At 37.0% G+C, this 72,089-nt stretch overlaps 1 protein-coding gene and 4 long non-coding RNA genes across 9 annotated transcripts; 4 read left to right on the top strand and 1 right to left on the bottom strand.

Moving 5' to 3' along the window:
• Positions 1-1,673: 1,673 nt before the first annotated feature.
• LOC130472293 (uncharacterized) lies at positions 1,674-2,217 on the top strand. The gene is made up of 3 exons (XR_008932365.1): positions 1,674-1,745; positions 1,847-1,945; positions 2,047-2,217. It is a non-coding gene; the product is annotated as an uncharacterized lncRNA (long non-coding RNA).
• Positions 2,218-3,391: 1,174 nt separating this feature from the next.
• On the bottom strand, positions 3,392-6,074 carry LOC130459361 (uncharacterized). The gene is made up of 2 exons (XR_008918720.1): positions 5,596-6,074; positions 3,392-3,672 (listed from the first exon to the last, which is right to left on the bottom strand). It is a non-coding gene; the product is annotated as an uncharacterized lncRNA (long non-coding RNA).
• A 25,798-nt stretch (positions 6,075-31,872) lies between these two features.
• Positions 31,873-34,927, top strand: LOC110789629 (uncharacterized). 4 transcript variants are annotated; one of them, XR_008933040.1, is made up of 5 exons: positions 31,873-31,975; positions 32,113-32,315; positions 32,420-32,742; positions 32,861-32,921; positions 33,613-34,118. It is a non-coding gene; the product is annotated as an uncharacterized lncRNA (long non-coding RNA). The 4 variants fall into 4 exon arrangements; XR_008933039.1 differs by lacking the exon at positions 31,873-31,975 and having other exon boundaries at positions 32,001-32,315; XR_008933036.1 differs by lacking the exons at positions 31,873-31,975; positions 32,113-32,315 and adding an exon at positions 34,750-34,927 and having other exon boundaries at positions 32,322-32,742; positions 33,613-33,969.
• A 4,353-nt stretch (positions 34,928-39,280) lies between these two features.
• On the top strand, positions 39,281-41,964 carry LOC110789630 (uncharacterized). The gene is made up of 3 exons (XM_021994326.2): positions 39,281-39,404; positions 40,540-40,745; positions 41,441-41,964. The coding sequence occupies exons 1-3, from the start codon at positions 39,297-39,299 to the stop codon at positions 41,733-41,735; spliced, it is 609 nt and encodes a 202-aa protein (XP_021850018.2). The 5' UTR covers positions 39,281-39,296; the 3' UTR covers positions 41,736-41,964.
• Positions 41,965-57,800: 15,836 nt separating this feature from the next.
• Positions 57,801-61,858, top strand: LOC110789636 (uncharacterized). 2 transcript variants are annotated; one of them, XR_008918558.1, is made up of 5 exons: positions 57,801-58,049; positions 58,673-58,708; positions 59,300-59,717; positions 60,704-60,778; positions 61,645-61,858. It is a non-coding gene; the product is annotated as an uncharacterized lncRNA (long non-coding RNA). The 2 variants fall into 2 exon arrangements; XR_002533639.2 differs by having other exon boundaries at positions 57,803-58,049; positions 61,650-61,858.
• The last annotated feature ends 10,231 nt before the right edge of the window (positions 61,859-72,089 follow it).

Below are 72,089 nucleotides of genomic sequence, written 5' to 3'. Positions count from 1 at the left end.
TGACAAGATAGCTTCAAACTAGGGATTTCCTGCTATGGGTTTCTGAAATTACATTTGAATATTTTGTATTGTAATATCAATTTCTTATTCTCCTTGACACATTTTCATCACTCATTAGTCTGTTGTACTAGAGAGGTCGCTACGTCATAAAAACAAGCATGAATATCCATTACATATTAATCAACATGTAATCTTGTCAAAGTTCTTTTTCATCTATCGTGAACAAAATTCAAAAGCTGCATATTGGCAGACGGCTATTATACCAAGGAGTACTATCGCCTTCTCCCACCTGACTTGTAAAATATTGATTGTAAATGTTAAAGCTATTGCATTTTTGTTTCACTTTTTTTCTGAACTGTATGCTTGCAGTGATATATTTCTTCACCGTGATACAAGTTTCATGCCTCAAGAGTCAAGACCCTGCTTTATGGAGTGCATGGAATTTTCTTGGTAGCACCGATGGTAAAGTGTGCTTAACATACTGGCTAAATGTGCTGCAGGTACATGCTTTATCCAAATTAGTTAAAATTCTAGCAGATAATTTTTAAGATTCTACGATATAAAATTGCTCAATTGGTCAGTTTTGGACCTCTGTATTTTACTGCTTAATAATTTCTTATATTGTGGCTGTACGACGTGTGTACCTCAGAACTGTGCAGATCAGTGCACAGAACTGGTAAGTTCTGATCAGTTCTATCCACTGATCTGCACAGAACTGATCTGAGTTGTGCACATCAATGCACAGAACTAATCAGTTCTGATCAGTTATGTGCACTGATCTGCACAGCTCAGATCAGAACTGTGCAGATCAATGCACAGAACTGGTCAGAATTCAGAACTGATCAGTTCTTTATTTTTTTTAAAAATCCTGCTTTTGAAGGTAATTAATTTTGATGATTTTCCAAACTGCAGTAAATATGTCCTAGAACGACCCAAGTAGCCTTAAATGTGAAATAATAGATTGTAAAGAGACTTAGAAAGTTGTAAATATGCATATTAAACGTGTAATAAGTTTGGAAACATTCCTTAGGTTCTTTAGTTAAAAGTTTGAGTTCGAAAACTTCATTTTTGCGTAAATATGTCCTAGAACGACCCAATTAGCCTTAAATCTGAAATAATAGATTGTAAAGAGATTTAGAAAGTTGTAAATATGCATATTAAACGTGTAATAAGTTTGAAAACATTCCTTAGGTTCTTTAGTTAAAAGTTGGGTTCGAAAACGCCATTTTTGCCCAAAATATGACCTAGAACGACCCAATTAGCCTTAAATGTGAAATAATAGATTGTAAAGAGCCTTAGAAAGTTGTAAATATGCATATTAAATGTGTAATAAGTTTGAAAACATTCCTTAGGTTCTCTAGTTCAAAGTTGGGTTCGAAAATGTCATTTTTGCCCAAATATGTCTTAGAACGACCCAATTAGCCTTAAATCTGATATAATAGATTGTAAAGAGCCTTAGAAAGTTGTAAATATGCATATTAAACGTGTAATAAGTTTGAAAATATTCCTTAGGTTCTTTGTTTAAAAGTTGGGTTCGAAAACTCATTTTTGCCTAAATATGACCCAAGGAAACAAGTAAAGTACTGATTTATAATTGCACTTACATGTAAAATATTCTTTGCATTTACATGTGTAAACAAAGTATATATAATTGCATATTTTATCGAATGTGTAGTGCTTTTCGGAGTTACAAGAGACTAAGTGGACAATCTAAGGGAACTAAATTAACATGGATTCCAGCACAGGTATAATTAGTTTATTATTTACCTAAGAATCAAGTTTTTCAAAATTATAACATACAATGTGATAGAAATTTTACTTGTGTTATTTATTTTAATGCATGTAGTGTGCTCAACAACCGGGATCACTAGATTGTGGCTACTACGTCATGCGTTTTATGTACGACATAATAATGAATCATGGTAATAGTCAAGATCTTACTAAGGTATGTTCTCATAAACTACGTACTTTATATAATAAATTGAAGTACACAAAACTATTATATTGATCGATCGTTGATAAATTGAATTATTTACACTTTTTTAGGATTTTTCAAGAACATTGCCTTATTCACCGGAGGAGATTAATGAGGTGAAAGATTTTTGGGCAGATTACTTCATGAACAATGTCGAATTTTTAGCTTAATTTGTAATATGAACTCGATCTCTAGCTAGCTACCTTTGTTGTAATAATTTTATGTTTGTTGTAACATGTTGGTTGATCGATCTATGACGAATTTAATTGCCTTTTATTGGGAACGTTAATTACGTTGTAAACTTTTGTGACAGGTATTATTTATAAATGTATTTCCGGTATTGGGAAGAGTCTAATTTCAAAGACGATCATGTCGGAATTTCCAACTAAAATATTAAAAAACAAATTTAAAAAAAAAAACAAAAAATAAGTCATTTGCCACGCACGTTAGCTTAATGTGCGAGGCAAATGACTTAATTTTTTGGCGCCAAAAATGTCATTTGCGTCGCACATTAAGCTATTGTGCGAGGCAAATGACTTAATTTTTTGGCGCTCAAATTGTCATTTGCGTCGCACATTAAGCTATTGTGCGTGGCAAATGACTTTTTTTTTGGCGCCTGAAAAGTCATTTGCGTCGCACATTAAGCTAATGTGCGTGGCAAATGACTTTTCAACATGGTGCCTGAAAAGTCATTTGCCACGCACATTTGCTTAATGTGCGACGCAAATAAGGGTCATTTGCGTCGAGAGCTTTTGCCACGCACAATGTGCGACGCAAATGCACTTAAATGTGCGATGCAAATGACCCTTTTTCCACTAGTGAATAGCGCTTTTTTTTTCAAAGAACTACAGTGCTTTATAAGCGCTGTTAATTATGGGCGTTGTTAAAAGAGTTAAAGCGCTATACGACAAAAGTCATTTCATTCTCAATTATACACTACTACAAAAATAGGAATATAGAGCTGTTAAAATAGACTTTATAAAGCGCCTTAGAGGCGCTCTCCAGCTCAACGCTTTATAAAGTTTATAAAGCGGTTGGAAGAGGCGCTTTATATGTCTGATAATATATGACAGTTGTTTGAGAAAGGCGCTCTATATACCCTTCCTAAAATCAATAAATGGAGAAGGAATATAGAGCGCCTATCATATGTAACCGTTAAATAAACATTAGAATATGTAACGGTTGCTGTAGATAGGCGCTTTATATGGTTCCCTGTTTCAATCAGCTTACAAAGCGCCTGTTATAGACAACCGCTCTATATTTCATGCTTTTAAAAAAAAATTAAAAAATTACGATAATTGCCACGTCACCACTTTTTTGGGATATTATCCTCCTGCACCAAAGATAAATAGATACATTCGATCATATCACTCAATATACCAAAAGGTAACATATATTCATGTATATATAAAAAAATTCATCCCCAATTTCTGTCATTCAATTATAAAATTCTATTATTCATTGACAAAATGATTCATATAAGGTACAACCAAAATAAAATCAAAGACCATTCTAATGTCAAAAAAAAATACAAAAATAGTTTGTAAACTAAAATCATCCGTTGAGCTAGCCCAACTCACATATATAGATCATATCATCATCATCTTCATCGTTATTTGAATGGTGATATCCGGTAACATATGAGATCCATATCTCCCTTAGCTCGTCGATCAGTTTTTGAGAATACGTGGGAGGAGCTTTGTCGAAAGACAAGGTAAAATATAAGTTAATATACAATATTAGTCATAATTTAGAAGCTAAATGTACAATGTGAAGTTTAGAAGCTATTCAAGGTGGTCGTAACATAAAGCTGCAAGTATCTGGATAATAGAGAGGCACAAGTTTTACTGAAATGTTCAGTATAGAAAACAAGGTTTATGTTGTAATTGGGAAAACAATTCCAGTTAATTAGACCTGCAATATACCAGAAAATGTGAAGCACTATTTATAAGCTACAACACTGTATCTGGACAACGATCTCATTTACACTGTTGGTCAAAGTGATAGGTCACTAGGTAAATCATCTTATCTCATCACTTTGAACCATAAAAATTGCAGGTATACAGGAAAAGGAAGAATAATCACAGAAAAAAATGTAAGCAACGTAATTAAGACTCAATAAGTTTGAAAACATTCCTTAGGTTGTTTGGTTAATTTTTTGGCGCTAAAATTGTCATTTGCGTCGCACATTAAGCTATTGTGCGTGGCAAATGACTTTTTTTTTTGCGCCTAAAAGTCATTTGCGTCGCACATTTAGCTAATGTGCGACGCAAATAACTTTTCAGGCATGGTGCTGAAAAGTCATTTGCAACGCACATTTAGCTAAATGTGCGACGCAAATGACTTTTAGTCATTTGCGTCGAGAGCTTTTGCCACGCACGATATGCGACGCAAATGTGCTTAAAAGTGCGATGCAAATGACCCTTTTTCCACTAGTGAACTAAAACATTACAATTCTTAACTAAAACTAAAACACCAGTACTTCCAGCTACGAATCCTCAGTTTGCAGCGATTCTATCACAATAATCGGCATCACACTGCAGCACCAACACTGCACAACCATCAGCCAGACCGCCACCACCGCAAAGCCTCCTCCTCCTGCCGGAAACAAGAACAAATCAATTACATCCACATAAACTGAAAAAAGTAAACCTAATCAATCCAATCTAATAGACACCAAAAACCTAAAGGATTGAACAAAAACCTAAACAATTCAATCGAAACGAAACAAAAACCTAATCGAATAAAAAACAAAATCGCAAGAGTTGACCTAATTACATCAAAAATCAAATCCAAAAACTCTAGCGTAAACATAGCTTCAACCATCAAAATCGACAACAATAAAAAAAACGAATTACATACCTTGAAGATTTAGTTCGAGCGAGAGAGAAGCCGGAAATTTATAGGTTGCGCGAAGGAGATTAGATTTTCGACAACCTTCGTTGGCGACGGCAGCGACGCCGGATTCTCCTTCATCTCTTTCCTTCGCCGATCTGGTTTTCACTTCCCCATCCCGCCGGCCACCAGGATCCCGCTGCTAAACACCACAATCGACTTCGCTGTTCTCCTCCTCCACCACCACCACTGTCGTCGCTTCTTCTGTTACAAATCATCAACAATTAGGGTTTCGAAAATCAAAATCGAAAAAATTTAAGAATTTCAGAGGAGATAGAAAAGCGAAATCCAGATGAAGGAGAGAGATGAGGAATTACCTCAACAAGCCACCACCATTGTCTGTTCCGTCGGCTTCTTAGCCATCTCCGACGGCGATTTGGGCAGGCAAGGATTCGAGAAGAGAGAGAAAGGCAGAGTTTCTGAGGAGTGAGAAATGAATTAGGGTGAAAATGAAATGAGATGAAATGATAAATACGCATATATATTTTCATTAAAAAAGCTAAATGTATGCTTACGTCAGCAAATTACGTGGCAGACTAAGTGCCATTAAGGCGGTCTTACGAAAAGACCGCCTTATACAAAAGTTTGTAAATTATTAGACCTCAAATTCATTGAAAATCGCTTCTAGTACGTATTACAACAAGAATTTCATACTTAGGCATTACAATATGATAATTAATAATATTGAAAGGATAAATTAGTAGAATAAAATTAAGAATGCTAACCTCGAAATTCAAAGCGGTGGAGCGTCGCGTGCGGTGGCCGTACAACCTTGACGGCGGTGGTGGTGGTGCACAGTTTAGGGTCGGCGTGAGATCAAGCAGCGGTGGTGAATTAATGGTGATAGCAGTTTGCGAGTAATACGGAGTAGAAAAGAGACAAAGACTAAATAATTAGGTTAATTGGATGGGTATTGCGCGAGAGACAAAGTTTGAGTTTTGATCAATTTAGGAGATTGCGAGCAAATTTGGTAAAGTTATTATTATTTTTTTTATTTTTTTTTAGTTGGTATATAGTACACGGTTTTGTACCACTGCTCTATATGTTATTAGCTCTTTTTTGTATTGTTAGGGTAAAAACATATGTAACAGCTAATTCTCCTAGGCGCTCTGTATTCTTTTTAATATGAAACTGTCTCCATGGATAACCGCTCTATATAGTACTGTGAAGCGCTTAACACACTTGACCGCTCTATATTCAACGTTTCTTATTCCTATTTTTGTAGTAGTGATATCACTAAAAATAGCCGCCTCTTTAAGTATATCACTAAAAATGAGTGCTATATATAGTAGTCGCCTCTTTAAGTATCCACTAAAAACAATAAGCCGTCCTAAGATAGATTTGTGTCAACAAAATTTTAATTGCATTCCGATTAAAATTCTAAGACTTATGGGATTTTTAGTTGCACTCCAATTAGAATCTTGAGAAAGACGATTGAAAAGTATTAGAGAATTCTAGTAGCATTCCGAATGATTTCCTAGAATCCTAAAAATATAGGAAGGGATTAAAACAGAGTTCTAGTTGAATACATTGAAAAATAAGGATTAAAAATTAGTTTAATACGGCATAAAACCGAATTAAATCTATAAAACTGAGAAAAACGAGTGAAACCAAGATCATGCGCAAGAACATTCTTGCGCACAAGGGCTCAGTGCAATTTATCATTCGCGCCAACATTCATGCGCCATTTCTTTCTCACACCACAATCCTAATTCAATTCTAACTCAAACACCAAGCAAATCTTGCGTCAGGTGCTGAGCGTGAGACGTTTCTCACGCTCAGCTGCCAGGCGCGACTTATTTCTTGCGCCCACACGCTTTTCATCGTACCTGAAACACTTACAAATCCCTATCTTTTACGCCACTAATTCACTATAAATAGAGGCCTAAATCAGCCGAAGCAAAGGCACCAAATCATATTCTCATACTACCCACAAGTTCTAAGCCTAATTCAAAGGTCCTTATAATCGCTCTATACGTCCGGTAGTTCCGCCGCCTTAACTCTTGTTAAGCGGAATGTTGTCCGTATAAGCGCCCAAATTAAGCGTGGATCCTACCCAAGAGTCTAGTCAAATCGAGGAACGTTCGTTGAATAAAAGGAAAGCGAGTAAAGCTAAGTGGTTAGTTTCTAAGAACCATATATAGCCAAAATTATATTGTAAGGTGACATAATCTGATTCATTGCTTTAATCACCATAATAAATCTGTCAAACTTAATCTCATTATTCATCATGCCTAAAAATATTCTTTGGAGAATCAGGATTTATTGTTAGGTACCTTAAATCAATCTAAATCACCTCTTGACGAGTGTTAGTTAATACTTGTGCATTAAAGCAACTCGGATTAGTAATGTAGTCTAACGCATATCCCGTCTTCGTTACAGTGAACTAGTAAGGCCCGCTTCATGGGCTAATCCGTAGCACTCCCCGTATTAGTAAATGTCCCCCGAACCCTCAATCTCTACTCTGCTGAATGTATGTTGAGCGATTTCCACACCAGGAATCATAAGGTAATCTAAGGCCGTTGTGGTCAAATACGTTGAGCATGAGTCTCACAAGCTTGTACTCACGTATCACAATAACTGGATTTTTTCAGTTTTGTAAAACTGAATGGCGACTCAATAAACTAGTAAAAAGAGGCAAATTGCCCACAGTATGTCTGATTTTACTTATTATTGCTTGCCACACATCCGCGAGGGAAGAAGTAAGAAAAGATCCTAAACCCATCTTTTCCGACCCCCCTCACATTCATCGTCCTTCCCAAGCCATCAATAAGGATGGTAAATAGAAAATCTTGTGCGTGTGCGGAACAAATGCAACTAAGAATAACCAGCTGCCTTTGGCTAAGAATGTACCTAGCAACACAGTTTTTCTCAATGACAACAAAGTAACACTTTGCCAGAATTATTATCATTCGGGGGGCAGAAGATCCACTGGTGAGAGAGAGAGAGAGAGAGAATTGACGTTGCAGAAAGCATTGAAATCATCAAGCGAATGCTGAAAAGAAGAGTCAGGGAGACACCCATGTTCGATAGAATCTTGGCCTGCAGTGTGCTCGTTTGCAGGAGAGAAGCAAGAAAAGCATAACGGATTACATATCTTACAGAAAAGATGCCATGAATGCCTAACTTGATTGGGACATTGGCGAGCCGCCATTGCCAATCACCAAATCTCAGCCCTAAAGCAGTAATAATCTTCTCCAAGAAGATACGTAAGGCTTGATCAAACTGAACTTGGGCATCCAAGAAATACAAGGGGGAGCAAGTTCTCAAAGCATAAGACAATTTCGCAACCCTAATACCATTGAGAAGAGGAAGTGTAAAACCCTAATAATTCCTTGCTTTTTATAAAACATTTTTCCAACTTAAAACACAGGAATTACCAAGATATTACCGCCACCATGATAACGGCTAAGGCTATTTACCAGAATTACGCAGCGGAATTAACTAACTTTCAAACATATTAAATAAATAGTTAATGGTCATTAAAACAAGTTGGAACCGTTGAGGCCCAAACTAAAACAAACCATTTGAAATCCATTAACTGAAAATAGTAGTATTAGTCATGACTATAAATAGAAATAGAGTTTATAAATTACGGAAGCATAAAACTCTCAACTCGAATCCCATGATAACTTCTCCCGCAAGTTATATCTACAAACCTACTTTATTGAAAATCTACTCCCCAACAACGCAAATGCAATTGATGGATCATCATAGGGTCATTAAGGCGAAGGCCATGACCAGAAGACATGAAGCACGAAGTCAGCAAAAGCTGAGTACGAACAAGCTAGAATAACATTCTATCCTAACATGCTTCACTCGACAAAATAGATAATCCACATGCATAAGCCATAAAATAAACAAGTAAACATGGAGACAAGACTCGACACGAGACACGACTCTTGACTCACAGATTAATAAAAGTAGCTTCGAACGGGTAAAGTAAGGTATCCTCAAAAGGAAAGAAAAGGGTGATGGGAGCCAACCATACACCAAGATAAGTCGGGCTACTACCGACAATCGGGCCATACCGACAGGAATTCCAATGCACAACGGCATAAAAGAGAATGAAACAACGTCTTGTATCATTCTAGGAGTACAAGTTTTCCGGCAAGACTCCCCCCATTGTTCATACTCAAGGTATATACGTTCCAATATTTTGAAGCTCTTTGGATTACACTTTACGTTAATTAGTATATTATGTTCAAGGCGACTCAAGAGACAACATACAAACAATTGAACAATTAAACAATTCAACAATGATTCTTTAATATTTTACTTCTTTAGGACTTGTGATTAAACAAGACTCAAGTGAAATTACTCCCATTGTTCCTTCTCAAAAACACTGTTTGAGATAACCCGACATTGCCTATTAACAAGCGGGGTGTGCCCTTAGCACGAATTGTCCTTAATTCAATTCACATAGACTCCCTAACATATCCTACCCCTTGGTAGAATATATATATATATATATTGCTCACTGGCAATATTCGAATGGCTCAATAATTATGCTAGACATCCTGTACTATAGCATAATAATAATAATAATAACAACTTGCATGCGCACTACTCATACATGCAACCAACTTGAACAACATGCTTGACATAATTCAACGATTATAAAAGTCCATAAAATGATAGTTCAATAGAATCTACAAAGAATAATTCAATTAATAACATGCTCGTTCACATAGATTCAATAATAATAATAACATGTTTGTTCTCAACATTAAACATGAATTCATAACACAACAATCATTCCCAATCATCAAACATGAACTCATAGCATATAAGTTCACATGATTCGCATTCAATACACTTCACAAAGTCCTCAAGGGATGGGTGGTCACCCTAGTCTTGTACGTACCTGGAATACCTAAGTACGGGGGCCACTGTGCGAATCACGACTCACTAGAAATCAACTCCTATAAAATAAAATAAGAGAACTAAATTATTATCCATGTTTACTAAATTTCCAGCAACTATTTAAGATTCTAAAACTCTTAGTTTAATTAGAAATCAATCATTAATTGGTAATTTAATAGTCTCAAATAGTCAACTCAAGTCCTAGCATAAAAACATTGACTTTTTCGCTTTAAAACCCTTAAAAACCAACTTTTTAAAGCTTAAAACCAATCTGAAAATTTAGGTTGATTACCATAATATAAATTGTCATTAAATTATGTGAATCAATCGCTCAATCGATTTGAAACCGAAACCCTAACAATGGTTTAATCCGAAAACATGTTTTGACTTCAAAAATCAACACTTTATAAACTTATTAAATCTGAAAATCATAATTTAAATCATCAAAACCAATCTCTTTAATTAAAACACAATACTAACCCAATACGGTGTTCATCACCATTTTAATTAATCCAAACAATCCAATAATCAAATTTAATCATAATACTTAAATCAACTTAAAAGTGAAAATTAATATTTTTGAAAACAAAATTTGATCTTTCCAATTGGCAACACACACACACAACAATTATTCGTGTTGGGTGGGTGTGCGTCGCACGAACAATGCAACAACAACACACGCAACACGCACCGCAAGCAGCAGTGGCACGCGCGCAAGGGGCGAGAGGGGCGACGAGGGCGCTGGGCACAACAAGGCACACACAAGCGGCACAACGTGCGCGCAAGGGCAGGCGAGAGGTGCTGAGCACAGGCGGGACACAGCGCGCACACACACACCACTGCTGTTATGCTGCGACGCGACGCGGGACGAGGGCGAGCAAGGGACGAGCACGCGAGTGCGCACAACAAGCAGCAGCAGCAGCGGCCTCGTGCACGAGTGCTGGGCGCTGCGGGGCTGCGACGCGACGAGAGGGAGAGAGAGGGGTGCGCGTGAGGCGCGGCTGGGCACGAGCACCAGGGCACGGCTCGTGCCTTGTGGCTCAAGAAAGGGCCGGACGAAGAGGAGAGGTAAGAGAGGAGAGAGGAGAGCAAAATTCAGAATTTTTAAGTTAGGGGATCTCATGAAGGGGAGGGGTATTTATAGGTTCTTATCCCTTCATGGGTTAGGTATTAGGGTTTAAGGTTGGGCTTGCTTTTTGGGCTTAGTTGAATTTAATCCTTGCAAGCCTTTGTTGGGTTTGATTATGGCAACCAACTGGGCCTTAATTAAATTAAATTCGTTTTTGAAATTTGACCCAACAATTCCCGATTAAATAAATTCATTGAATTTATTTAATAAAAATACGATTTTCGAAATAATTAATATTTAGTTAATTAAAAAAATAAAAAGCGCATTTAATTCTCATTAAATGAAATTAATTTATAAAAAATACAACGAAATTCTTTATAAATATAATAAAATATATTTATAATTATAGAAAAATACGAGGTATTACAGTCTACCCTCCTTAAAAGAAGTTTCGTCACGAAACTTGGGCACGGAAATCACAATTTTAAAACTAAACTTGAGACTATTTTGAGACTTTAGTGCGTTTTCTTTGCAAAAAGTTTTAGTTGCTGTACTTTTTAAGTAATTCAACATGATAATAAACAGTGAAACTTCACTGGAAACAACGATTCAAGCATATCCTTAAGGGTAAATTGGGTAAATAAGGTAAAAAGCGCGAAATTCTACCGCACTCTACCCCCCTTAAAGAAAACGAGTTACGGCCCCGTAACTCAACTAACCTCGGGAAAAAGCTCGGGATATTTCTTTCTCATTTCCTCCTCCCCTTCCAAGGTAGCTTCCTCAGACTCTTGGTTAGACCACAACACTTTTACGATCTTAACATCCTTAGTTCGAGTGCTACGCACTTTGCTATCAAGTATCTTGACAGGTCTTTCCTTAAAGGTCAAACTTTGGTCTAACCCTATGGTCTCTGGTTGCAGTACATGAGACTTATCCGGGACATACTTCCTCAATTGGGACACATGAAACACATTATGCACTCTATGCAAATCCATGGGCAAGGCTAGTCTATACGCTACCTTCCCTATCCGTTCTAAGATCTCATATGGGCCTATATATTTTGGGCTAAGCTTTCCCTTCTTCCCAAATCTCATCACTCCTTTCATTGGTGAAACCTTTAACAACACTTTGTCACCTACTTGGAACTCTTCATCCCTACGCTTTAAATCTGCGTAGCTCTTTTGGCGATCTTGCGCGGCTTGGATTTTGGATTGAATAGTCCTAACCTGATTCATAGTGTCCTCTATCAATTGGGGACCTAGTACAACGGTTTCACTAATGTCACTCCAACATAGTGGATTTCTACATTTTCGTCCATACAGGGCTTCAAATGGTGCCATTCCAATACTGGCATATATGATAGCTATTGTTGTATGAAAACTCAATTAAATCTAGGCTATCTTCCCATCCTCTAAATTACACAAGCTCTTAGCATATCTTCTAGGGTTTGAATGGTCCATTCAGTTTGTCCATCCTTGGCTGGGTGGAATGTTGTACTCATTTTCAATGTGGTACCAAAGTTCTTCTGCACACTTTTCCAGAAATTCGAAAGGAACCTAGAATCTCTATCTGATACGATATCCTTAGGAACTCCATGTAATCTCACTACATGTTTGATGTAAGCTTTGTCAAGTTGTTCCATTTTCCAGGTTTCTTTCATTGGTATGAACACTGCTGACTTAGTCAACCTATCGACCACTACCCAAATGGTGTCATTTCCACTTTTCGACTTGGGTAAACAAGTGACAAAGTCCATTAAGATACAGTTCCACTTCCAACTCGGAATTTCTAAAGGTTGGACCTTTCCCTAAGGTCTCCTATACTCAATTTTAACCTTCAGACAAGTCAAACACCTTGCCACGAATTCAGCCACTTCGTTCTTCATCCTTGGCCACCGATAGACCTTTTTCAGATCCTTATACAGCTTGTCACCTCCCGGGTGAACAGAATATGGCGTATTGTGACCTTCCCTCATCAACTTCTCCTTTAGTTCATCACACTTTTGAGGTACGCACCATCCTCCTTTATACCTCAAACTTCCATCCTCGTGGATCTTAAAATCAATCTCCTTTCCTCCCGAAATCTTTTCTTTGATCCGCTCTAACTTAACATCACCAGCCTGATTCTCCCTGATTTCATCAAATACTGACGACTGGATGGTTAAGGCATTCATCATACTCTCAAGGCATTCTCCACTCACTATTTCTAGATTCAGTCGCTGCATGTCCTTACACAGCTCGTTAGCAACACCTAACGCATTCACACCATGGCTTGATTTCCTACTCAAGGCATATGCGACTACATTGGCTTTTCCCTCATGGTATTGAATATCCAGATCATAGTCCTTGATCAATTCCAACCACCTTCGTTGGCGCATATTTAGGTCTTTCTTTGTGAAAATGTACTTTAAGCTCTTATGATCCGTAAATATCCTACATTTCACACCATACAGATAGTGTCTCCATATCTTCAATGCAAACACTATGGCGGCTAACTCTAAATCATGGGTAAGGTAATTGGATTCATATGGCTTCAACTGCCTCGATGCATACGCAATCACTTTCCCGTTCTGCATCAACACACACCCTAAACCATTCTTAGAGGCATCACTATACACATCATAAGTACCGCTCTCATCAGGCAAAGTTAACACTGGCGCGGTTGTCAATCGCGTCTTTAAGGCTTGGAACGCTTCCTCACACTGGTCATTCCATTCAAACTTCGCTTCTTTCTTCATCAAGGTTGTCATTGGTTTGGCGATTCTAGAAAAGTCTTGCACAAAGCGTCTATAATAGTGTACTACTTTATTGCTTCACTAAATCTAGGCACTAGCTATTACAAAGATTAAAATGCTACTCAACTATCCATCCACCTTTACAAACAGGTGAAGAGGGCTCATGGTCTTCAAAATCATCAAAGTCTTCCTCTGGATCAGACTCATACTCCATATCCTCATTGTTTTGCTGTAACACACTGTTTACCTCATCATCGTCGACTTCAGGCTCAATTTCTGTGTCACTGGAGATCTCAATAGTGGGTTCAGGAATGGTAGGGTTAGGGTTCTCAATCTCAACAACGTCATCATCATTGTCCTCATCCATCTGAGTCTCTGTATCATTATCTAATCCTGTAAGGTTGATGTTCTCTACCGTCTTACCATCATCAAAACTTTCCTCTGCGAGCTCTATAATCGTAGTCATAATCTCCAAATCATATCTCCATCTACCATCTGGAGTACCATACTTGTAGTAATTTGGAATACCATTTTCCATATGCATATCCCGAAATCGGTTCTTAAGCTCTATGTAATGGGTTCTTGAAAGGTAAGCAATGAATAACCATCTCTGCCATAACATCTTTCTTTCTCAATTCAGGTAGGTTCTTCACTGAAGCAAAGTAATTGCAGGCAAACTCAATCTTCTTGACATAAATGTGTGGGGTCTCACAGTCTAGCTTCTCTAGGTTTCCTAGATTTGCGTACTTTGAAATCAACATCTTAATCCTGAAAGTTAACAACTACAAAGTCTTACTAAAAGTGTTCCAAAACAAAGTAAGTTCGTTGAGCCATACAATTTCAATGCACAAGTACATGCTTAATCATGATTCGTGATGCAATTAATCACATAAAGCAAACAAAACATGATCAAAATTTAATTAAAAGATCACAACATCAAGGCATAATCACATAAACACTTGATTAGAAAGGCATACTTAGACAACACATACTTAGACTAATTAACCCTTCTTATTCTACCCATTCCTCACTTAGAAAAGAATTAAAAAAATTCGAAATTAATTTAAATAAATAACTTCAAATATACGCGAAATTATTAGAAATTAAAATCGAAAATTTAAAATAATTACTCGAATAATTTAATTAATTCGATTATTTTCAAAAATAATTTAAAAGAATTAAATAGTTAATTAAATAATTAATTCGGAATTTTCTAAAGAATATATTATTATTATTATTTTTTTCGAAAATTCGGAAAAATCAGAAAATAAAATTAATTTTTTTTTTTTTTTTTTTTTTGAAAATCCGAAAATATTTCGGAAATTCGAAAAATAATTCGAAATTTAAAATAATTTTCAAATACTAGAAATAATTGGTATTTGGCTTTTCAAAATTTTGAGTACTCATAAATAACGTTTTGACTTTAGGAAAATAGCTTTCGAAAATCCTAAAGTTCCGCAATCGTAGTTTAAGGAGTTACCACTTTGCACTATTAATTAATGCAAAGCATCTCTCAAACTAGAGCTCTGCAAATACCACTTTATAACACCCTAATAATTCATTGCTTTTTATAAAACCTTTTTCCAACTTAAAACACAGGAATTACCAAGATATTACCCCAACAACGCAAATGCAATTGATGGATCATCATAGGGTCATTAAGGCGAAGGCCATGACCAGAAGACATGAAGCACGAAGTCAGCAAAAGCTGAGTACGAACAAGCTAGAATAACATTCTATCCTAACATGCTTCACTCGAGAAAATAGATATTCCACATGCATAAGCCATAAAATAAACAAGTAAACATGGAGACAAGACTCGACACGAGACACGACTCATGACTCATGACTCACAGATTAATAAAAGTAGCTTCGAACAGGTAAAGTAAGGTATCCTCAAAAGGAAAGAAAAGGGTGATGGGAGCCAACCATACACCAAGATAAGTCGGGCTACTACCGACAGTCGGGCCATACCGACAGGAATTCCAATGCACAACGGCATAAAAGAGAATGAAACAACGTCTTGTATCATTTTAGGAGTACAAGTTTTCCGGCAAGACTCCCCCCATTGTTCATACTCAAGGTATATACGTTCCAAGAGTTTTGAAGCTCTTTGGGTTACACTTTACGTTAATTAGTATATTATGTTCAAGGCGACTCAAGTCACAACATACAAACAATTGAACAATTCAACAATGACTCTTTAATATTTTACTTCTTTAGGACTTGTGATTAAACAAGACTCAAGTGAAATTACTCCCATTGTTCCTTCTCAAAAACACTGTTTGAGATAACCCGACATTGCCTATTAACAAGCGGGGTGTGCCCTTAGCACGAATTGTCCTTAATTCAATTCACATAGACTCCTAACATATCCTACCACTTGGTGTAATATATATATTGCTCACTGACAATATTCGACTGGCTCAATAATTATGCTAGACATCCTTTACTATAGCATAATAATAATAACAACTTGCATGCGCACTACTCATACATGCAACCAACTTGAACAACATGCTTGACATAATTCAACGATTATAAAAGTCCATAAAATGATAGTTCAATAGAATCTACAAAGCATTATTCAATTAATAACATGCTCGTTCACATAGATTCAATAATAATAATAACATGCTTGTTCTCAACATTAAACATGAATTCATAACACAACAATCATTCCCAATCATCAAACATGAACTCATAGCATATAAGTTCACATGATTCGCATTCAATACACTTCACAAAGTCCTCAAGGGATGGGTGGTCATCCTAGTCTTGTACGTACCTGGAATACCTAAGTACAGGGGCCACTGTGCGAATCACGACTCACTAGAAATCAACTCCTATAAAACAAAATAAGAGAACTAAATTATTATCCATGTTTACTAAATTTCCAGCAACTATTTAAGATTCTAAAACTCTTAGTTTAATTAGAAATCAATCATTAATTGATAATTTAATAGTCTCAAATAGTAACCTCAAGTCCTAGCATAAAAACATTGACTTTTTCGCTTTAAAACCCTTAAAAACCAACTTTTTAAAGCTTAAAACCAATCTTAAAATTTAGGTTGATTCCCATAATTTAAATTGTCATTAAATTATGTGAATCAATCGCTCAATCGATTTGAAACCGAAACCCTAACAATGGTTTAATCCGAAAACATGTTTTGACTTCAAAAATCAACACTTTATAAACTTATTAAATCTGAAAATCATAATTTAAATCATCAAAACCTATCTCTTTAATTAAAACACAATACTAACCCAATACGGTGTTCATAACCGTTTTAATTAATCCAAACAATCCAATAATTAAATTTAATCACAATACTTAAATCAATTTAAAACTGAAAATTAATATTTTTGAAAACAAAATTTGATCTTTCCAATTGGCAACACACACACATAACAATTATTCGTGTTGGGTGCGTGTGCGTCGCACGAACAATGCAACAACAACACACACAACACGCACCGCAAGCAGCAGTGGCGCGCGCGCAAGGGGCGACGAGGGCGCTGGGCACATCAAGGCACACACACGCGGCACAGCGTGCGCGCAAGGGCAGGCGAGAGGTGCTGGGCACAGGCGGGACACAGCGCGCGCACACACAGCACTGATGTTGTGCTGCGACGCGACGCGGGACGAGGGCGAGCAAGGGACGAGCACGCGAGTGCGCACAACAAGCAACAGCAGCAGCGGCCTCGTGCAGGAGTGCTGGGCGCTGCGGGGCTGCGACGCGACGAGAGGGAGAGAGAGGGGTGCGCGTGAGGCGCGGCTGGGCACGAGCACAAGGGCACGGCTCGTGCCTTGTGGCTCAAGAAAGGGCCGGACGAAGAGGAGAGGTAAGAGAGGAGAGAGGAGAGCAAAATTCAGAATTTTTAAGTTAGGGGATCACATGAAGGGGAGGGGTATTTATAGGTTCTCATCCCTTCATGGCTTAGGTCTTAGGGTTTAAGGTTGGGCTTGCTTTTTGGGCTTAGTTGAATTTAATCCTTGCAAACTTTTGTTGGGTTTGATTATGGCAACCAACTGGGCCTTAATTAAATTAAATTTGTTTTTGAAATATGACCCAACAATTCCCGATTAAATAAATTCATTGAATTTATTTAATAAAAATACAGTTTTCGAAATAATTAATATTTAGTTAATTAAAAAAATAAAAAGCGCATTTAATTCTCATTGAATGAAATTAATTTATAAAAAATACAACGAAATTCTTTATAAATATAATAAAATATATTTATAATTATAGAAAAATACGAGGTATTACAGTCTACCATCCTTAAAAGAAGTTTCGTCCCGAAACTTGGGCACGGAAATCACAATTTTAAAACTAAACTTGAGACTATTTTGAGACTTTAGTGTGTTTTCTTTGCAAAAAGTTTTAGTTGTTGTACTTTTTAAGTAATTCAACATGATAATAAACAGTGAAACTTCATTGGAAACAACGAGTCAAGCATATCCTTAAGGGTAAATTGGGTAAATAAGGTAAAAAGCGCGAAATTCTACCGCACTCTACACCCCTTAAAGAAAACGAGTTACGGCCCCGTAACTCAACTAACCTCGGGAAAAAGCTCGGGATATTTCTTTCTCATTTCCTCCTCCGCTTCCCAGGTAGCTTCCTCAGACTCTTGGTTAGACCACAACACTTTTAAAATCTTAACATCCTTAGTTCGAGTGCTACGCACTTTGCTATCAAGTATCTTGACAGGTCTTTCCTTAAAGGTCAAACTTTGGTCTAACTCTATGGTCTCTGGTTGCAGTACATGAGACTTATCCGGGACATACTTCCTCAATTGGGACACATGAAACACATTATGCACTCTATGCAAATCCATGGGCAAGGCTAGTCTATACGCTACCTTCCCTATCCGTTCTAAGATCTCATATGGGCCTATATATTTTGGGCTAAGCTTTCCCTTCTTCCCAAATCTCATCACTCCTTTAATTGGTGAAACCTTTAACAACACTTTGTCACCTACTTGGAACTCTTCGTCCCTACGCTTTAAATCTGCGTAGCTCTTTTGGCGATCTTGCGTGGCTTGGATTTTGGATTGAATAGTCCTAACCTGATTCATAGTGTCCTCTATCAATTGGGGACCTAGTAAAACGGTTTCACTAATGTCACTCCAACATAGTGGACTTCTACATTTTCGTCCATACAGGGCTTCGAATAGTGTCATTCCAATACTGGCATGATAGCTATTGTTGTATGAAAACTCAATTAAATCTAGGCTATCTTCCCATCCTCCTTTGAAATCAATCACACAAGCTCTTAGCATATCTTCTAGGGTTTGAATGGTCCATTCAGTTTGTCCATCCGTGGATGGGTGGAATGCTGTAATTATTTTCAATGTGGTACCAAATTTCTTCTACACACTTTTCCAGAAATTCGAAAGGAACCTAGAATCTCTATCTGATACGATATCCTTAGGAACTCCATGTAATCTCACTACATGTTTGATGTAAGCATTGGCAAGTTGTTCCATTTTCCAGGTTTCTTTCATTGGTATTAACACTGCTGACTTAGTCAACCTATCGACCACTACCCAAATGGTGTCATTTCCACTTTTCGACTTGGGTAAACAAGTGACAAAGTCCATTGAGATACAGTCCCACTTCCAACTCGGAATTTCTAAAGGTTGGACCTTTCCCTGAGGTCTCCTATGCTCAATTTTAACCTTCTGACAAGTCAAACACCTTGCCACGAATTCAGCCACTTCGTTCTTTATCTTTGGCCACCAATAGACCTTTTTCAGATCCTTATACAGCTTGTCACCTCCCGGGTGAACAGAATATGGCGTATTGTGACCTTTCCTCATCAACTTCTCCTTTAGTTCATCACACTTTTGAGGTACGCACCATCCTCCTTTATACCTCAAACTTCCATCCTCGTGGATCTTAAAATCAATCTCCTTTCCTCCCGAAATCTTTTCTTTGATCCGCTCTAACTTAACATCACCAGCCTGATTCTCCCTGATTTCATCAAATACTGACGACTGGATGGTTAAGGCATTCATCATACTCTCAAGGCATTCTCCACTCACTATTTCTAGATTCAGTCGCTGCATGTCCTTACACAGCTCGTTAGCAACACCTAACGCATTCACACCATGGCTTGATTTCCTACTCAAGGCATATGCGACTACATTGTCTTTTCCCTCATGGTATTGAATATCCAGATCATAGTCCTTGATCAATTCCAACCACCTTCGTTGGCGCATATTTAGGTCTTTCTTTGTGAAAATGTACTTTAAGCTCTTATGATCCGTAAATATCCTACATTTCACACCATACAGATAGTGTCTCCATATCTTCAATGCAAACACTATGGCGGCTAACTCTAAATCATGGGTAAGGTAATTGGATTCATATGGCTTCAACTGCCTCGATGCATACGCAATCACTTTCCCGTTCTGCATCAACACACACCCTAAACCATTCTTAGAGGCATCACTATACACATCATAAGTACCGCTCTCATCTGGCAAAGTTAACACTGGCGCGGTTGTCAATCGCGTCTTTAAGGCTTGGAACGCTTCCTCACACTGGTCATTCCATTCAAACTTCGCTTCTTTCTTCATCAAGGTTGTCATTGGTTTGGCGATTCTAGAAAAGTCTTGCACAAAGCGTCTATAATAGTGTACTACTTTATTGCTTCACTAAATCTAGGCACTAGCTATTACAAAGATTAAAATGCTACTCAACTATCCATCCACCTTTACAAACAGGTGAAGAGGGCTCATGGTCTTCAAAATCATCAAAGTCTTCCTCTGGATCAGACTCATACTCCATATCCTCATTGTTTTGCTGTAACACACTGTTTACCTCATCATCGTCGACTTCAGGCTCAATTTCTGTGTCACTGGAGATCTCAATAGTGGGTTCAGGAATGGTAGGGTTAGGGTTCTCAATCTCAACAACGTCATCATCATTGTCCTCATCCATCTGAGTCTCTGTATCATTATCTAATCCTGTAAGGTTGATGTTCTCTACCGTCTTACCATCATCAAAACATTCCTCTGCGAGCTCTATAATCGTAGTCATAATCTCCAAATCATATCTCCATCTACCATCTGGAGTACCATACTTGTAGTAATTAGGAATACCATTTTCCATATGCATATCCCGAAATCGGTTCTTAAGCTCTATGTATGGGTTCTTGAAAGGTAAGCTCATAATGACCGTATCTAGTCCTAAATGCAGTCTTTGGTATATCGTGATTTGCGATTCTCAATTGATGATACCCTGACCTCAAGTCAATCTTCGAAAACATTCCTGCTCCTTTCAACTGGTCAAATAGATCATCTATCCAAGGAAAAGGATACTTATTCTTGATTGTGACCTTATTGAGTTCCCTGTATTCTATATAGAGTCTCATGCTACCGTCCTTCTTCTTCACAAACAAGACTGGCGCTCCCCAAGGCGATGCACTTGGTCTAATATAACCTTTCTCTAGAAATTCCTCAAGTTAACCTTTCAACTCACTCATTTCTGCTGGAGCCATTCGGTATGGGGCTTTCGAGATAGGTGCGGTTCCGGGTGCTAAATCTATGGTAAAATCGATTGGTCGACTGGGCGGCATTCCCGGGATCTCCTCCGGAAACACGTCCAAGAATTCACTCACCACTGCAATATCCCCTGGTTGTTCTTTCATTACATGGTCTAGGTCTCTCACATTGCATAAGAAGACAGGGTTCCCTTTGTGTATTAACTTCACGAGCTCCATTGCCGTGACGATTCCAACACTCCTAGGCTTCCCAAAACGGCGATACGATACCACCTTTCCTAGACTAGACTTCAAGTGAATCTTCTGCTTCACACAGTCAATCTTAATTAGCTTTAAACATGGCCAACCAGTCCATTCCCAAAATCACATCTAAATCTCCTAACTCAAACTCAATTAGGCTAGACAAGAATATGGTCTTGGCTATGGTTAAAGGTACATTCCTATGGATCTTAGTGCATTTCACGATCTCACCTGTTGGTATCACTATGGGAACTTCTATTTCTTCGGGTTCTTTCAGTTCTAACTTCTCTAAGATACCCTTTGATATAAACGAGTAAGTCGCACCAGAATCAAATAGTACTTTAACTAAAACGGAGTTAATAGAAAAAGTATCAGCTATGACGTCAGACGAGTTTTCGGCTTCCTGCCTAGTGATCACATTCAGCTTTCCTTGGGCAACTCCCTTGTTATAGCCACTTCCATTGGCATTTCCATTGGCATTTCGGTTCCCATTTGGTTGATAGTTCCCTCCGGGCTTTCCATTACCCTGGCCACTATTGCCATTGTTTCCACTCTGGTTACCCCTTTGGTTTCCACCATTATTTCCTCCATTCCGGTTTTGGTTATTCCGGTTGTTGTTCTGGCGGTTGCCTTGGTTACCTTGGTTGGGTTTCCCATTCTTGGCCCAACACTCAAATTCTCTATGGCCTAGCTTCTCACAAAACCTACAGACAACTTGGTTTCCATTACAGTCTCGACCTAGGTGATTAGTATGACAACGTCTACACCCATAGACTCTCATTCCATTCCCTGCAAACTGATTCTTATCTTCATTGTTACTGTGGAAGTTGTTCCTATTTCCACCCTGGTTTCCTTTGAACTGGAAATGGTTGTTTCCCTTGTTTTTCTTAAAATTCCCCTGATTCTGCTGACCACCACCTTGGTTTTGGTTGCCAACATCCTTCCTCTTTTCACAAATCCCATTCTTTCTTTACTGCAGGCCATACAGATGGGTAACCTTTCCATATAGGGTGTCAAGAGATGTAAAGGTCTCTCCAGCAAGCATTAGTTGCAAGTCCATAGTCAATCAACTCTCAAATCTCTGGGCTCTAAGCTCCTCCGTTGCCACCACTTCCGGTGCAAACCTAGACAACTCGATGAACTTCGAATAATACTCTGTTACAGACATACCTTCCATTTTCAACTCGATGAACTCTTGAGCTTTCTGCTTCTTCAGATATGGTGGGTAAAACTTGTTTCTTAAGGCTACCTTGAATGATTCCCATCCAAATCCAGGTGTAGCTCTCAAAGCATTCTCACATCTTTTCCACCATAGATCGGCTTCTCCCCTAAGGTAATAAACAGCACTATTAACCCTAAGCTTCTCTGGGCAATTGACAGCTACGATAAGCTTATCGAACTCCCTTAGCCAGTTCTCAAGTACAGTCGGGTCTATCTCCCCTTGGTACAAAGGAGGCTTACTTTGGGCCACCTTCTTAAACATCTCACCAGCTGGATCAACTCCCTGGTTATTCCTATTCTGTGCTAAGTTCTGCACTACTTCAGCCAGTTGCCTGACCACGTCAGCAATTCCTTGGGTAGTCATTTCCCTTCTCCTGAATAAAACAAAAGACTAACTTTAACAACTGAGGTTGGACACTGCCTTACTAACACATTGCACTAGTTAGTCATTCAATTGGTGCACATACACACAAAAAATTCGGAGCCTAGGCCGGATAGGCGCCTGTTTATGGGCCGCTTTTCCCCTTAGTCCGCATCACAAAGTTCAAGTGGTGAAAGATTGAACCACCTTGCAAGTACAATTTCATCGAAGAAATGCATAAAATTCCTTTCGCGATAATCGCTCAAAGATAGTATAGACTTAGAATTAAGGATATAAGAAGGAATTCTAGATTTTATTACTTCAAAAAAAATAATACATCCTTTGGATCGTACTTTATTCGCTCACCACAAAATTGAACTACTAAAGCCATAAATAGTAGTGTACTACTTTATTGCTTCACTAAATCTAGGCAATAGCTATTACAAATATTAAAATGCTACTCAACTATCCAGCCACCCTTACAAACAGGTGAAGAGGGATCATGGTCTTCAAAATCATCAAAGTCTTCCTCTGGATCAGACTCATACTCCATATCCTCATTGTTTTGCTGTAACACACTGTTTACCTCATCATTGTCGACTTCACGCTCAATTTCTGTGTCACTGGAGATCTCAATAGTGGGTTCAGGAATGATAGGGTTAGGGTTCTCAATCTCAACAACGTCATCATCACTGTCCTCATCCATCTGAGTCTCTGTATCATGATCTAATCCTGTAAGGTTGATGTTCTCTACCGTCTTACCATCATTAAAACATTCCTCTGCGAGCTCTATAATCGTATTCATAATCTCCGAATCATATCTCCATCTACCATCTGGAGTACCATACTTGTAGTAATTAAGAATACCATTTTCCATATGCATATCCCGAAATCGGTTCTTAAGCTCTATGTATGGGTTCTTGAAAGGTAAGCAGTGAATAACCATCTCTGCCATAACATCTTTCTTTCTCAATTCAGGTAGGTTCTTCACTGAAGCAAAGTAATTGCATGCAAACTCAATCTTCTTGACATAAATGTGTGGGGTCTCACAGTCTAACTTCTTTGGGTTTCCTAGATTTGCGTACTTTGAAATCAACATCTTAATCCTGAAAGTTAACAACTACAAAGTCTTACTAAAAGTGTTCCAAAACAAAGTAAGTTTTTCGTTGAGCCATACAATTTCAATGCACAAGTACATGCTTAATCATGATTCGTGATGCAATTAATCACATAAAGCAAACAAAACATGATCAAACTTTAATTAAAAGATCACAACATCAAGGCATAATCACATAAACACTTGATTAGAAAGACATACTTAGACAACACATACTTAGACTAATTAACCCTTCTTATTCTACCCATTCCTCACTTAGAAAAGAATTAAAAAATTTCGAAATTAATTTAAATAAATAACTTCAAATATACGCGAAATTATTAGAAATTAAAATCGAAAATTTAAAATAATTACTCGAATAATTTAATTAATTCGATTATTTTCAAAAATAATTTAAAAGAATTAAATAAATAATTAAATAATTAATTCGGAATTTTCGAAAGAATATATTATTATTATATTTTTCGAAAATTCGGAAAAATCCGAAAATAAAATTTTTTTTTTTTTTTTTTTTTGAAAAGTCCGAAAATATTTCGGAAATTCGAAAAATAATTCGAAATTTAAAATAATTTTCAAATACTAGAAATAATTGGTATTTGGCTTTTCAAAATTTTGAGTACTCATAAATAACGTTTTGACTTTAGGAAAATAGTTTTCGAAAATCCTAAAGTTCCGCAATCGTAGTTTAAGGAGTTACCACTTTGCACTATTAATTAATGCAAAGCAGCTCTCAAACTAGAGCTCTGCAAATACCACTTTGTAACGCCCTAATAATTCCTTGCTTTTTATAAAACATTTTTCCAACTTAAAACACAGGAATTACCAAGATATTACCGTCACCGTGATAACGGTTAAGGCTATTTACCAGAATTACGCAGCGGAATTAACTAACTTTCAAACATATTAAATAAATAGTTAATGGTCATTAAAACAAGTTGGAACCGTTGAGGCCCAAACTAAAACAAACCATTTGAAATCCATTAACTGAAAATAGTAGTATTAGTCATGACTATAAATAGAAATAGAGTTTATAAATTACGGAAGCATAAAACTCTCAACTCGAATCCCATGATAACTTCTCCCGCAAGTTATCTCTACAAACCTGCTTCATTGAAAATCTACTCCCCAACAACGCAAATGCAATTGATGGATCATCATAGGGTCATTAAGGCGAAGGCCATGACCAGAAGACATGAAGCACGAAGTCAGCAAAAGCTGAGTACGAACAAGCTAGAATAACATTCTATCCTAACATGCTTCACTCGACAAAATAGATAATTCAAATGCATAAGCCATAAAATAAACAAGTAAACATGGAGACAAGACTCGACACGAGACACGACTCTTGACTCACAGATTAATAAAAGTAGCTTCGAACGGGTAAAGTAAGGTATCCTCAAAAGGAAAGAAAAGGGTGATGGGAGCCAACCATACACCAAGATAAGTCGGGCTACTACGGACAGTCGGGCCATACCGACAGGAATTCCAATGCACAACGGCATAAAAGAGAATGAAACAACGTCTTGTATCATTCTAGGAGTACAAGTTTTCCGGCAAGACTCCCCCCATTGTTCATACTCAAGGTATATACGTTCCAAGAGTTTTGAAGCTCTTTGGGTTACACTTTACGTTAATTAGTATATTATGTTCAAGGCGACTCAAGACACAACATACAAACAATTGAACAATTAAACAATTCAACAATGACTCTTTAATATTTTACTTCTTTAGGACTTGTGATCAAACAAGACTCAAGTGAAATTACACCCATTGTTCCTTCTCAAAAACACTGTTTGAGATAACCCGACATTGCCTATTAACAAGCGGGGTGTGCCCTTAGCACGAATTGTCCTTAATTCAATTCACATAGACTCCCTAACATATCCTACCCCTTGGTAGAATATATATATTGCTCACTGGCAATATTCACCTGGCTGAATAATTATGCTAGACATCCTGTACTATAGCATAATAATAATAACAACTTGCATTCGCACTACTCATACATGCAACCAACTTGAACAAAATGCTTGACATAATTCAACGATTATAAAATTCCATAACATGATAGTTCAATAGAATCTACAAAGCATAATTCAATTAATAACATGCTCGTTCACATAGATTCAATAATAATAATAACATGCTTGTTCTCAACATTAAACATGAATTCATAACAACACAATCATTCCCAATCATCAAACATGAATTCATAGCATATAAGTTCACATGATTCGCATTCAATACACTTCACAAAGTCCTCAAGGGATGGGTGGTCACCCTAGTCTTGTACGTACCTGGAATACCTAAGTACGGGGGCCACTGTGCGAATCACGACTCACTAGAAATCAACTCCTATAAAACAAAATAAGAGAACTAAATTATTATCCATGTTTACTAAATTTCCAGCAACTATTTAAGATTCTAAAACTCTTAGTTTAATTAGAAATCAATCATTAATTGGTAATTTAATAGTCTCAAATAGTCAACTCAAGTCCTAGCATAAAAACATTGACTTTTTTCGCTTTAAAACCCTTAAAAACCAACTTTTTAAAGCTTATAACCAATCTGAAAATTTAGGTTGATTCCCATAATTTAAATTGTCATTAAATTATGTGAATCAATCGCTCAATCGATTTGAAACCGAAACCCTAACAATGGTTTAATCCGAAAACATGTTTTGACTTCAAAAATCAACACTTTATAAACTTATTAAATCTGAAAATCATAATTTAAATCATCAAAACCAATCTCTTTAATTAAAACACAATACTAACCCAATACGGTGTTCATAACCGTTTTAATTAATCCCAACAATCCAATAATTGAATTTAATCACAATACTTAAATCAATTTAAAACTGAAAATTAATATTTTTGAAAACAAAATTAGATCTTTCCAATTGGCAACACACACACACACACAACAATTATTCGTGTTGGGTGTGTGTGTGTCGCACGAACAATGCAACAACAACACACGCAACACGCACCGCAAGCAGCAGTGGCGCGCGCGCAAGGGGCGAGAGGGGCGACGAGGGCGCTGGGCACAGCAAGGCACACACACGCGGCACAGCGTGCGCGCAAGGGCAGGCGAGAGGTGCTGGGCACAGGCGGGACACAACGCGCGCACACACAACACTGCTGTTGTGCTGCGATGCGACGCAGGACGAGGGTGAGCAAGGGACGAGCACGCGAGTGCGCACAACAAGCAGCAGCAGCAGCGGCCTCGTGCACGAGTGTTGGGCGCTGCGGGGCTGCGACGCGGCGAGAGGGAGAGAGAGGGGTGCGCGTGAGGCGCGGCTGGGCACGAGCACAAGGGCACGGCTCGTGCCTTGTGGCTCAAGAAAGGGCCGGACGAAGAGGAGAGGTAAGAGAGGAGAGAGGAGAGCAAAATTCAGAATTTTTAAGTTAGGGGATCTCATGAAGGGGAAGGGTATATATAGGTTCTCATCTCTTCATGAGTTAGGTATTAGGGTTTAAGGTTGGGCTTGCTTTTTGGGCTTAGTTGAATTTAATCCTTGCAAGCTTTTGTTGGGTTTGATTATGGCAACCAACTGGGCCTTAATTAAATTAAATTCGTTTTTGAAATATGACCCAACAATTCCCGATTAAATAAATTCATTGAATTTATTTAATAAAAATACGGTTTTCGAAATAATTAATATTTAGTTAATTAAAAAAATAAAAAGCGCATTTAATTCTCATTAAATGAAATTAATTTATAAAAAATACAACGAAATGCTTTATAAATATAATAAAAATATATTTATAATTATAGAAAAATACGAGGTATTAGAGGAAGGATCTCACATTATGGGATCATTAAGTCTGTTAACTGTCTCCATTGAGGAGACAATTTTAGAAACACTTTTCAAAGCCAGATCACGACAGAAACCTAAGCCCAAACTAACAGAACCACCAATATGTTTTATACCATTATGTGGGCGAGATATATTTAGTGGAAAAACACCCTCCACCCAACCTCAAGGATCCTCCACGGGTAAGAAAAGTCCAGTCTTTTCCACATTTAGGAACAAACCATGAGCCGGGCCAACAGTCTTGATGATGTCAAGTGCCTTGATAACCATAAGGGTATCCCCAAAAATAATACCATCATCGAGATACCAAACTTGAAAGGTAATCTTACAAGCATGATTAATGAACTGAACCAAAGGATGCAGAGCTAGGGCGAACAACAAAGGACATAAGAGATCACCTTGCTGAACCCCTTATCAAGATCAAAGGATAGAGTCATCATAGTAAAACATAGCAGGCTGAGAATAGCAAAACTCAATCCATGAGGAAATGGATAGGCATTGCAACCTAGTTTCCTGAAGCAAGACACTCCTATCGACAAGGTTAAAAGAATTCTTAAAATCCACCAAAAGCATTGAAAGCTCAACCTTGTTTCCCTTGGACTCAATTAGCCTGTTCACAAAGTCCCGAACAACCTCGCATACCCTAGGAACGCCCATGCCAAACTGAAAATTTTGCAGATAATTATTCATGGAGATACCAACAGAAGAAGAAGTAACCTTGGAAACAAGCCTCCTCCACACAATGCCAACAACAATAGGACGTATACCACCCCCTAGCTTGACCAAGGGAGTCAAAGGGGCACTAGAAATAAACTTCCATAGCTGGGTAGGATACTTGCCACCGAGGAACAGGTTGACAACCCCGATAATGGAACCTAACAAGTCATCAGCAACCGTAGAAGAAACCTCTCCCAAAATATAAACAAAATGTTGTGCTCTAAGCCTATCACGACCACATGAATTTCCTTTTGGAATTTTTTTGATCCTACCCAGCAACACATCTTTAAAGACAGAAAGAGAACCTCTAACAAGCAAAGAAGAAGGTAAAACCGGAGAGGGGGCATAGGGGTGTTTGGCCTCCAGGTCATACAGATCGTCAGGATAAGATGGATCAACACCTAGGGTTTAGGGTTTAGCTAGGATTAGATGAACCACCACGACACACCACCGCCTCCGACCTCCCAGGACCTTCGACCTACGGCCTCTAGAGACGACCACTGCCACAACGACCAGCCAACCACCAACCCTAAACGCCCTACACCTAAATCGCCCCTCGATCTCCCTTAAACCCCCGCTTCTTATTATTATATCAATTACTATATACTTCCTCCGTCTTTTAATACTCGCAGCGTTTTGACTTTTTCCACTATTCATATAATGTACTTTGACTATTCTTAGTGTTTTTTATATAAGATAAAACATAGTTATGTAGGATCTTGTTAGATTCGTCTCAATTTGTTTTCAAAATATCAACTTTTTATAATTTTTGCATAAAGAGAATTTAAGATATAAATGATTAAATTTGTGCATTGGCATGCGTTGAAACTAAGGAACGTTGCGAGTATTAAAAGACGGAGGATATATATACACTCCATAATAAATAATTAAAATTTTAAATAATTAATTATTTCTTAGTTATTACTCCCTCCGTTCCTAAATGTTCTTCCCGTTTTTATTTTTGGTATTCCTAAATGTTCTTCCTAGTTGGAATCCATACTATTTTTGGACATATTCCCCCCCCCCCCAAATACCCTTATATCCTCATCTATTACCAAAATACATAAAGATTATACCCTTATTCTAACCTAAAATTCCCAACCCCTATTATTTAATTCATTAACCCTTCCCCATAAACCCACCCTCTCAACTCTTTTAAACCCATGCTTTTCAAGTCTCTCTCCTCATTTATCTTCTTCTTCCTCTCACATTTTTCTCTCTCTCCTCCAAAACCTCTCTGATTTCTCAAGTGTTCTTCATTTCTCTTTCTTCCTTTCACGTTCCAAAATCTCTCTTCCAAAATCTCTCTGATTTCTGAAAACTCAAAATTTCTCTCTTCTCCAAAATCTCTTTGTTCATCAGATCTGAAAGTTTTCGACAAATCGCAACCATGAAATCGAACTGAGATGGTGAAATTCTAGATCTCCGCCGCAACCACCACAACCACACCTCCGCTGCCGCCGCCACCGCCGTCCGCCGAGAAAAACTCTAGATCAAGGCTTTAGATGGTGAAATTCGACCATAAAAACTCTAGATATAGAGTTTTCATGGTCCAATTTGACCTCAAAATCCTCAAAATCGTGGATTAATTTGACGGGTTGAATTTTCTTGAATTTTTTATTTTGTTATTTCCTCTAATGTTTAGAGTTTTTAATGGGTAATTTATGTTTCGATTTTTATGGGTCATTATTTCTGAGTAATCCTCAAAATGTTTCAATTTTTTTGGGTTGATGTTCGAATTTTTTTGGGTTGAAGTTCGAATTTTCTAGATTGATGTTTCGTAATTTCTGGGTTGATGTTTCAAATTTTTTGGGTTGATTTTTATTTCTGGGTTCATGCATGTTTTGAATTTCATGGGTTAAATTTTCTTGAATTTTCGCTGAATTTTATTGAATTTTTGTTGAATAATCCACACAGAAAGTAGCTGTATTTATTGATTTTTTGTTGAATAATCGCTGAATTTTGTTGAATAATCGCTGAATTTTGTTGAATTTTATTGAATTTTTGTTGAATAATCCACACGGAAAACCGCTGAATTTGTTGAATAATTTTAGTTGATTAATCTATGAATTTTGTTGAATTTTTGTTGAGTAATCTCTTATTTTCGTAGAATTGTTGTTGATTTTTCTTTAATTTTTGTTGCTAATTATTTATAGGTTCATGTTCTGAATTTTTTGGGTTAATGTTTTTGTTCATGTTTGTGTGTTAATTTTATGTTCTGAATTTTTTGGGTAAATTTTATTGCTACATTTTTTTTTTGAAATTTTGTTCATTTTTTGTGTAATTAGTGAACGAGATGATAAGATGATGTTAATGATGGCGGTGATGATGATGGGAGGAGGAGGTGAAGGTGGAGGGGAGTTTCGAAGTCCATCCTCTATGTTTTCATTTTGATTTATTTACATGTAATCGGATTTTTTTATTAATAATAATAAAATATCTCCTCTTTACCTTATTTCATTATTATTTTCTCTCTCCTTCATTTATTCCGATCTCTTACACACAATCATTATTCTTACAACCAATCATTACACATAAACCCAAACAAACCAAAATTTCAGATTTCTTAATCCCCTCCCCGATTCCAACCGGGAGGAACTTAAAGGAAAGGAGGGAGTCGAAAACCTCTTTGTTCAATAGGAACTTCTTAGTTATTACTTATTATTTATTATTTATTGCTTATTATTTACTATTTATTCAGTTCCATTCAGCTCCATTCAGTTCAGTTCAGCCAAATAAATCTCAAAAGAACATGGTCTAAATTTTAATATGAAGTACTAATAAGTAATAACTGTATAACACTATGGTGATAAGGAAAGATAGTGACAGGAAAAAATAATCATATGCAATTCATATACTCGATCCCTATATTTCATAACAATATTCCAGCTTAATTAGAATTTTAACGCTATATTCACTATTGAAGAGAATTTTATAAAAAATTTCAAATATCTCAGAAAAATTAAATTTATGTGGGGCCTTATTGGAATCGTCTCAATGGCTACTTCAAAAATCAAAATTTATAACTTTTAATATGCGTAAATAGGCAGTGAAAAGTATAAACTGGAACATTATTATGGAACAGATGATATAATAAAATTGTTCTCGGCCAGGACGTTATCCTGGCCAATTACAAGTTATCAATCATATATTGACATAATTTCATTACTAGAATTTGAGTCATTAATTACAACCAATAATGACGGGCGAAAAATCCTTTCGCATAAGACATTTGCGACGGGGTTAACAACTACTCCCTCCGTATTTATTTAAGAGATACACTTGACTTGGTACGGGTATTAAGAAGAAGAATTGAATGAAATCTCTATTATATAAAGGAACGGCTGAGGGCTTTTTAGTAACTTAACTTTTCGTGTCCCCCAAGTAAATGACTAAAATACCCTCAGTGTGTTGTTTATCGGGCTTGCTGAGTATTCGTTTCTAGGGTTAGATTTTGATATTTCGCTCTCCTCTCATCTGCCTCTCTCCCGCCTCACTTTTCTTCTCTCTCTCCCTCTTCACATTCAACCCTTTCTTCATCTCTCCTCTCACATTTTAGTTTTTTGAATTTTCTGCTCCTCAGATCTCTCCCCTCCTGTAAATTCTGGATCATTAACCTAGCGGATAGCACAATCACCGGAGAGTTTACCGGCGTGTTTGTCGGCGGAGTAAGGCACCTTAGGGAGTGCCTTACGGACCTTCTTTGTTCGTCGGATCTGAAGCACCGCCATTAGCAAAGCGCAGAGGAGAACGGCGATTGTTTTGTCATTTTATCAACTCACAAAGGTAAACCCTTGCATTTTTCTCCTTTTCCGTCGTTAATCTTCATTTTCCTCTATTATTATTCCCAAAACCCTAATTGTTGCTTTGTGTCGGCGGTGGTTTCTTAGAAATCTGATGGTGGTTAGGCGCTCTCTCTTCGAAATCGCCGCCGCCGTCATGCTTCATCTCATCATAATGTTTCATCGCCGCCGCTGTCGGGTGAGTGAATCCTGAATTGAAACCTAACATCAGAACTCGAAAGGTAGTAGTAGCTATGGGGTCCTGGATTTAAACCTTGATTTCATAAAATCTTCCTTGAATTTCATAATTTACGGATTGATTATTGATTTTGATATTTGGTGCTCAAAACCCTAACAGGTGAATGCCGTGAATCTCTAGGGTTTGTTTGAGAAATTTTATTTGTGCGATTGAAGAAGAAAATGGGTCACAGGTATGGATTTTGAATTTGAATAATAAGAGATTTGGGGATTTTTTTTTTCTGTTTTGATAATTATTAGGATTTTTAATTAGGTGTTGATAATTTATTTTCGTTTTGTGATTTTTTTCAGGCACGTAGTTCTTCCAGATGAAGTTGCTAAACTTCTTCCAAAGAACTGCCTTCTGTTTGAGGTTAGTTGTTTGATCCGATTTTGGTTTTAGTTCCCTTCATTTTTATTTCGGATTATTGATTTTGGATTGCCATAATTGAACAATACTTGGGTTGATGTTTAAGACAGTTGGTTGGTTGATTTAGGACGGGGATTTTAATTGCTATTTTGTTTTCGTTTTTGCAATTTTCATTACTAATTGAACACGTTATAAGGAAGTTTTTCTTTTGATTATGTTTTAGAAATCTGATTTGGATTCCTAATAAGTTCTGCCTATTATTCCATATAAATGAACAATACAAGAATTATTTACAAGCCTACTATTTTTTTGCTTCGAGTTTTGAATTTTGGGAGTGTATGATTTTGCTTAACGCTTCACATATTTCTCTCCAACTCCATAACTATATTGTTGTCGTACGTATAACTGTGCTTATGACGCGGTGACTTGGGTGACAGGTCCATTAATTATTTTTTTGTAAAAGAAATTGGTTCATAGAAATTTTTGCTTGACTAAAGCTTTCTCTTTGGCGGTCTGAGTTCTGTTGGTGATCATCTTCACTATTTCATTTGGTACAGAAAACACAATCCCTTCCCTACCAGAAATGCATTGTTTATTCTTCTTCCCACTATTTACATAACTACAGATGTGACTCTACAATTAATAATTTAGTATTTATTAAAAGTATCTAATACAGCATTGTGAGTCTTACCAGGTTTAGTACTTTCAAAAGAATTTGGAACTGAAGCAAAGCCAGATCGGTGTAGCAGCCTCAATGACTGCAAATTAGAGGGTTGTTCATGTGTTAACAGAATCTGCCAGTGTCATAAAACCAGGGTGGTAGAAGAAGCTTATTCAAAGATACCAGCTCAACTAAATGACAAGGCCAGACTTCAATGTTCTGGAGACTGTAAATGCAAAAAAACTGAAGTTGAAGCAGTATATCAAACCCTAGATTTCACGCCTCCAGTCGCTGTCATCGCATCTTCTCCTTCCCGCTGCTCTTCTCCATCTCCGCGATCCCCTTTTTCCCTCAATTGTCTGGATCTGACTTCGGAGACTCCATATAGAAGTATGAATTTATGCATCTTTTTTTGTTAATCTGATTTCTAAATTTTTATATAATACTTCAATTGATCGATTTCAATTGATTTTGGATTAAATTACATTAATTAGCAAGACACAAATTCAATCTCAATTTATTACCTTAAATTTTAATTACATTGTAATGAGTTTTAGCTATTTAGGATTTTTATGATTACATTGATGGGGTTTAACATGTCAGCTCTGTGCAAACTTCAATGGATTAACATGTCACCCTACTATTAGGTCACCTATTTTATTTGTTGTTTTTGCTCAATTTTATTATGCAATTCATGAAATTTTCAGGTCACCCCGACTTCACTCACCAGCTCAACTCAGTCATTGAATCGGAGCTCCGTAGTCTAGGGTTTATCGACGGTTCTCAAGTTTACGACGCTGTTAATAGCCTTCTAGATGATTATGAAATTCATGAAATTCGCTAATGTGTTTTCTCCTTGCTATTATCATAGTCTATCAGTTCTAGGTTTAAGCATGAAATTCTCATATGACGAAACAATCATATAGGTTGGTTTATGATGATGCTGATGTTGGTTACAAAACAATCAATATTTCATATATGTTGGTTCACGGTGGTGATGTTGGTTTACGAAGCAATTAATGAATATTTCATGTTCTAAGATCTTATGTGATGTGGGTTTTACGATGACGAAATAATCATATATTCTCATATGATAGAAACATAACCAGCCTATTTATTCTGCAATTCCTTCAATACAAACATACCCTGATCTCTATTATCAATTTTCAGGTGTGCTTTGGCTCTTTGGTGTCGTTGATCGAGCATTGGGAGAGCATCAACACAGTCTTCAACTCCTCAGGCATGTATAAAACACTGGAATAGGGTTTATTTGTGGGTCACTAATGTTTTAAATTGCTGATTTGATTGCAAAGGCAAAAGAAGGAGGTGTATGTGATTGAAACATACACAATTTGGAATGGACATGAGCCTGTGAGATGAGAGGTTTGTGGGAACTCCTTAATTTCAAAACCTAAATATTTATTTATTTATTTATTTATTAGTTCATGTTTAAGTTTACTTCATTATTGTTTCTCCCTTTCTGAATTTAATAGTCCCATTGGTAATGTAATTTTGAAGTTAAAGTCTGAATTTTATTAGTCACTATTACTGATTTGAATTTTAATAGTCCCATTCATTATTATTTTTTAAGAGTTTGCTCCGCATTTTCATTACAGCATCATGAAATTCACAAGACAGGGGAAGGAGATAAAAGAGGAGATACAAATTGATGCTTTTTAGAGTAATTGACAGCCACATGAGTTGAGACTCGTTGATGTGCTAAGAATTTGTTTCTAAATTTATAAAACATTGCCATGAATGAGACGAGTGTATTTGTGGTAGTTGAGGCTCTGCTGTAGACCATCTCTTTTGACATTGTTTCTCTGTTGGTGCTGTTGTTTTCGTTTTTGTTATTGTTGTGGTCTTCTGCTGCTTATGTTCAGACCTGATATTGCTGTCAAGTCTTTGTTTCCCCAAGGAATAATTATCTCTCTGTTATCTAAATGGTTAATGCAAGACTATATGTTTTTATGCCTTCTTAAGTGGATTTTTAAAAGATTAGGTAATCCAAAGCCTAATATATAGACCCTGACTAATCTGAACTTGAGATGGGTTGGTTTCCAGATGAGGGGAATGCTGGTGCATTTGCATTTCCGGTGGTGTTGTTTTTATGTATGGCTTGAATTCATGAATGTATCCTAATTGTTATTTTGAATTTTTATGTAACAGTTGATGGATTGAAGGCTTGCCTTCAAGGTGTACACAGATGAGTCATAGATGATGTGGCTCTAAGAGTTTTATGTACATAAAAATTTGGTAGCACAGTCAAGCAGGCGCTTCTCATCTTATATTGTGTAAAAATTTGCCTTAGAAAAATAAATGGTTAACTCAATTTTGATGTAGATGTGCAATACCACACACTATGACTTTTCTTGGCTCATCTCGGGCACCGCCTGTTGGGACAAGAAGCATGCGATAAAATGCAAACTACTCAACTTTTATGATGCAAATTTTGAACTGTTTTATTTATTTATACTTTTTAGTACTGAATTTGAGTACATTGTGTTTATTTCTTATTTTAAATAAAATCGCCTTAAGTTAGGTAATTTGATCTGGTTTGTGACAATATATCCATCTATTATTTTAGTTTGTGTATAATTTCGCACGCATCGCGTGCATATAAGACTAGCAAAATTATAAAGCAAGTGAGCTTGGATAGATATTTTAATCTCTATTATATAAGCCAAGAGGGGAGGGTCATTTTCGTAATCACGCTTTTGGTGTCCCCTATTAAATAGTCCATTATTCCCTTAGAGAATTGAAAACCAAATTATTAAAAAAATAAAAAAAAAGAATTAATTACAACAACAAACATTAAAACAAAAAAGAAGAAAAACGGTAGGCTACGTACAAATCATGAAACCAACTCAACATTAACCCATAAATCTCTTGGGATTCAAAAACAAATTATTAAAAAAATAAAATTAATTACACCAACAAACATAAAAGAAAAGAAGAAGGAAAACGGTATCTACACATTAGGAAACAAACTCAGTATTATTGCATTATACTTTTTTTTTTTTTGGTAATAGACAGATTATACTCCGTCACACCAAAAAAACCATTCTAAAACATTCTAAGAAAAAAAAAAACCTAAAACGAGTCTACACGAGTCCGTTCCAAAAACTTCATCACCATCCTTCTTGAAGTTGCGCCGATACACGTAAGTATATATTCTTCTCCCGAATCCTTGCAAGAAAATAAATACAGATTTTGAACAATTCATGTTGTTTTCCAATATAGAAAAAACCTATCTTTTTTTAAATTGTTGCTATGCAGATTCAATATATATGTCGTACTAAAACAGTTGCGTCTATTTTTGTGCAGATTTAATAAACTTAACTCGTGGTTGAAATAGATAACCACCGTCAAATAACTTGCAAACTTTAAAGTATGTTCAGCATCATCCAATTAAACAAAAAAAATCATAATATTTGTGAATTTTTATCATGAGATCCTCAAATTCATATGTACGTACGCTGGTATAAAATTCAAGTTTTAATTTCGTCATCGCATACAATAACCACCGACGATAAACTTTGGCATAATAAGGTACGTTTTTCATCAACCTCTTAAACAAAGAAAAAATATTAATCGTAAAATAACCTCTTAAAGATGAATGGATCGTAATCTTGCATGTTTTATTTAGGGAAAAAAATCATCATTGCATACAAATTTAAATATATGTACTAAACACAAATTCGATTTTTATGTAGGTTTTATAGTTTGTTATGCATTCGATATCCACCGGTGAAATAAAGGTATGTCGTATATTGTATTTTATGTCATTTTATGAATTACAGAAATTACCCTACATTTTGCAGAACTCATATAACCTAATCACAGAATATCAATACACGGTTTATACAAAAAAAACCAACATTTAATTTAGCAAAACATTGAAAAGTTGAATAAGATTGGAAGAAAATTAAGAAGTTGAGAAATTAAGAGGAAAACCTTGACATCAGATATGCAAAAACGAGATGAAGTAGTAACCAATTACAAGCCCAACCCAAGATCCAAATACAAACTTAAAGCACTCAAAATATCTATGTTAATAGTTTTAATTATCTTTTTATTAGGGTAAATATATATGAAACGGTTAAGTCACTTAACCGCACTCTATTCTTTCCACCACGATGCTGTCAACATAAATAACCACTCTATGTATATAATCATGTTAAGCGCTAAACATACTTGACATCTCTATGTATATTCAAAGTTTCTTATTCCTATTTTTTGTCGTAGTGAAAGATGCAAACGATACACAACTTTTCACTTTTCTTTATTTTAAGGAAAATATCTCCACTTTTCAAAATGAGTATAAGCAAGTTAATTTCCGTAAAAAATAGAAAAAATAAGTTGTTCTGATAATTCCAAAAATAAATAGGGCTTACTAATTACAATTTATATTTGAAATAAGTTTGGATAGTTTTAATAAGTTTAGATAAGATGAGTTCATAAAAATATGTGAAAATCAGGTTAATAGAACACACACCTTACTTCCTATAAGATTATTAAAAGTTAAGGCACGAGACAAACAAATATTATAAAAATACTCAACTCCAACCTATTTAGCTAAAGTGTTGTAGTGTGAAAATTATTAACCTGAAGGCCTCATTTTTCTATCACTGAAAATTAAATTTATTCATCTACTTAACTTATTTTATGTGATATTCATATTGTGTATTCATATTATGTAACTCTATTTTTATCTGAAATACTTTTACAGGATCACAAAGCACCGTTTACATTGCAAGAAAAATAAGCAATATTTTTTTGTTACGTACTTAGGTATTATAATTTAGTTATTTCATCATGTAAAGGGTTGTATATTACATTGTTGCACTATTTACCTGTTTTTTTAATATAGACGAAGCTTAAATTTTCTTTAGATGGGCTTTGTGAAGTTTTCTTGCCTATTATTTGTGGTAATTAAATCTAACAACACAATATTTTTTTTAAAAGCTTGCATGCATCGCGTGCATATAAGACTAGAAGTAAATAAGTGGGAACCATGTCATTTTGGGGGGTGGGAGGTGGGGTGGGTTTATGATATTATTTGTTTAATAGGATAGTGGGTCATATGGTAAATTAGATGTATTATTTAATTAGATGGTGGGGTTAACAAGTTACTAAAAATGACAAGTTTATCTCTTAAATAAATACGGCCGGAAAAAGTAAGTGTATCCCTTAAATAAATACAGAGGTAGTAAATAAAAACGGGAACAACCATCGCAAATGCCTTTTACGAGCGATGGGACAACGACGGGATTTTTCATCAATGACGACCTCATTTTATAACGGGTTCGCAACAACAAATTCAATCACTATTATCCAAAAGCGACGGAGTTTCCTGTTGTTAATTAACGGAACAATTTCTTGTAGCGTTAGTCAACAAATTTGCCAGCTTGGCCTAAGTTAACAAGAAGAGATCTTCATTCAAAACTACTGGAGAACACGTATAATGCATGTACATGATCAGAGTCAACTTTAAAAGCACAACCACACCCAAGGCTTGTTCTTCTAGTGATTAAACTAATACGAGTACTAATTATATTTTAAAAAAAACTAATGGAAATTAATAATTCTAATTTTTAAAGGTAAAAAAGGAAAGAAATTAAAGAGAAAAATAAATTTTGAAAAAAAGAGTTAATTAGGAGTAATATAAAGCAAGTAGTTAAGATGAGGACGACACAAACATAAGAGAAGTCAACATGGGAAAGGCCAATACCATTTTAATCAAAATTGTGAGTAAATTTGTGACTTTACTTGGTTTTGCAGGTGCTGGGTTTGCTATTGCTGCCGAGGTTACAAGGGTCAAGGTAATACGAAGTATTTTTTTTCTAATCAATTTTGTAATCTTGTTTAGCGCGCTTTCTTTAATGATTTTTGATCAAAAATTAATTCATTATTGTGAATTAATACGTACTAATACAACATATAATGAGAAATCAAAATGAAGTAGTATGTACTACGTATATATAAACATATATATATTTCGAATATTTTTTTTAATGGAAAAACCATTTTTACTAAGCTTGGGTGAAGCTCCGAGCAATTTAATGATTGAATCGTTTTCATTTGGGAAAAACATGTAATATGATATGGGGTAATGCTAAAAACTTTAATCTTTAAACTTAAGGGTGTGTTTTCAAATCTTGCATGTTGCTAAGTTTATAAATATGTATACTGTACATGAAATGAAAGACTCATTGATGCATAAAAAATCCAAATTACCTATGTCAAAAAAATAAAAATAAATAACGAAAATAATAAAGGTCGCAACATGCGACCTTTAAGCCTTGTCACAATGATGACATGGCATGCTTATGTATCATGATTTAAATTGAAAACTAAAATATTTAACTTATATAATCTATTATACATGTTTCAAAAAATGTAGGAAAATCTTAATATTCTAATTTGTTTCCTTCTTTATATCGACTACCTTATTTAATTTACATATTTTCCTAGTAAAATTATTGAATTGATAGTAAAAATATTATGACGACACATAGCCTACGTGGCGCTTATACACTACAAGAATATGTATCTTTAACGACAACCTATTTACGACGGGTCAAAAATTCCGTCGCAAAAGCCTTTTGCGACAGGGCTAACAACCAAACAAGGACGGGAATAACCGTCGCAAATGTCTTTTACGACGGACTTACGACGGATTTACGACGGGATTCCTATTTACGACGGCCCCTTTTATGACGGGTTCGCGATAGGAAATCCCGTCGTTAATCAACGATTATTGGCCTTTCGCGACGGGATTTCCCGTCGTTAATAGTACAATTTCTTGTAGTGATATGTACCAATTAAACTGCGACACGTAAGATTGTGACAACTAAATGTTGTCGCAACTTGCGACCTTTATCATCACCCAAAAAAAAAAACCAAATTAATTGGAGTCTCTTCATTTGCAAAGCTTTTCTTGTTGATGATTATCAGGCAAAGGACGTGGAACCAACGGCACTCGGTAAATGCATCTATCCAAGCTCTCCGGCAATAAAACTTGCACACATAGCAATACTGATCATACTTATTACCCAGATACTTATTAGTGTCTTATTTTGTTGTTCTTGCCGTAAACGAAATAGTTCCAACACCAAATCATCCCCTATTATTGGAGCAATTGTTTTGCTCATCTTATCGTGGTAAGTAATGCTTATAGATCACAAGTTTAAATCCCTCTACCTCGTTTGTAATACTTGTTCCTAATTGTTAAACACGGGACTGGGCCGCACCCGTTATCAAGAGAGAGAGTCTACTTAACAAGATCGTAGTAGGTTCCCCTTAAAATCATATGGCAATAAGGGGAGTAGCCCCTTGGTCTTATTAAGTGATTAACTCTCTTCTCTTTTGTCAATGTGGGACTCCACATGTGATGTTTCATGGGTCAGAGTGTCTTTTATCACTCCACCTCACATGGAACCCGTTCAGTTGACCCAGAATACAATACAGTAAGGTTCCAGCTGTGGGTCTGGCTCTGATACCATGTCAAAGGACCAACTCAACCAAAAGGGCCTGACTCTGATACCATGTCAAAGGACCAACTCAACCAAAAGCTGATGGTTGAAGTCCCAATATTAGTTTTATACTCTATCACGCCCCCTCACATAAAAGCCCTTTGGGGCTTGAAGTGTGGATGCAACATAGGCCTCCTCATACCCAGCGCGAAATATTCCACTTTGAAAGTGGGGGGTGGATGACATTCGAACCCGTGACCTTTGCGTCACGTTGGCTCTGATACTATGTCAAATGACCAACTCAACCAAAAGTTTAAGCTGATGGTTGAAGTCCAAAATTAGTTTTATACTCTATCATTAATGTTTTTCTTGATGCGTTACAGGGGCTGTGCAATTGGTGGTATTAGTCTGCTAGTGTGTGCTGCTAATCGCAACAGTCGTCAAGAGTTTATCCCCTCAACAGGGCAGTGCTACACTGTAAGATCTAGCTTGTTTAAAGCGGGTGGCTTTATAGGCCTTGTTGCCTGTATACTAGGCCAATGCAGCTATGGCCCGGACAAACGCAAGTCCGAACCAGAAGAGGTTCCGTATCAAGGTGGCATTGCCATGGCAAATTCTCGGTGTGATACCGTACCTATACAATCGACCCACAAACAACAAGTGCAATATGTTCCTTGATGTTTGTGGAGTTCTAGTAATTAAGCTCATGTCCTAATCATTCTTAAATAATTCATACGTAGTATAGTTTAAACTCCAAAATTCTTTTGCATTCTTCCATATCCTTTGTATTGTATTCTCTCACATCTATTATTTTTCTAATTGTTCAAAGACTTTAATGAATCACGCGCGACTATCAAAATCGGACCATATATAAAAAACTCTTAGCGATGTGATAAATGTAACAACTTGCGACAAATAATTTATGTAGCAATTTTGTTTTTTAATTACATAATATATATTAATTACGTATGTATTAGATTGCAATTTCTATTTTTAAAATTTTAATACTAGATAAAATGAAATATATTTAATACTCCATCTGTTTCATAATGTTACTCATGTTTACTATTCATATGGTCAAAGTTTAAAAACTTTGACCGTAATTAATAGAATAATTAAGAGTACAAATATTAACTCGTAGGATATCATTGGATTCGTTTCAATATAAATTTTCTAATTATCAATTTTTTTTATAATTTTTGCTAATGCAAAATTAAAACTATTAATGGTCAAACTAGTGTGCATTGGAGACAATGCATAATGGAAAAGTAAGGAACATTATGAAACGGAAGGAGTATAACTATAATAAAAAGTGTTAAAAGACAAAGTGTTAAACGAAAGGAGTATAACTATAATAAAAAGTGTTAAAAAGTGTTATTGATAATAATAACAACAACAATAATAATAATAATAATAATAATAATAGAAAATTAATAACGAAAACTAAAATAATTAAAAATAAAATTATCAAAACAAGGAGAAAGAAATAAATTAAGAAATTAAGACCGAAAAGCTAATAAAAATTGCCAATTACACTAAACTAAGTTATAAATACTCAAAACAAGAAGTTACAGAAAATAAAGACAAAAATGTTAAAAGTGGAATAAAACGACTCAAATAATGTCTAAATTACTACCCTATGATTGACATTGTGTAGTTCTTCTCGGTGTCAAGAAGATCACATTTTATTATCCATAGAGGTGCCTTGGGCAAATTGGGCAGCAGAAAACCTTCATTAGAGACCTTACAACCGACGAATGCACAACTCATTGGATTGATACTAAAACGCTCCTACAATTGTATGTTACTTGGGGGCGAACCAAGAAAGTTCCATTCTTTCCCATTTCAAAGGATCCAATTGTTGATTCTTGCTATGAAAGGTGGCGTCGTGTAGATATGGGAATATATAAGAGGCGTAAGATGGAGGCTATGTCTTCAAGTAAGGTTGCCAAGAAAATACAAAGGGAGTGACGATATGCTAAAAAAATGGCTTCTTAATAGTCGATTGTTTGTTTATTTTTCTTGTTTTGAAATTATATCTTCTATTGATGTAATGCTTATTTAGGGACTACCCTAGAAAGCTTTGAAGTGTGTTTAAGTATTAGGCGGAAAGTAATTTGGGAATTGGTAAAACAATGAATGTAATGCGAGAATTGGATGAAATAAAATAAACCATTAAGAATGTTTTTTTTTTGGAAAATTTGTAAATATTAATCCAACCTTTGCCTGGTTTTCTTTAATTAAGCCAACCTATGCAATATTTTTGAATAATCCAACCTTTATGACCCAACTACTATTATTAAGCCTGGGTGACCGGTTACCTGTTACAAAGTCAACATTAAAAACGTTGACAACCTAAAGTTGATTTCCCTCCTAAAATTTTGGACACGTCACATCACATGCCACCTAAACAGGATTTTCTAAATTTTTTTTTTTCAAAAAACCCTTAACCCTTCTCTCCTCTTAACCCTTAACCCGGATCCAACAGTTGATTGGTTTAACCCAGTCATAGCAATTGCTGATTATTTTTGACGAACTTCAAATGTAGAGGTATGAGGGATCAACAATGGTGGAGAAGAGGTAGAAGAAAAATGATGAACAGAGGAACGAAAATTGTAAGGGTTATATTGCCACGTAAGGGTGAATCGGTAACAACAGGTTATTAACTTGCTAGGCTTAATAATAGTAGTTGGGTCATAAAGGTCGGATTATTTAGAAATATTGCATAGGTAGGCTTAATTAAAGAAAACCGGGCAAAGGTTGGATTAATAATTACAAATTTTCCTTTTTTTTCTAAAGATCATCTGCATTGCACGGCTTAGTTGATTTCAGATATTGAATCCTCACATGATAAGCCCAAACATGCACTTATGACCATGGATGCAAACCAAAGTATACACGCAAATGATGACACTAAATCACTCTAGTAATGCAAAGGACTTAGAAAGATTTACCCATTGTAAATTTTGAATGACTTGTGATGATAAAATTTAGAAATATACATATATATTTATACATCACGTTTTTTTATAACTTTTCTTGGGCTTCTCTCTATTCTTTTCTTATAATCCAATTATTGTGTAGGCCTTTTCTCTCATTTCTTTTCTACTCTCCTCTTATGCCCCTTTTTTTTTGCCTAACGAATCTTGCGAGTTGAGTGGCATACATCATATGAGCTAATTGCCACTTGACTAATGCATTGGCCTTCTCTCTATGGTTGGAATGATGTCTTTTCAGCCTAAAAAGTAGGATAGGTGAATGCGTAATGGATTTCACCTTTATTTTGAATGAATCCTCAGGGATTTCCTACATATCCCATGATAAGGGAATCAGGTCAAGGCGTGGTTCAGGATATTATAAGATTTACATTTCTTAATTAATACATTTGAAAGCTATCTAGGTCAACCTCTTTTTGGCTTCGATCAAACACTTTTTTATCGCTGTTCCCGGGAGTATCCTAAAAAAAGGAACCTTTCCTCTCCCCGACCATTTCGGTTTAAGAAGATGTGAAAGAAACCCCAAACAAAAGAGCAATATCACTCCCTCCCACCTTCTTACTTGTACTAGGATACATCATGAATCATTCGATTATCAAAATACTAGACATAATATTTTTTAAGCTGGTCAATATTGGTAAAATGGAGGAATTCATCGCCGTTTAGATCGACCAGTTTCACTGCCCCTGCTGAGGTGATATGGTTGACCAGAAATGGACCTGACCAGTTAGGCTTGAATTTTCCTTGAGGATCATGTAATGGAGCCCTATTCTCTTTCAATACCAAATCACCTTCTTGAATGTCCCTATCTCGCACTCTTTATTGAAAGCTCGTGCGATACGTCGTTGATGAAGTTGGATGTTGTTTAGAGCTTGTAATTTGATTAAGTTGGATGTTGTTTAAAGTTAGAGTTTTTGAAGATTTGAATCATGATTACCACAAGGAACACTTTCAAGAGTGAAAGCCTTAACTTATTAATCATGTTTTATTGAAAACAAAACATAAATATTCAAACTTGGAACTTGGAAATGGAGTATGGAAGACCATTTAAGGGGGATTCAACCATGAAACCCCTTAAAGGTTACTCATTTTGTACAAATCCTAGTTTACATGAGTTATGAACTCACTTAAACATCCTTGGATTGTTGAAAAAGCTTGAATATTAAAGCATATAAATTAGAAATAATAGAATTTAGGGACTCAGATTACCTAGATTTGCTAGGTTGATGCTTCCAAGGTGTTCTCCCAATTGCTTTAGTATTTAGAAATTGTTGCTTTTTAGAAAGATTGAATTTTGGAGAGGATTAGTATGTGAGGAGTGATTTTTGCATTACGAGTTAAGTGAATTCTGATTATTTTCTCCCCCCTCATTCATTAAAAAATGGGGGTTTATATAGAAAGGCGGCTGGAAAAAGCCAAAAGGGCTTGCGCCTGGCGCAGGTGCCTTACTGGCGCCCGACGCAGCACAAGCTGCCAAAGCAAGGACGGTGACTCCATCCTTTTGGGCGCGTCGGCAGCTGTACTATTGTATTATTTTTGGACGATAGCCAAAGATGGTTTTCTTGGAGAATAAGGTTGGATTTTTACGACTTAAGCGCGTCGTTTTCAAGATTTTTGTACAATTTGGACTCGGTTTTACGAGTCAGAGCCCGAGATGCTCGGTTTTGTGGGTCGGCGCCCAAACTTTAATTACTTAATGGCATTTTGATTGAAAATAGGCTTCAGAGACCAATGGTGGTATCCGTTTTGAGAGTTTGTGTTTGAATTTCTAAATTGTATTTTTGGAATCGAATTTTGTACCAAGTTTCGGGATGGGAACAGACTTGGGAATTGAATTTTGGATGGTTGGACTTGGAATAATTTCTTTGTACTTTAGCAATCGGGACTTCCACTCGGAGTTGCACTAACCTTGAAGATAGACTAATGGTTTCGTCATTTTCCCTAAGGAGAGACACAAACTAGGTGTCTACAGAAGCGCCCACTTTGACTGAGTGTTTGGTTAGGAAAACGAGAGTCAAATTTATCAAAATGGGACGGAGAACGGTCAAGATGTTCTGCAATCAAGACCATTCTTTGTACCCCGATACCTGCATAAAACAAGTATTAAAAAAATAATACCAATTGAGTCTACCTTTGGATTGGATTGATGACTCGGATCTTGTACGGTTTGAACTTCTCCAAACTTTGCTTGGAACGGAGCTTGGCATCGAACTTTTTTGAATTTTGAATACCCTAGGTTGAGTCCGTTGGGTGATTGAACTTGCTCGAAATGCCGCTTGGGGATTACTTGCCTTAATTTACTAGGGAATGGAGTTTAAATATCCGGTGGAGAATACATATTTTTTGATCCTTGATATGCTTCCTGACTTTCCCGGAGTTTGAGTCCGTTGGGAGCATTTTGCCTCATTCCGCGTGTTTTTCGATGGACAACCGTATTTGCCAGAAAGGACTTTGACTTGATGTTTGATGCCTGACGTAGAAAAACTGTAGCAACAAAGTACGTACAATCAATATGGAGGACCGCACAGAGATTCCGGCATGCACCCATCACCATGGGCTGCTCCTGGCGCAGGCCTGGACTATATATACTCGAATTCGATTGCTCTCAAAATTTTTGGTTTCCTTACTCTTGCTCTCAAGCTCTTATTCTTTGCCTCTACACGAATCCTTGTGAGCTAGTAATACAAGTTTTGCTTTTGAGATTACCTTAGGAGCATGTGTAAGATGATTTTCTTGTATTTTTGAATTGTTTGAATGTTGCTCCCTTGGGTAGATATGATGAAGGGATCTTGATTTCGTATGTAGATTTGGAAAATGCTGAATTTTTTACCACTTTTGAGGGGAGGTCACTCATACCTATGGGATTGGTATGTTAGAAAATGTTGAAGGCATACTTGTCTTGAAATGTTGAAATATTGATAGTAGTAGGTGCTACGCCTTTTGAACCTTGTATTGGAAATTGTTTGGTAGCCATCTTGAACTTGAGCTAGTTGGAACTTGTAGAGCTTTTAGAACTTGAACCTTTAAATTTTGCACTTTGAATTTTGTATTTGGAATTGCAGATGTCTTGCTTGGTATAACCTAGCTTGTTCGATTGAAGGGTATAAAAAATTCGTATTTTGCACGAGGGCCCTAATTAGCTGCTTCTTGTTTGTAGACCTTGCATATTTTTTCTATAATTTTATTGTATTGATCCATACATCACATAAACTGAATTCTAATTTTTAATGAATTGAACAAAATAATTTAAGACAATCAGAACAGAGGAAGTAATAATTTAATATACATTGAAGATGAAATTTGTACCCTCCAAGATGATACGAGGGGTATGATTTGTGTTACGCGCTTTGCATCCACACCTTAACTGCCCCACATTGGCTGCGTTTGGTAACAAGCGGATAGATGAGCGTTTAGTGGATTGATGGCAAATTTAGAGTTTTGACCAGTCAATCCACTAATTGGGGTGTTTGGTAACCAACGATTTGGAAAGAGGATTTTGCCCAAAACCTCCAGTTTAGAATACGCTCCACATAGCAACGTTTTAAAAAGAGGATTTGCTATTAATTGCTAAATTACATTCATGCCCATAATCAACTGAACAATGAAGTTAACTGCTCTCCATGGAAAGTACATGGAAAAAGAATGAGAAATCCAAAATTTTCAGCAATATAATTGACATAAAATTATATACGAAGTACATGAATAAATATTCGGAGAAAATTAGTACTAATATATATTTAGTGAGCGCCCAAAAAACCCAACAAGAAATACAATTACAGTGATGTTTCTGCGAAGAAATTGCTAAGTATGAAAATAGGGGAAGCCTCGTCAACCTGGCTGTTATTTTCCTCCAATCGGCTGTCGTTTTCCTACAAAAGGGAGCAACCGTAAACTGGCTCGGGGGGATTCCCGAGAAAACCCTCTCCGACGCTCAAGTCAGTCCTTTTTAGAGAGAGACAGTAGTCAGAGAGTGAGTTTGAAAATTATTGCGTACCTGAATAATGATTAGGTGAGACATATTTATAGTAATCCAGGATGGCATTATTAGTAAATATAGGCAAGTGTAGGGGTGTGAAATCTTGGGCCTGTAGGAGGCTGAGATATGGGCCCCTAAGTTCTGATCTGAGCCCATCAAGAGGTTTGTGTCCAAGGGTATTTGTACTAATTTCCCCTAGAAGGGTATTTTGGTAATTTGTGTAAAAATATGGGTCCCACGGGGGGCCCGAACATTAGCCCCACGCCAAATTTGCGAGTTTGGTCGAAGACTCGGGAGTTTGGCAGAAATAAACCTTGCTTCGGTATTTTTGTGTGATTATGGGGACTTGTTCGGATATCGGACGACAAATGTATGGTTGGTGATGGTGCGTTGGCTGGACCATGCTAGCACAAGGGGATGGGCGAATGTCAAGTGATGTTGGGCTTGGCGGCTGCTTTCCGTGAACTTGTTGGTTGGATGATGCGCGCAAGGATGCTCTGGCTCGTATATGGCGCGCGCGCAGAGCTTCCTTTGCTCGCACACGGGGCAGGCGAGATGAGTGTGGTACTCGTCTAAGTGTAAGTCATGGCACCAAGCCCCATTGCCCATGCCTGGCATAGCGAGATGTGGGCGAGGTGTGAAGACTCGGCGCTCCGGACGCGGCTGTTGCTCTCGCGTAGGGCGTGGCTGCTTATTTCTTCGTTGATGGTGTGCACAGCTCGGACGTGGATGTTGTTTTGCCATAACCGAACCGCGCGTAATGTTGGGCCTGGGGCATTTGACATTTGGAAGGTTGGCTTGGCTTTTGTTTTCCGCCCCAAGGGCACGCGCACAAGGTTGTGCTTGGCTTTTCTTTTCCGCCCCAAGGGCGCGCGCACAAGGCTGTGCTTGGCTTTTGTTTTCCTCCCCAAGGGCGCGCGCACAAGGCTGTGCTTGGCTTTTGTTTTCCTCCCCAAGGGCGCGCGCACAAGGCTGTACTTGGCTTTTGTTTTCCGCCCCCAGGGCACGCGCACAAGGTTGTGCTTGGCTTTTGTTTTCCGCCCCAAGGGCACGCGCACAAGGCTGTGATTGGCTTTTGTTTTCCGCCCCCAGGGTACGCGCACAAGGCTGTGCTTGGCTTTTGTTTTCCACCCCGAGGGTGCGCGCACAAGGTTGTGCTTGGCTTATGTTTTCCGCCCCCAGGGAACGCGCACAAGGCTGTGCTTGGCGAGGTGTGAGGGCTCGGCGCTCCGGACGCGGCTGTTGCTCTCACGTAGGGTGTGGCTGCTTATTTCTTCGTTGATGGTGCGCACAGCTCGGACGTGGATGTTGTTTTTCCATACCCGAACCGCGCGTAATGTTGGGCCTGGGGCATTTGACATTTGGGAGGTTGGCTTGGCTTTTGTTTTCCGCCCCAAGGGCACGCGCACAAGGCTGTGCTTGGCTTTTGTTTTCCGCCCCAAGGGCGCGCGCACAAGGCTGTGCTTGGCTTTTGTTTTCCTCCCCAAGGGCGCGCGCACAAGGCTGTGCTTGGCTTTTGTTTTCCGCCCCAAGGGCGCGCGCACAAGGCTGTGCTTGGCTTTTGTTTTCCGCCCCAAGGGCGCGCGCACAAGGCTGTGCTTGGCTTTTGTTTTCCGCCCCCAGGGCACGCGCACAAGGTTGTGCTTGGCTTTTGTTTTCCGCCCCAAGGGCACGCGCACAAGGCTGTGCTTGGCTTTTGTTTTCCGCCCCCAGGGTACGCGCACAAGGCTGTGCTTGGCTTTTGTTTTCCGCCCCGAGGGTGCGTGCACAAGGTTGTGCTTGGCTTTTGTTTTCCGCCAAAAGCGCGCGCGGACAAGGTTGTTCTTGGCTTTTGTTTTTTGCCCCAAGGGCGCGCAGACAAGGTTGTGCTTGGCTTTTGTTTTCCGCCCCAAGGGCGCGCGCACAAGGCTGTGCTTGGCTTTTGTTTTCCGCCCCAAGGGCACGCGCACAAGGCTGTGCTTGGCTTTTGTTTTCTGCCCCAAGGGCCTTGGCTTTTGTTTTCCGCCCCCTAGGCGCGCGCACAATGCTGTGCTTGGCTTTTGTTTTCCGCACCCAGGGCCCGCGCACAAGGCTGTGCTTGGCTTTTGTTTTCCGCCCCTAGGGCACGCGCACAAGGATGTCTTGGCTTTTGTTTTCCGCCCCAAGGATGCGCGCACAAGGCTTTGCTTGGCTTTTGTTTTCCGCCCCAAGGGCGCGCGCACAAGGTTGTTCTTAGCTTTTGTTTTCCGCCCCAAGGGCGCGCGCACAAGGCTGTGCTTGGATTTTGTTTTCCGCCCCAAGGGCACGCGCACAAGGCTGTGCTTGGCTTTTGTTTTCCGCCCGAAGGGCGCGCGCACAAAGTTGTGCTTGGCTTTTGTTTTCCCCCCAAGGGCGCGCGCATAAGGTTGTGCTTGGCTTTTGTTTTTTTCCCCCGTGGCACGCGCACAAGGCTGTGCTTGGCTTTGGTTTTCTGCCCCAAGGGCGCGCGCACATGGCTGTGCTTGGCTTTTGTTTTCCGCCCAAAGGGCGCGCGCACAAGGTTGTGCTTGGCTTTTGTTTTCCGCCCCAAGGGCGCGCACAAGGCTGTGCTTGGCTTTTGTTTTCCGCCCCAAGGGAACGCGCACAAGGCTGTGCTTGGCTTTTGTTTTCCGCCCCAAGGGAACGCGCACAAGGCTGTGCTTGGCTTTTGTTTTCCGCCCCAAGGGCACGCGCACAAGGCTGTGCTAGGCGAGGGCGCTTGCCTATGGCTGTTGATTTTTTTAAATCAAGCCCCAATGGCTTAGGATCTATGCTAAGTATGGGGGTGTTTTCGTGTTTGTGGTATTCCGGGCATTTGGTTTGTTTTTTTTTTTCCGAGCCGTATGTAAATTGATGGCTGTTGGTTTTTTGTTTTGTTTTGTTTGTTTGGGGTGAGAGCAGGCCAAGGCCAAGGCTAGGTGGCTTTTACTTGCCGCACATGATGGTGCCATGGCTTCTACTTGCCACACATGATGGTGCGATGGCTTCTACTCGCTGCACATGATGGTGCCATTGTTAGGTTATGATACATATGAATAAACATAAATCATGCGGAAAAACCATAAAGCTAGGAAACATATTATTTACACATAATCATTTAGCATAATTCAGATGCATACACTTTGTAGCGTGCCCTCCCTAGCTGCGCCCGAACCGAACAAGAACAAGTCTTTAGGACTCCAAGTGTCGTCCCTCCGTAGATAGTCCACAGCACGTCCGGATCCGCCTTAAGCTTGACTAACTAGAATCGCCCTTAAGGTTACTAGGAATTTCGGCTATTTGGGTTGCAAGTGTTTGGCAGATTTTTGCTTGAAAATCTTACCTCTTGAATACTTCAAATCTCTATTTAAATATGTGACCCTAGGCACCTATTTATAGAGTTTATGGAAAGGAATTATAATCCTACTAGGATATGGATTTATTAATTAGAATCCTATTAGAACTCTAAATAATAAATTTAATCTTTTAGGATTAGGATTCAATCAATGCACGAATTCCGATAGGATTAGGATTTGTTACGAACACGAGCGTCGCACGACCACGAGGGAAGCACGCACCGCGCAGGCCTTGCGACCCACACGCATGAGCGTTGCCTCGCAGCCCACGAGCACGCTCAGCGCGCGCGCCAGCAGCCTTGCTGGGCATGGCCTTGCGCTGGGCCTGGCGAGGCTTGTGGCCTTCGTGTTGGGCGCTCGGCTTGCTGGGCGCGGGCCTGGCTTCGTGCTGGGCCTTCGTCTAGCAAGCCTCGTCCGATGCTAATTCGTACGATGCGCTTCCGATTAAATTCCCGGTTCCGGAATTCATTTCCGATACGAACAATATTTAATATTTCCGATTCCGGAATTAATTTCCGTTTCGAACAAATATTTAATATTTTCGTTTCCGGATTTATTTTCCGATTCCGATAATATTTCAGATTCTGACAATATTTCCGTTTCCGGCAATATTTCCGATTCCGGCAATATTTCCATTTCCAATAATATTTTCCGATACGTACCATGTTTCCGTTTCCGGCAACATCTACGACTTGGATAATATTTATATTTCCGATACGATCCATATTTCCGTTTCCGGCAATATCATCGTTCCCGGAGTATTCATTTCTTGTTCGTGACGATCTCAGCTCCCACTGAAACCAAGATCCGTCGATTCCGAATGTCCATAGATGGAGTATTTAATGCCATTAAATACTTGATCCGTTTACGTACTATTTGTGTGACCCTACGGGTTCAGTCAAGAGTAAGCTGTGGATTAATATCATTAATTCCACTTGAACTGAAGCGGCCTCTAGCTAGGCATTCAGCTCACTTGATCTCACTGAATTATTAACTTGTCAATTAATACTGAACCGCATTTATTAGACTTAATATTAAATGCATACTTGGACCAAGGGCATTATTTCCTTCAGTCTCCCACTTGTCCTTAGGGACAAGTGTGCATTTCCTAATTCCTTTGTCGCTCGATGCTTGCTCTTGAACATAAGGTAAGAGTTGTCATCCTTATTATGTCCAGAGGTGTTTCTCGGGTTCAGAGTTCAACTGATCAAATAAACAGATAATCATAGCCTATGATTCATCCGAGCACGGCCATGCATTTTACAGTTTCTAGCTCTCCGAGTGGCCTTGTACAACTTTTAAGCATCTCATCCCGATTTATGGGAGGACAATCCCAATCTTGCGATCTTGAGATTAGACTTCGTTTGATAGGTGTTTACCTGAGCATTGCCTTTATAGCCTCCTTTTACGGTGCGACGGTTGGTCAACGTCAAACTAACCAGTTCTCAAACAAGTAATCTCAAATCACTCAGGTATTGAGGATTTAGTGTCTAATAATTTTAATGAAATTTACTTATGACAGATTTTCATCTCTTACAGTAAAGTTTCATAGGTCTGTCCGATACTAGTCTTCCCAAAGTAAGTATCTATGCAAATGATTACGACATTGCCATGTCCACATAGTTCAAGAAACAGAACTACTAGTCATCTTGCATCTCAGTCGTCTAACGTTTTCTATGCGTCCATCTTTATAGAAAACTCCGACCAGGGACCATTTTCAACTTTTGACATTCAAGTTCACTTGATAGACATTTCTTAGTCACAGGACTGGTCCTGACAGTCTATCTTGAATATATTGTCAAATTGAAGGGACTCATCATTTAATACTAAACCAAGATTAAATGGAATATGAAAATGCATTTCATATATGATAAATGTTCAACCCTAATGTTTTACAACCATGGGCCTCAAACCCATCTTTAAAACAGTTCATGGAATTCAAAGCTATGCTTGATTTCCGGTGCTACAATGTGAGTGTTGCTTCTCACTTGTTGCATAGGTTTAGTTATAATGCTTTGCCAATCTTAATATCCTTTTCATCGAATGTTCTTCGAGATATGATGATAAGATCTTTTGAGTATGTTTATTTTGTGATCTAGTCTTTCTTGCTACATAAGTGGTTCTACGCATTTTGAAATGAAGAACATTTAAGTCAACAGACATGTGATCTTCCCAAGTTCAATGAAGAATTCATTAATATAAACAACTCTGTTTTATTGCTTCTTAGGCAATAAGTACTTTTACTTCAACTGTTTAGGTTGCTGGTGATGCTTTGTTTGGATTTACTTATCCAAGCAGTTCACAGATATGTGGAAGACTTTCCATCTGTATCTTAGAACATAGAAATTAATATTTAATTTCCCACGCAACAACTCATGGTCTCCAATCCATGTTGCCATTTCAAAACACGATGCTCTATAGCTCGTCCTTGCCAATGGTTAACTCCATAGGGATCTTGCTTGATCCTTTACTAGTGTTTATGCGTGTAGCATCAATATTTAGCATATCTTTATTTCCTTGAATCAAGAACTATTCCTATGTACCTTTTCAAGTACCATAAGTATTCTTGATCTCAATCTAGTTGATCTTCACTTAGATCAATAGAGATTGGTATATGTTCGTTATGCCTAAAGCCATACGATACATTTTTGGCGATCCTCATATTATATCATACATGATAAATTCTTTGCAGAATAATTCCCAATTGAATTCTATTCATGTAACTTTAGCCCATTCAATTTCAGTAGATACTGAATCCAGCTAAATTCTTTGACATATAATATAGGTTAAGAATCTATTCAGATCCTTTGATGTTTAACTTAGTAAATGCTTATACATAGTTCAAACATTCTTTACTTAGATTTATTCATATGGGTCGAATATCTCCAATGGAGTCTTTCGTGTTTGATTTAGTAAATGTCATTACTTAATCTAAAACAATATCATAAGATCTTTGTAAATAGATCTTAATACCCAGTATGCACTAAGTTTCGCCATGGTCCATCATTGATGAATAATTTCAAATCTAAGTCATTAGCATTTGAATGTTATTTTACAATAGAGAGATATGTGTGTGATACACATAAGACCAATTAAGTTTTATGTACTCCCACTAAACTTCTTATATATCTATAAGAATCATGTACATTTTATGAAACTAAAATACTTATTAGCCTCACTAAAATACAATTCCAATTCCCAATTGCTTGCTTAAATCTGTACTTAGATTTCATAAGCTAGCATTTATTTCAAGCATTATTTGGATCCCCAAATCCTATGACATGCCATGTACATAGTTTTCTTCCAACATTTGATTGAGGAATACGTTTTGTCATCCAATTGTCATATGTACCAATATGTAATCATTGCTTGAATTATAGACTTGAGCATTAAGATTATGCATGAGGTTTCAACACAATCCATGCCCTGAATTTGCTTGTAACCTTTAGCAACTAATCTAGCTTTGTGTGTGAACACAATTCCATGTTTGATGTTTTTTATCCTTAAAACAAACTTGCAACCAATAGGTGTGAAACTATTCTTGCAAATCAACAAAATTTCAATTTTGTCATCAAAACATTGGTTATGTTTTATGGCCTTTAACCATCTAAAACATTTGAGTCTATATATGGCCTCTAACCATTTTAGGGAATCTGGGTTTCATCATAGCTTTCTTACAGGTCACAAACTCATTAATAGTTTGACTGCAAGTTGTAGGTTTCTTCACTATTAATAGAAGAATCTCATAGTTTCATTGACCTGAACTCTATGCCTACTTGGGTATAGAACATCAAACAATAGAATATCAACAGGCACTTTGAGAGTCCTTTGAATATTCTGTTCTCCTTGAAGCACTTGTAAAGTCTTCTAAGAGATGTCTATTCTTTAAAGCCACTTCTAAAGTCCTTAAAGAATTAAGCACATTATGTATTTTGACTCAATTCTAAAATATTTTAGGTAAGCAAAAGCCTTTTGCTAATAGTCTAGAAACTACTCTTGGTTGATAGGTACGTCTAAGAACTTATTAGGTAAACCTATCAATTTTGCCACGACATAAAAGGACTCCTTACTTATATCGTTGAGTTTCACCAAAACTAACATGTACTCACAATTATTTGTGTATCTTACCCCTTTAGTATCGATAAGTAACACCTCGCTATGGCAGAAAACTATTACTAAGATCGATGTAAAGGATATCCAAGTAAGTGTTATTTTGGCATGGCACCTTTTAACTCAATTTTTAAGTTTGGAACTTAAGGCTCTTACTATGTTGGTTAGATTTTAGGTGAACTAAAATCCTTAATCATGCAACATAATCAAGCTTTGATCTCATGCATATTTAAGACATATTTAATAGCAATAAATAACTTAAAGCATGCATAAGATAAATGTGATCTAGTATGGCCCAACTTCATCTTGAAGCTTCAACTTCAAAGTCCGTCTTGAAAATGGATTGGAAACTCCGTCTTGAATTTCACCGTGGGATGCGCCATTTTCTTCAAGTAGGATAAGCTATAATTAAACTAATTACAACTATTTGATGGTACGCAGACCATATTTGAATTGAAAAACAAATTTGGTGCTTTAGACCAATTACATTCAAATTAATGGTACGCAGACCATATTTTCTATCCTATTTGGGCCATACTAGTCACTTCATAACCTGCAAAACAGTACATATACCATATATACCATTCATCCATTCATTATCATGAATGGCCCACATAATTGGTTAGTTAAAACACATTGTATGCATCACTTAAATATTTGCAGCAATTAATTAAGGGCACCAATAATCTACCAATTATTCAGTCCTTATTAATTCTAATCAAGTTGTTTAACCTTAAAGGATTTTTAGACCTAATCAAGAGTTTATGACTAAAATTGCTCCCACTTAAACCAATAAATTCATATGCTTTACTAATTTTAAACATAAAAATGTATTTCTAGTCTAACCGGAAACATACAAATTTAATTAAAATTTAAAGCTCATATAAATTTATAATTGAATCCACTTATTTATTTTATTTCAGTTGAATATAACGAATTTAAATTAATTCAAGGTTTAATTTTAGTAAAATAATTAGTATAAATTAAAATTTATAATAATCAAAATTAAATCCCGAGAAAACAATTTAAATTATTAATTTTAAAATTAATTAAAATTACTCGAACTGAAAATCTTAAATTAAAATTTAAAACGCGACAATCGTAACACGACGAGCACTTGGGCTTGCGCCCAAGCCCCGTCGAGTGTTCGTGTATCAATACGCAAGCAGGCCACACGCAACGCAGCAGTGCAGGCCACGCTGCGCGCGCCCGCTCGCTCGTCGCGCCTGCTTGCCTCGCGTCTGCTTGCTTGCTGGGCGTGGCAGCGCGCGCTGTGGCGCAGCACGCTTGCTGCCCACACGCGTCTGCCCGATGGCTTGCGCCTTGGCCCTTCGCCCTTGCCCATTCGCCCATATGCGCACAGCACTCTACACAGGGCAGCGTGCTGCCTTGTGCTCGTGTGCCATGGTTCTTGCTCGTTGCATCGTACCGCATGGGCGACGAGCTCCCTTGCTCGTCGTCGCATGCCCGCACTATACAACACCCCTTAAGGGTAACACGTAGCGTCCATTGCTTTGTGCGTGCAAGTTTTATGAGCGAATTGCATAAAAATTAAAAAATATTAATTTAAAAGTAATGACAAATTAATAAATCATATTAATTTCATAATTTTAGGGCGAAAAATCAAAAATTTATTAATCAATTAATTTCCGATTATCATGGATTCAAATCTAGGTCATAAAAATTTAAAATTTAACATAAATTAACAATTTTTATGTTGGATTTTAATCATTGGTACCTAATTAAATTATTAATTAATCATGAAAATCAAATCAATTCTAAATTATTCGAATTTCAACAAATTAATCATACACTACTACAAAAACACCCTTATAATTCGCCCATTTAGAATCGCCTATAAATAATATGCGACACCATAACTTTTAGTGTCCCATTTTATAACGTAGGCGACACGTAAAGTTGCTAGCAGATATTCCAAAATGACTAGCGTGTCGCCTAGGTTATAAAATGTGACGCTAAAAGTTTTGGTGTCGAACATTTAAAACAGGCGACACCTATCAATCCTTAATTTTTATTTTAAATATTTTCTTAAAAATCAAATTAAATTCGTTTAGTGTCGCCTGTCTTTCAAAACTGGACTCTAAATGTTTTAGTGTCGCATATTCATAACAGGCGACACCTATCCCTTTATAATTTTTATTTTAAATATTTTTTAAAAATAAAATTAAATAATTTTAGTGTCGCCTATATTATAAATCGGACTTTAGAAATTTTAGTGTCGCACAATAAAATAGGCGACATCTATCTCTCCTTAATTAATTTAAACAAGGGGTCTGTTATATTCACTGGGCCTACATACTGGAAAACGCAGGTGTCTTTCCCTACATTTGTTTCATTTCATTAAAAGAGAAACCTCTTCTCTGGAGTCTGGATCTCTCTTCCTCTACCCCAGTCTCCCTAGTCCCCACCGCCCCTCTCAACCTGAGAAGCAAGAGGGTGAAAGCTCGTCGACGTAGGCGCTCTGGAACTTGATACACTCGAAGATCTATACCTGAAGAAGTTATGGCATCAACCTACTCTTGCCCTAGAAAAGTTCATTGCTCTCACAATTTTCCAGGTTGGTAATTTTTTAGCTTCAATTATTTATTTTTGTAATTCTTTTTGTTGATTTCATTTGAACTTCATGTTAATTTTGCCACAATTGTGTTGTATTTTTCTTACATGTTCTGTGTTTTGCGGAATATAGGGTTTGTTTTACTTGTACTAGTATGTGGTGTGAGGTTAGGGTTTTAAGAAATCGATCTTCAGCGGGTTTAAGTGGAATTAGAATTTCATGCTGGTTTAAATGTTTCGTGGTTTGAAGTTAATTGAGGAACTAACTGGAAAATGATTGAAATTCAGTTAGTTTGTACAGGAACTGTCGTTGTTGGAATTGAACCCTTTTCTATTTGATTTCCCCAATTTCACACAACCCATTTGTCTAATCAACTCATAAATTCCAGATTAATAATGTTTTTCACGATAACAAAGCCAACTACAAAAAATCACTCAATCTAGTAGAAAAGGAAGAAGTAGGAAAATATGTTCAAAAGTATGAATTCGAGATGTTGTTTTCAAACCTTAATCAAGTCATTTGAAGCATTAACCTAGTTAGAACTTTAGCTTAACTTTGCTGATATTACTTAATACAAGATTTAATTTTTAATCTGGAGTTTGATAATTTTTTGTGATTGTTGACAGGAATGTTACTAGTTCAATTGTCCGACAGGCACAACGGTATGCTCTAGCCGCCAACTTTAGCATAGTGAATAAAAATTGAGGTTTTTTAGGGTGAAAATTAAGGATGTCTGGACAGGTGGACACCTCTTAGTTGGGGGGATTAATGGTAGTGAAAGACGAAAAGTATGCTGATCCCCAATTCGCGGTATACTATATTGCATATAAATTTTCAATGTTTGGGGGATAAATGGTACTTTACAGGTTTACATTTTGACAATATGCATTTTGACCGCGGTATACTATATTGCATTAATATATTCAATTTAGTTCTTTTTATGGTGTATATGTGGCTTCAATTACTACATGATACTTGATATGATTAGTTGGTTACTTGGTTATCCATTTTTTCATTATATTTTACCTTTTTTTTAACTCGTTGCGAGGCGAGGATTTTAGAAGTTGAAAGGGGCAGTAGGGTGAGTGCTGCTGTGTTGAAAAGAGGAAGATGTCATCAGATGTGCCACTTGATTATGTTGTATTTAAATTGTCTCCTAAACAATCACGATACGGATTTACTTTGCATGGGTTTGTGGAAGTAGTTGAATTGATTGTGTTTATGTGCTTTTTTTTCAATGTTTTTTTTGGCAGCTGTGAGTTATTTGTTTCTTATGATGGCACCACGGAGAAGCTGGCATCAGGACTTGTAAAGCCTTTTGTTACTCAAAGGTTGCAGAAGACCAAGTTGCATTGGTTGTGAAGTCAATTAACTTGAGGTGGACAGATATAAATATGAAGAAACATGGTTTACAAAGGGGACTCTTGAGAGTTTAGCATGTTGCCTTCAGGAATACATTGTGAATTATAGCTTAGAAAATACTTCTTTTCTTATTTTGTTACTGGCAAGTATATCCTTTTGATATAACTTATGTCTTCCAGGTTTGTGAGGTTTGTTGGCACTCCCGAGGTTCTGGAAATGGTCGGTCAGCTCCAGCAGTATTGTCTTGGAAGAAAGAAGGAAGGATCAATGACCTAACTATCTCTCCACTAGTCAAGAAGGGAATCACTGGTATTTCATTACTTAATTTCTCTGATATTGCTAATGAAAATAAAAAATATCTGGTATTTCGTTACTTAATTTGTCTTTCTCTTGAATCGTCTTTGTCAATTCTTGCTTAGATAGTTAGATACACGGCCATTTTAGTTATATGTCGATACACCCCCATCCTTACCTTCCATGCACTTCTGAGAGTCCGTCTTCTGGCTCATGTGTGTTTGTGTGTGTTTTTCTTTGGCTTTATTGTTGGCATACCTGTTGAAACTCTTTTATACAAGCAGGAGTTCAACAGGTTTGACATATCAGAAAATAGTGGCATAGAGGTAAGGCTGTCATAGTGAGCTTTGAAGATGCTGTAATCACACTATGTTTGGACTTGCTTCGAGCTCTCCTGTTCTGAAACACTACAGAGATCTGTCGAGGATGAAGTTCGAGCTGGCCAGCAATCCGCTGCTTTGATTATGACCCTGGTCTTGATTCTGAGCTGAAAATCAATTCCAAGGATTTAATTTGCTCATCGCTAAATCTTCTCTTGTTGTAGTTCTTATTTGTTTGTTTCGGCTACATGATTAGTATCCATACCTGTGGCTTGTGTATGTTTGTGTGGCTAATCTGAATGTTGATTTTGTTTTAAGTGGTTAAGACCTTGACAAGAGATCCTTGTTCTTCGTTGCTACAGGATCAGTATCCATACATGTGGCTTATGTGTTGCTCATGACTCCCTTCCTAATGTTTAAATGGGGGGGGGGGGGGGGGTGAAGGTTTGTATGCTTGTATCAACCATGCTCATGAAGTGATGAAACCCAAACCCGTTTACAGATGACTTCCGTTTGATAAGATGAACTAACATATTAGGTTATGAGGAAATGAAATGTTTTAGGCTGCCAAAGAATATTATTTCTTACTTGTTTCTGGTGTGTGCACACAATTTGATTCCCATGCTTGTTTGTGTCTGTTGTACAGTTCCTCACAAGTAGTTTGATACTTTGTCACTGCAGAAAAAGCTGGATTTGACTATTAAGGTTATAGGTGCAGACATTTCTGCAATCCCATGGATGTCTGATGCTATTGAGGTTTGGTGTTTTTACTTTTTATTTATTTAATTTATTTTATTGTTATTTAGTTCTTGTGGTCTGGCTGTACGATATTAGGTGTTGAAACTAGATTGTATGTTGAGTGCTCTTTGTTCCCATTTCCTCTTTGTATGTGTTCATGCGAGAGCTTAATTTTACCTCTTATTTGTATATGGCACCAGGTTACGTTACCAACCATACGAGCTAACTTTTATTTTCCCTCCTCTCGCGTATGTTCTTCCACTAGACAAATGATTGTCTGTTGTCTGATGCACCATGGGGGCACAGGTCTCTAGATAACATGTCCATAACAATTACAGAGTACCATTTAGTTAGAATCATGCTATAGGCAAAATTTGTGGATATTCACACTTGTAGGCTAATCAATTTAGGCCTCTAGAGAAAAGACTTGTGCATTGTGTCAGTAAGTAGTCATAAAGATACTACGAGTATTTACAAGGAAAAATCTAGCGGTCTGGCCAACTAGCTGTCACTTGTCTGTGTTAGTTATCCCGAATTTGGATATGTGGGGTGGATCCAATGAGATCTTGGGTGATCTTGGTATGGCTGTATTTTTTCTTATTTGCAACTATAATCTAGTAGGAGATTCAGTTTAGGTTCATGCTATAATAGTGTTTTAGAGTTTTGGTGTTCTAGGAATCTAGTGGTACTGAACAAAATATTCTTTTTTCAAATGTATTACTCCTCTAGCTAACTCACTTATCTTTCTCCTCGAGATATTACTAACTGAATTATATGGCACTACCCAATATGCCCCCCCCCCCCATTTGTCTAGATATTACCAACTGAATTATATGGCCACTACCCAATATGGCTTTACTAATTAATACATTATTTTGTTGAAGTATAGATATTTTCTCCAAACTCGTACACTCAAGAGGAGATCGATGATGTTCAAGAAAAATGGAGTAGATATTTTATTAGTAGTTGTTTGTAGTCATTTTCTAGTTTTCAGAGATAGAAATTAGGTTATTTTTTGGAATACAATTATTTACAATTGTACGTTGAACCAACTTTCTTGTTTGAGTTAATACAAAAATATTTTCGCAATTCTGCAAATCTCAGCTCTATTTATTATTTTTTTGAATTTATTATGTACGTAGAAATAATTTAAATTAGCGAGAACAAAAAAAAACTAAAAACATAATACACACTTTAGGTGCCGCCTCTTATAATTACATGCGACTCCTTATGTTTAATATATATATATATATATATATATATATATATATATATATATATATATATATATATATATATATATATATATATATATATATATTTTTAAAATAATACTTTCGGTGTCGCCTTTTAGGCGACTCAAAATGGGTAAAAACATTTAAAAAATAATTCGGAAAATACTTTTAGTGTCGCCTGTAACATTAAAAGGCGACTCTAAAGGTAATTAGCTTAATAAAAATAATTGTGCAAAACATCTTTCGTGTCGCCTCTTAGTATATTAGGCGACTCGATTATTAACAAATTTAATAAAAATGTCCGAAAAATATGTTTTCGTGTCGCCTATAAACTTTAGAGGCGACTCGTATAATTAAAAAAAATAAAAAGTAATTCCGGAAATTATTTTCCGTGTCGCCTATAGAGATTAGAGGCGACATTAAAGGTTAATTAATTCTTTTAAAATAATTAAAAAGTACCATTCGTGTCGCCTCCTATTATAATAGGCGACTCGGAAAGATTAATTAATAAATTAATTTTTTTGAAAAATATATCTTCAGTGTCGCCTCTTCCATAACATGCGACATGTATAATGTTATTCGTGTCGCCTCAAAGGGCGACTCCAAAACACCAAAAAGTTTTAGAGTCCCTAGCTTCAGAGTCGCACGATAGGCGACACTAAAGGCATTTTAGAGGCGACACGAAAAGGTATTTTTGTAGTAGTGATAATTACAAATTAGGTTGTATAATTAACAAGTCTAGGCATTCATAATTGTTAAACATATACTGTAGGTCAATCAAAACTCAAGATTTATCAACAAGAATCGTAAATATTCAATTTAACATCTTAAATTTACAAACTTTTGTGTTCGAAAAACTAAAACCTCCGAAAATTCATAGTTAGGCTTCGAATTTGGGAATTCTGGGTTCGGCCGAAAAATAATTATTTATGTCAAAATTTTAGAATGCCTTTTACGTGCGGAATTGACACAAAAATCACTCGATTTGGATGAGTAACGAAGAAACTGCCGAAAAACTGCGTACATATAATTAAATAAACGCAATTTGCAATTAATTACGAAAATTAATCACCCCTTTAATTCTTTGCAAATTTGTAAAATTTAACCATGTTCATGCAATTTAGATTATGAAAATAATAAGGGGATCGTGATACCACTGTTAGGTTATGATACATATGAATAAACATAAATCATGCGGAAAAACCATAAAGCCAGGAAACATATTATTTACACATAATCATTTAGCATAATTCAGATGCATACACTTTGTAGCGTGCCCTCCCTAGCTGCGTCCGAACCGAACAAGAACAAGTCTTTAGGACTCCAAGTGTCGTCCCTCCGTAGATAGTCCACAGCACGTCCGGATCCGCCATAAGCTTGACCAACTAGAATCGCCCTTAAGGTTACTAGGAATTTCGGCTATTTGGGTTGCAAGTGTTTGGCTGATTTTTGCTTGAAAATCTTACCTTTTGAATACTTCAAATCTCTATTTAAATATGTGACCCTAGGCACCTATTTATAGAGTTTATGGAAAGGAATTATAATCCTACTAGGATATGGATTTATTAATTAGAATCCTATTAGAACTCTAAATAATAAATTTAATCTTTTAGGATTAGGATTTAATCAATGCACGAATTCCGATAGGATTAGGATTCGTTACGAACACGAGCGTCGCACGACCACGAGGGAAGCACGCACCGCGCAGGCCTTGCGGCCCACACGCATGAGCGCTGCCTCGCAGCCCACGAGCACGCTCAGCGCGAGCAGCCTTGCTGGGCCTGGCCTTGCGCTGGGCCTGGCGAGGCTTGTGGCCTTCGTGTTGGGCGCTCGGCTTGCTGGGCGTGGGCCTGGCTTCGTGCTGGGCCTTCGTCTAGCAAGCCTCATCCGATGCTAATTCGTACGATGCGCTTCCGATTAAATTCCCGGTTCCGGAATTCATTTCCGATACGAACAATATTTAATATTTCCGATTCCGGAATTAATTTCCGTTTCGAACAAATATTTAATATTTTCGTTTCCGGATTTATTGTCCGATTCCGATAATATTTCCGATTCTGACAATATTTCCGTTTCCGGCAATATTTCCGATTCCGGCAATATTTCCATTTCCGATAATATTTTCCGACACGTACCATGTTTCCGTTTCCGGCAACATCTACGACTTGGATAATATTTATATTTCCGATACGATCCATATTTCCGTTTCCGGCAATATCATCGTTCCCAGAGTATTCATTTCTTGCTTGTGACGATCTCAGCTCCCACTGAAACCAAGATCCGTCGATTCCGAATATCCATAGATGGAGTATTTAATGCCATTAAATACTTGATCCGTTTACGTACTATTTGTGTGACCCTACGGGTTTAGTCAAGAGTAAGCTGTGGATTAATATCATTAATTCCACTTGAACTGAAGCGGCCTCTAGCTAGGCATTCAGCTCACTTGATCTCACTGAATTATTAACTTGTCAATTAATACTGAACCGCATTTATTAGACTTAATATTAAATGCATACTTGGACCAAGGGCATTATTTCCTTCAGCCATGGCTTTTACTTGCCGCACATGATGGTGCCATGGCTTCTACTTGCCGCACATGCTGGTGCCATGGCTTTTACTTGCCGCACATGATGGTGCCATGGATTCTACTTGCAGCACTTGATGGTTCTATGACTTCTACTCGTGATACACTCATGTTTTATATAGTTTTTACCCTCGTCCCATATGCACTTTTCATCTCATTTGAGCTCTTCGGAGCCTATTTTAGTGCTAATATGTGTTGTGTAGTTTAATTAGTTGCAGGATCGCCCTTTGGTGATAATTGGTCTTTTAAGACCTATCTCTGTTGTTCCTAGACGACTACACACACCCCAAGCTAGTGCGGGGAATTTTAGCCAACTTTAAGGGGCCACAAAAGTCAAACTAAGCCTGAAGATGTTAGGCTCGAGTCAAAGATTTCAAAGCTCATGGAAAAAGCTTCATTGCACCGAAAACCGGTGGCCTCGGGTTCTAGAAACCGGCCGATTTTCGGATCATGGAATTAAACTTCTGCATTCGCATTCGTCCGGATTTGGAAATCCGGAGGCACCGGTTTTGAAGACATCAGGATTTGGAATAAGCTTATGTGCCGAAAACCGACCGGGTTTCAGAACCCGACCGGTTTTCGCTGCATTCCCATATTTTCTTCGGTTTTCTCCGTACGTATTTAGGGGAGCTATATATATTGACATGAGTTTTTATTAGCGGACACCTTTGATTTTATTCTAGTTTTTGGCATTAAGCTTTACTCTTAATTTAGTTTACTCTCTAAAAGCTTTGAAAACACTTAGCTTTAATTTAAATTGAAAGTTCGAATCTTTGAGTTCTTTCGTTGTTCTTCATTTAGGTATTATTTCAATTTAAAGTTTGTTCATTCAATGCTGTTACTTGCTTATTTAATTTTCTAATTATGTCTCTATTGATTAATATTGTTTTATCTATTTTCATTATGTGTGAGTAGTTACTTTTCTAGGGTTTAGGGGATCCATGGATGCATGATTGGGATTAATTGTGGACTTGATTAGTTGATTAATTCATTGTAATTTCTATAGCTTATTATTATTGCTCGTCAATTCTGTTCGGCCGGACTATTTTGATTGAGTTTGATTAACCTTAGATTATGCGCCGAGAGGTATAAATCTGATGTTTTTTGGTCTGTGGCTATTAGATAGGAATTATTTCTAGCACATAGCGAGAGCCTGCTAGTTTTATTATCCTAAGGAATTCATAAGATTTGAGAGATGCATGTTTTCCTAGTTATGATTATTAATTGATTGTTGTTGTCCGTTGTCCAATCCCGGTCTGCATTTGTGGTGAACCGCTGCCCTAGATTCCCGTAATATTGATATTTCTCATTTCGATTATTGCTTTAGTTTAATCTACAAACCAACCCAAACCTTTTGTTACCAATAGTCTAGATTAGTTAATTAGTAGTAGAAAGAACGCCTGTTTCCCTGTGGATACGATCCCTACTTCCCTTACTATTTTGTTAGTGGACTTAGGTTTATTTTTGATAAGGTGATACGACTTTAGCCTGTTAACTCGCCGCACATGATGGTGCCATGGCTTCTACTCGCCGCACATGATGGCGTCGTGGCTTCTACTCGCCGTACATGATGGTGCGATTGTAATACCTCGTATTTTTCTGTATTTATAAATATATTTTATTATATTTATAAAGTATTTTTATGATTTTTAGAATCTAAACCGCATTTAAATATTATTTAAATGTATTTTTAATTAATTAGAATATTTATTATTTTAATTAATTACAAAACGAATTTATTATTTTAAGTTGGGAATTTAATTGGGTTTCAAAAGTAAAACGATTTTAAATGAATCTAGCCCAATTCAATTCCAAGTTCAAGTCCAAACAAATTAAAGCAAGCCCATCTTATGTTTTATGAAGCTCGTAAGGGAATCCTAAAGTCTAGCTAGCCCATCTTTGAGTTTCCTAAACCTATAAATATAGGTGCTCACCCTCAAAAATCTCTCACTATTATACATTAAACCTAAAAGTAAAACCCTAACCCTAAATTCCTCTTTCTTTCGTCGAACTTATGTTTGGCCGTTTTTCACCTACTTCCGTTCTTTTTCAGAAAATTGTTACTTCTTCAAAGTTGTAGATCTCGAAAAGTTCTTGAACTTTTCTTTGATAATCGATAGATTCCAAGTTATAGATTAGAAGTTATGAGCGTTCTAAAATCCTGCTGCAGTAATTTTTCTCTCCTTGTCCGTCGCCCCTCACCGAGCACTCAGCAAGAGCGCTGCTGCTCGTTGCTGCACCCCGTGCCTTCGAGCACCATTCCTAGCACTCCCTTGCTGCCCTTCCTCGTGCCCTTGTCCACGTAACCACCCGCACACCTCACACTCTCTTGCTCTCCCTCTCGCCCTCACACACACAGCGTTGCGCCTAGCGTGCTGTTGCGTGTTGCTATTGTTGTTTGTCTCTGGGGTTGCTGTGTGTGGCTCGTCGCCCAGCCGCACACACACACACTCATATTTTCTTTCTCTCGCTCGTGCACATGCGATCCCTTATGCTCCCTTGGCTGCCCCTGCTTGTTCTGCCGCGGCACCGCACGCAACACACGCACACCAACGTGTGTTGTGTGTATTGTTCTTGTTCCGATTAATAAATTTTCGCCCAATCACATTCAATTCGTGATTGTACCGTGCTATAGGTTGGATTGGTATAATTCTCTTCTTCCTTGCCTATTCCATTTCAATTCCGTATTTTAAATTTATGTTATTATTGGTTTTGATTAATTAAAATGCTGGGAATGGTTGTGAACACCGTGTTTTAATGTTTCGTATTTGATTTGATGAGATTGATTTTTAATTCAAAAGAATTATAATTTTCAGATTTAATGACTTATTAAAGTGCCAATTTTTAAGGTCGAAACATGGTTTTATTAATAATTTATTTGAAGGATTTTAATTCCGAGTGTTCAATAGATTGATTCACATAATTTAACAACGATTTTAATTATGGGAATCAACTTAAATTTTCAGATTGTTTATAAGCTTTAAAGAGTTGATTTTAATGATTTTAAAGCTAAAAAGTCAATGTTTTTATGCTAGGACTTGAGTTTTAGAATCTTAAATAGTTGCGGGAAATTTAGTAAACATGGATAATAATTAAGTTTCTCCATTGTGTTTATAGGAGTTGATTTCTAGTAAGTTGTGATTCGCACAGTGGCCCTCGTACTTAGGTATTCCAGGTACGTACAAGTCTAGGGCGACCACATTATTTGTCAAGGGACATTACGTGATTATTTATTGATGTGAATCATATTACGTGAACTTGGTGAATTCATATTTGATTTGGTGGACAATCATGTGAATTATTATTATTGGAATTATTGATTTGTTGATTGAACAAGCATGTTGGGACTATTGTGAGAATGGATTTCATTGTCAATCATGTTGTTCAATATTTATGCATGTATGGTTGTTTCACATGCAAGGGATGGATTATTTATTGTTATGATATTGTACGGGATGTCTAGCATACTTTTGAGCCCATTTATTCGTGCCTCGTTGCACTATGTATTTTACCACATGTGAAGGGTTCGCTCACGTAAGCCACCGCACATGTAGGGTTCAGTTGGGAATATTTTATATGAAATGAATTAGGATTTTTCGTGCTAGGGCACAACCCTCATGTTAACAGGCATGATGTGGAATCTCACCTTTTGGGATAAGGAGCTTGGTAGTAAATTCACTACATCTTGATTTATTGATCACAAGTCCTAAAGGATTAAAATGAGATTGTTTTGGTTGTCGTTTATTAAATGTATGTATGTATGTATGTATGTATGTATGTATGTATGTATGTATATATGTATGTATGTATGTATGTATGTATGTATGTATGTATGTATATATGTATGTATGTATGTATGTATGTATGTTGAGTCTCGAGTTCGCCTTTAATAAAATATTAATAAACGTAAAGTGCAACCGGAACAAGCCTCAAAACTCTTGGAACGTATATACCTTGAGTATTAACAATGGGGGGAGACTTGTCGGAAAGCTTGATCTCCTACTAATGATACAAGATGTTGTTTCATTTTAATTATGCGTTGGAATTCCGTCTGTATGGCCCGACACTCGGTATGGTCCGATATTCATTATATTATTTATTATGGTGTTTGGTGGGCTCCCAACACCCTTCCTTATGGAATATGCTTTTGGCCCGTTCGAAACTTATTCTAATTAAATTGTGAGTCAAGAGTCGAGTCAAGAGTCGAGTCTTGTATTCATGATTTGTTTGTTAATTATTAAATGGTTTTTGCATGTTGATTAGTACTTTAGCGAGTGATGCATGTTTATAGCTTTATTTCACTCTAGCCTTGTAAATACTCAGCTTTTGCTGACTACGTGCTTTGTGTCTTTTGGTCATGGCCTTCGCCTTAATGACCCTATGATGATCCATCATTTGCACTTACATTGTTGGGGAGTAGATTAATTTAGCAGGCTGGTAGATCAAAGTACGATCGAAATCATGTAGCTTGGGATGGTTGAGAGAGTTGCATTCTTTTGTGCTTTGAAACTATTTTAAATTATACCTTAATCATGTTTTTGGGTTTGTTGGATTTTTGATACTTTGGTTTTTGGGTCGTTATGGTTCCAACTTGTAGGAGGCCTCAATAATTATTATTTACGTTGGTTTGAAAGTTAGTTAACATTAAATTCTGCTGCGTAATTCTGGTACTAGCCTTAACCGTTATCACGGTGGCGGTAATACTTTAGTAATTCCTTTATTTTAAGTTGGAAAATGGTTTTATAAAAGCAAGGAATTATTATGGTGTTACAAAGTGGTATCAGAGCTTAGTTTTATTCCTTCTTTGTAGTAAGCAATACTACAAAGTGGTAATCGAAGACTAATTCTTCTTTGTAGTAATTCATACTACAAAGTGGTATTTGCGGAACTTTAGGATTTTTAAATATTATTTTCCTAAAGTCAAAACGTATTATTTTGAGTACTCAATATTTTAAAGGTCAAATACCAATAATTTTGGGTCGTTTGAAATGAGTTGAAAAGTTTGGATTATTATTTAATTTAATTAAAATTTTCCGAATTTTTTTTTATTCGAAATTTTAGAATTAAATTCGAAATATTTTTATTATTTTCGGATTTTCTTTTATTTAAATATATCCGAATTTATTTTATTTATTTATTTATTCGAATTTTTTTTTTCCGAATTTTTTTTTAAAATTTTTTGTATTTTCTTTTTTATTATTAAATATCCGAAATTATTTATTTAATTAATTGATAATTCTTATTAATTTTCGATTTTAATTTTAATAATTTCAACTAAGTTAGGAGTTATTTCTTAATTAATTTCGAAAATTAATATTACTTCCTAGTGAGGAATGGGTAGATTAAGAAGGGAATATTAGTTTAAGTATGCATTTTATGTGATTATGTGATTTATTAATTGCCATGTATATGTCTTGACCATGGTTTATCTTGCTTTGTGTGATTATTTGCATCATAATTCATGATTAAGCATGTACTTGTGCATTGAAATTGTATGGCTCCACGAACTTAAATTGTTTTCTCTCCTTGGGGGTTGAATTTGGTTGGGAATACGATTAGTGAGACTCTTAAGTGTGTGTTTTTAGGACTTAAGAATGTTGCCTTCAAAGCTTTCCAATCTAAGACAGCTAGAGGAGCTTGATAGTGAGACTCCACATTTGTATGTGAAGAAGATTGAGTTTGCATGCAACTATTTTGCTACGTTTAAGAATATGCCACATTTGAGGAAAAATTGATGTTATGTCTGAGATGATTGTATATTGTTTACCCCATAGGACACCTTATATATATATATAGAGCTTAAGTATAAGTTTAGTGATATGCATTTTGAGGATGATACACCTAATTGGAGGAAGTATGATACTGTAGATGGTAGATGAAGGTATGATACTGAGGTTATGACTACTATCATTGAATTAGAAGAAATGTGCAATGAAGATGGTATGCTTGCTATGGGATTAGGTCTAGGTGACATAGATGATGATGAGTATGAGATCGATAGTGATGATGATGATGATGATGATGATGATGAGTATTAAATGGAAGAAAATGAGAAATTGAATGATTATGGTGAAGTTGTTGAGGTTGAAATCTGAATCCAGTAGTTCATGAACCTACTATTGAGTGGTCTAGTGGCTTTGAAATAGAACCTAAAGCTAATAATGAGGTTAATAGAGTGTCACAACAGGATGATGAAGTTATGGATAAATATTCTGATCGGGAAGGCAACATGGATGATCCAGAGGATCAAGATTTTACTCCCAAGTATTATAGAGAAAGAGATGATAGGCGTGATGCCGCTAACATTTGAGTATTGTTTGACTTAGTAAATTCTCCCAGTTAATGTTGAACAATTAAGTAGCGAAGCTACTATTTATGGTTTCAGTTGAACAAGTTTTTCATTGATTAAAGGATGTGGAATTCTCATTGAAACAATAAAAGTACTTTGTTTTCTTTCAATACTATTCTCTAAGTTTCTAAGCTTGTTTTAATTCAAGTGAGTTCGAGCAATCAACGCAAAGGGATTATGTGTTTTATTTCTCGAATTAATTATTAACTAAGTGCATCGTGGTTAGTTTCCACTTAGCTATGTGGTTCGAACAAGTCAAGGGGTGGCTAGTAGGTGGCTCCACTTTCCCCGCCATGTTCGAAATTTTATGCATTGTTGCAAAGTAATTTGATTGGTTTGTTGGTCCGTAACCTTAGTGTTGTCCATGTCAAACCCAGTCATTAAAGTGAGTCTTGGATGATCAAGGAATATCCAATATTGTTAGGCAACTAGCCGCAGTACTTCAGAACCTAGCAGAGACTAAGAAAAATTCAATTAATGACCTTGCCAGGGGAATGTTCAAGATGGTAGTCCAAAGTAGTCTTCCACTGTACCAAGGGGAGTCTGACCCAAATGTACTGGAGAACTGGCTTAGGAAGTTTGATAAATTGATGGTTGTTGTAAACTGTCCAGGGAATCTTAGGGTTAATAATGTTGTGTATTACCTTATGGGAGAAACTGATTTGTGGTTGCAAAGGTGTGAGAACGCTTTGAGAGCTACACCTGGATTTGGATGGGAATCATTCAAAGATGCCTTAAGAACCAAATTTTACTGACCGTACTTGAAAAAGCAGAAAGCCCAAGAGTACATTGAGCTAAGGATGGATGGGATGGTTGTGACAGAATACTATTTTAAGTGATAGAATTGTCTAGATTTGCACCTGAAGTGGTGGCAACGGAGGAGCTTAGGGCTCAAAGGTTTGAAAATGGATTGTCAAATGGATTCATAGTTGTTACTATCTGGAGAGACCTTTAATTCTCTAGATACCCTATATATATGGAAAGGTTGCTCATCTGTATGGACTACAGGTGAGGAGGAACAAGATTGAAAGTGAAACTGGCATAAAGAGAAAGAATGTTGGAAACCAGATTCATTGAGGTGCCCATAATTATACCAACGTGTAGTATAGCAAGTACCAAGATTCATAAGAATATGCCTTTGACCATAGCCAAAACCGT

Source organism: Spinacia oleracea, chromosome 4 (genome assembly GCF_020520425.1).
Source record: "Spinacia oleracea cultivar Varoflay chromosome 4, BTI_SOV_V1, whole genome shotgun sequence".
Lineage (NCBI taxonomy): Eukaryota > Viridiplantae > Streptophyta > Magnoliopsida > Caryophyllales > Amaranthaceae > Spinacia > Spinacia oleracea.
The sequence above is the reverse complement of the archived record's forward strand: the minus strand, read 5'-3'. Positions and strand labels throughout refer to the sequence as shown.

What these genes read in the sequence shown, in the direction of transcription:
- LOC110789630 (XM_021994326.2), top strand. Translation starts at nt 39,297, where the DNA reads ATGGGAAAGGCCAATACCATTTTAATCAAAATTGTGAGTAAATTTGTG. An exon ending in CCGAGGTTACAAGGGTCAAG is followed by an intron (nt 39,405 to 40,539) that starts GTAATACGAAGT and finishes GATGATTATCAG; the next exon opens with GCAAAGGACGTGGAACCAAC. An exon ending in GTTTTGCTCATCTTATCGTG is followed by an intron (nt 40,746 to 41,440) that starts GTAAGTAATGCT and finishes GATGCGTTACAG; the next exon opens with GGGCTGTGCAATTGGTGGTA.